The following is a 60948-nucleotide window of genomic DNA, read 5'->3' as shown; positions in this document are numbered from 1 at the left end:
GAAGTTATTTTCTGTCCACTGAAGACGTTGATCTGATTATGCTGAACTGAAAGGATTCACACCAGTATTTCACATATCTACATATACTGTTATGCAATGCTTCTTAAGTCCTCTAAACACCCTCCAGTTCATATTTATAGTATACTGACAATGTTAAATCTCACCCAAAACTTCAAAGTCTCACAATCAGGGTAGCTGAATGGCAGCTGGTTTTGATTTAGTTTGCCTCTGCCCACACACTATCAGCAGTGTTCAACAAAAGTGAGCTCCTTCAGATAATACTGATCTTAAGCCATTTAGTCTTAAATACTGCAGTGGAGAATTAAAAAAAAAAAATCTTGCTGGTGGAGGTGACTTTGTAACAACCAGTAGTCACACTTCTATGTTTTAAATGGTACACGTAAACTGGACAACTTCAGGAAATTCTGAAAGTTTGATGTTAATCTTGCAGTGCCAAACAGAGCAGAAGAAAGTGTACATGTTCTGTAAAATCTTTGGCCATGAATTGTACTGTTCTCAAACCTAGAATGGGGCATTTTTCTAAACGTGGATCTGGGATCCTCTCTAACGTCACTGACGGACAAGGCTGTGACCAAAAATAGCACTTCAAGCACTTTGTTATGAAACCAACCAGACTCATGGATCCTTTGATCTGGGTTTGTGGCTCAAACAACTCAAATTTCATAACACGTTCATGTTTTAAATGTGTCATTAACATACGTTCGTGCTGGCATTTTAAAAGTAGTGGCTCTTATGAAACTTGACACACATGCATTTGCACACGTATTGATGGCTCGAGATGGGTCATGGGGTTGCTGACATGTTCCCTTGTTGTTGCCATGGTGTCAACAGTTTTGCGATGCAGTCTGCCTCGGGGCCTTGTCCAGTCACTCACAGATCGATCTTTACATTGTTTGAGTACACCGTACAACGGACCTGGCCTTCATTCACCAAAGCAATGTTCAAAGAGAGAGGACACCTCTTTCTTTCAGGAGTGAGACACATCCTTGGCGTCAGACTATTTTTGTTTCATGATTATGCTGCATTGCTGAGGACAGGAAACTGTTGATCCCACAAAAAGTAAGTCTCCTCACCGATTGAGTTTTGAATCATCAAGTTGTATAATTTATTGCATAAAATTTATGTGCCTTAAGGTGTGCCATGAGTAAGATTTGGTCTTTGTGCTTGTATGGAGATAATCACATTAGGAGGCAAATAAAAAATCTATTTCATAATAATATAATTTTGTTCAAGCTCGGCCATAATCTAAGAGTATTTATTCCAATGTTATTAAAGTCTGCAGTAAAGCTGACAAATCCTGAATTTATGTACTGGTAAATTCTGCATTCGCAAGCTTTAGGCTATGTGAGACTCAAGATGGGTGATTGGAATTTGTTGGGGAGCATCTTAGAAGAGGTCCATGTTCACTCCACCATCGTGGGGAAAATCTGGCTCACCATCCTGTTCATCTTCCGGATGCTGGTTCTCGGCGTCGCAGCCGAGGATGTCTGGGATGACGAACAGAGTGAGTTCGTGTGCAACACTGACCAACCGGGTTGCAAAAATGTGTGCTACGACAAAGCTTTCCCGATCTCCCTTATAAGGTACTGGGTCCTACAAATCATCTTTGTCTCCTCACCTTCCCTGGTCTACATGGGACATGCACTGTATCGACTGAGGGCGCTGGAAAAGGAGAGGCACAAGAAGAAAGCTCAACTTAAAGTGGAACTGGAGGGGACCGAAGGCCTTCTGGAGGAGCATAAAAGGATTGAGAGGGAATTACGGAAACTCGAGGAGCAAAAGAAAGTCAGGAAAGCTCCACTGAGGGGCTCCTTGCTACGCACATATGTTCTGCATATCTTAACCAGGTCAGTCGTGGAAGTTGGATTCATCATTGGACAATATGTCTTATATGGTATTGGACTGAGCCCTTTGTACAAGTGTGAGAGGTTGCCTTGCCCGAACAGCGTGGACTGCTTCGTGTCCCGGCCGACGGAGAAGACCATCTTTATGGTGTTCATGCTTGTCATAGCTGGAGTTTCCCTGTTCTTGAACATCCTTGAGATCTTTCACCTGGGCGTGAAAAAAATCAAACAGAGCATATACGGCCTGAACGGGGGAGACGACGACAGTATTTGCAGGTCTAAGAAGAACTCGATGGTCCAACAAGTTTGTGTTCTCACAAACTCGTCTCCACAGAAGCTAATACAACTGACACAACCTGCTTACGCTTTAGGGCCGGAAGGGCAAGTGGACGTCTTGCCGCAGTACATGCCTTCTAATGCTCCTCCACCCAGCCAGGTGGAGCAGAGCACTGACTTGGATAATGGCTCTGAGCAGAATCCCAGACAGCAACGTCTTCCCAGTCAACCGGAGGTCCGTGCCCTTCGACAACTTGGAGCGGCAGAACGGCGTCACACGCTGGACAATGGGCCACATTCCTGCAGCAGCGATGAGTCTAATGAACCAAAGACCTCTGGGCATCCTGTACATGCAGGACAACAGCCCAGAGCGTCACTGAGAGCCAGTAACATCGAAATACCAGCGGCTCTGCGAAACGCCTTGCGCAAGCAGAGTCGTGTCAGCATGTGTAAAGACTTGAGTGAGGACTTGAGCGATTCACCAGAGAGTGGACACTACCCGACTGCCAGGAAATCCAGCTTCATGTCCCGTGGGCTTTCTGAAAGCCCGGCCGACAGTTCGGCATCCAAGAGCCCATCCGAATCAGATGCCAATCGCATTGCCCAAGGCGAGAGTCCGGCTATGACACCTCCACCTGCTAGCGGGCGTAGAATGTCAGTGGTGAGTAGAGCCATTTAACTGTTTCTAAACGGATTTACATTTAGCTGTTTCCAAAATGATTTACATTATAACATTCGTGCCCTCAAGTGGTGTGTAAATGGGTGTAAATATCTTGTTCTTTCAGAGCATGATTCTGGAACTTTCTTCAATCATGAAAAAATGATTCTTGGAAGCAAACCAAAGAACACAAAGCGCCAAGCAATCCGCCAAGCGGACCTTGTCTGTAAGCATTACTTTGAAGACCTATGGCTTCATTTTTTCACCCTACGCAACAGATTTTACTCTGCTTGAACTCTGAGAGCTTTTCTGCAGTCAAACTGGCAAGCATAGTTGTACTCAGAGTTGTACCATAATGCTATTCCTCAAGTCTTACAAGAGAACCACATCCTGCAGCATCCTTTGGTCTTAAAATGTAATGTTCTTTTTCTGAAAGATTACTGAGATGGATCAGTGTAAGGGAACTTTGCACTTGAAAAATATTTTTAGAGCTCCGAGAGCAGACGCTGGATGTCTATCAAATGATATTTCTTTAAAAATGATACTCATTTTTAAGAAAGTGTGAATTTTGTAATGAGATTTCTATTCACGATAATCTGATTTGTATTTTTCTTTTTAATGAGTGAAAAAAAGTAAAGAGTGGTGAGTTTGATGGTGTTGTTATCAGTGAATGAAAACATGAAATCAGTTATGATTTTAAGGGCTAAAAAATGTTCATATGTGTCTCCTGGTCAGCTGAAATTTCTGAATAGCCTTTGTTTTTTGTATTTTGTTCTTAGGAGACAGTAGTTTTCTAAATCCTTATTAAAAAATGCCTTTTAATTTAGGCTACTTGCAATCAGCGCTGACCAATACATTTTCCTCCATGTATTTGAACAGTTTACAATAAAAGCACAATTTCCTTGTAAGAAATACCATACACTTACCTTCTTCTTCTTCTTCTTCTTCTTTTTTTTTTTTTTACAGATTGTAATAATTGGGTATCAAACTAACTCAATTCATCTTTGAGTGAGGAGTTATCTTTAGAGTATCATCTCAGAAAATCAACAGCTTCCCGTAGATTAATCTAATAACCACATGGAAATATCTACTCAAGAGCCAGACGTACTTAGAGCTGTCCACTTGTGATAGGATCACCAGAATCGGATCTTAATGCAAGGTGTAAACAGGGCCATAGTATAGGATCATATGCTCCATCTGATAATGCTTACAGAGGCGCCGTTTTGAACAACACTGCCATCCAGTGGCTAACTCTACATTTCAGAACAACACACATTTTTCTAATGATTTCTTTTACAATGATTTTCATTGTATACAATTAAACATCAACATTTCTCATGAGTTCACTCAATATCCACATACTTATATTTAATGGGGACTTTCTTCACATCTTACCCTCTGCTGTTACTCCTCTGAAAAAATGAATTAGTGTCACGGCTCTCTGCATGGTTCTGTGGGTTGTTGTCATCTGTCTTCTCTATGTCACTATTGACTAATTTCTCAGAGCTGACTGTGTTCGCCCTCATTAACATACATCATCAATATGAGCTAAGTTTAGACTGCCCTATATATGCCTGTGTAGGGCAGTGGGTCTGAACTGAGAATTGTAACATGAAAATACTAATTAATACTGACTGACCTTTTTCCATTTTCTAATAATGAGTCAATGACGCTGAAAGTGATGGCATTTATTTTTTTTGTTTGTTTGTTTGTTTGTTTTGTTTTTGTTTTTGGGCATGGTGACAGGGTCAATGAAATTATTTTCTTTATTTACCTCAAGGTTTATGACATTTCGTTCCTTAACCTATACAACACTGACAATCACATTTACCAGTGCAAATTACTGCATATCTTAAGGTGTGTACATGGTGTAATGCACTGACTACCAAGCAGAATTGACCAATAAGAGCTAAAACCAAAGGTCGATTCTGCGTTAGTTACACTGTCCAAATAAATTAACCACAAAACGTAATACATGATATGTTTCTTTATTTCATAAACAGAAATGGTGTCTAGACAAAAAATCTGTCATTTATATAACACTAGCAATGGAAATGCATGAAAATGAGTTTTGCACAATAATGTATTTACAATGGTTGTTAAGTCATTTAATTCATTAGGGTCATGTCGCATTTTTAGAAATGAAAAAAGGTAAAAACTCTTAGTACAGAATAAGCCAATAACAGCTATCTCAAATCGACAATATTAACACAAAACAGTCTTCTAGAAAAAAAAATGAGAGAAAGAGAGAGAGAGAGAGAAAGAGAGAGAAAAAAAACAACTTTCTGTGACTACAAGCTGAAGAGCTATTACATTAAAAATGATGCACCAAAAATCTACTAATACAATAATCCATATAATCTGTGTAAAAAGCATGTAGAAAAACACCTGATGCAGTTTTGCTGATACAGTCATTGAATATGAGAGGTATGGAGGATTTCACAGGTAGATAAGTGTGAGAGAGTCCGCTCTGCTGATTCAGGGGAGGGAGGGGGGGGCAAACAGCCCCTGCATACACGCACTTCACTTGAATGTGAACTATGGCCTCTGCATTTTTTCTAAGGCAAAAAATCGGAGGTGCACTTGTATTTCATTTTGTTTCTGAAACTTCCCCCGCTCGGGTGAAAAAAAAAAAAAAAAAAAAAGACAGCTTGAGGAAACGCATAGTTGATGTCAACAGGTTTTTTTTTTCTGTCTTTTGAACATACAAAAGAAAAAAAATAGAAAGAAGAAAAAAAAGAAACAAAACAATACTAAACCTATACCGTCCAATTCAACCTCACATTTTCTATGTACATGGCAAATTCAGTAAACACATTAAAATGTGACACCTTTTTGTAAACATTTTGCTTCACTTTTACTCCTCGAATGATAACCTCTGTATTCAATCAGGATACCAGTATTATTTGTCTTATAAAGTTGAGCAAATTGTGAAAAAGGCAAGTTGTATTTGTCTGTGAAAAGAGCAACCTTTGGAGAGCCAGTGTTCATGTTTCAGAGAAGCAGCACAAAAACAAAACAAAAAAACAAACAGATTTCAAACCAACATTATAACATTTAACATGAGCATACAGGAACAGAAAGAAGGAAACAAAACAAAGCAAAACAAACAAACAAAAAAAAGTGTTTTGCAAAAAACATTTTTCATAAAAGTCTCTAATTTAGTCATTTAAAAAAAAAAAGAAAAAGAAAAGAACTATATTCAAATTTTCAGTTTTATTATTCAAATTTGCGAGTCTGCAGCCCTTTTTTTTAGATTTCATATACCTTGTGCAAGTCTAAATGTTTTTATCAAATTTTTTTTTTCTTTCCTTAATAATGCCTACCCTTGCCACAATACAACTTTTGGGTTGCAAAACCTATAGATTTCCAGAAATCTAAAGATAAACATTTCAAAAATGAAAACAAAAACAAAAACAAAAAGGAAAAGATCACTGGCTACTAAAAACAAAATAAAAAAACACAACACAACAACAACAACAAACACAGTTTGTACAACAAAATAGACATGGAGAAATTAAAGAAGAAAGAAAAACAAATGTTGGCACCCTGAGACAAGATACAAGAGCAACTGTGAATATGATACACGCGCATATATATATATATATATATATATATATATATATATAAGAAACCTTGGGATATAAACCAAATGTATTGACATGTAAATGAGAGACGATGAGAGAAAGTAAGCTTATTTGACCTTTGATGATCAGGTGACCGGGGCAGACGGCCCTGGGTCACCGTGGAGGCAGAACAGGTGTGGCAAAGGTTAAGGCCAAATTCAAATTCAGAGGTGTAAGACTCTTCCATGCTTTCCCCAACCACTTCTGCTTGAAGAAATACGGTTTTCTTTCACCATTTTTAACCAAGTTGCCCAATTGTATATTCAACAGATGTACATTATTCATTATGTTTGACCTATCGTTCTGTCGGCATACAGTATTGATGGGTAGATCCTGTGACATTTGAATAAAAAGGTCAGTTAAACCTTGTTGTTTGTTACATTTGAGCGTCCCTCCGATAAGGATTTATCAAGTAGAAGTAGAGAAGGGAAAAGTAGGAGAACTTTCATTTTTCTCTGAAATGGAATTGGGGCCTAAAAACAGAGGCAAAGCGCAGAGGTCAGCACTGTATCATCAACAGACCAGGTCACAGTCAGGAGTGCTTTCAGCCCTCCCCTCTCCAGTATCAGCCAATGTCTGCATCCCAAAATCACTGTCTAACCAATCCGATGGCGGCTCTTAAGGCCTAGCAAAACCATAGAGAGGAATTAGCCTTAATTATCACATACAATCCAGAAGTATGCTACGCACTCATTGCTATCCAAAGAACAATAACAACAACAGTTATAAAAGCAATTTTTAAGGAGATTTAAAGACAGATACCGTTTGGATATCTGTTATTATAGCTTTGATGCAGGACAGACTTTTAGAAATGTATTAAAGTTCAGGTAGACATAGCAAAGTGTACGACAGTGTGCTTGTCTGGTGGAATTCCATGCTTTCCACATTTACTTATTCATTTATACAACTAGTATGAAAAAAAAACATTATTTATAGGGATGATTTGCATATGTGTGTACAAATGTCCACTTGGACCCATCAATCTTTAGTTCCTGTTTTGTACCTGATTATAGTTTTGAAATGGCAAATACTGTTTTGCTTCAGTGACAGTAAAAGAAACATCAAGAGAAGGAAGAAGGGCAAAAAGAATCACACTGAAAACAACAATACAACTAGCGATCACAACACCTCTAGATTCTAGTTCTCTAAAACACTGTCTAACAAAATTCTGAATATATGTGTGTGTATCTGTGTGTGTGTGTGTGTGTGTGTGTTTTTGTACGTGTGTGTGAGAGACTGTTTGCAGTTAAGGAAGGGATATGGTCCAGGACCTCTAGAAGACTTCAAAACAGGCTGAGAGTGACATTCACAAACACACACACACACACACGCACACGCACACACACAAACATATACTGACGCACCCACACACACTGAAAAGCTAGAGTAGCTTTGTGGCTACAAGTTCAAACAGGATTTTATCTGTAGAGAAAATCTCATTTGAAGGTCTCAATCAAAGCTAGGTTAAAGAGGGGGGCAAGAACACTACCTCAGTGAAATCTGTACTATGCTATTCAGCAATAAACACCAGCTCCACTGCAAGCATCATTAACCTCTTCAATAAAGCATATTTCCCTGAATAAATGAGCTTGTAATTTTTCAGTCGATATCTTTAACCACCAGTTATGATATTAAACACTGGAATCTGAAAATGGCCTTAAATCATCAAAAGAAGACAGAATTTGACAGAACGACATCATTTAGCTGAGGGCTACACCTAGAGGTAAACATGATCTAGACAAACTATATAAAATATACAGGCAGCATGCAATCCCTCAAAGGATATATGTCTTCAACAAATATACAACTGGGGCAAAATATTATTACTATTATTTTTTTTAAAAGATTGTTACACTCCATCCATTTCTGACTAGAGTTCAAATGGATATTCATCAAAGCTCTGAATTAGCTTATTAGACTCTTAGAGAATAAATATATGATACTGAGTACTCCCTAATATTGCAATGTCAAAATTCTTTTACTTCTGGGTTTTTTTTTTTTGTTTCGATTTTGGTTGATAAAAACATCGTCTTCCTGAATAAGAATATGTTCTTTAGGAGTCAATAGCGTATCTTGAAAAACATACTTGATAATCTATGTGGAGTCACACACTTTTAAGCGTGGGGGTGGGGTAAGTGCTTAAGGTATAGACTTTTTGGGGGGGGCGAAACGTTTAAGTGCCGAGGTTTCAGGATCTCGCGGACTGAAAATGAACTGTACCATTTAAGAAGTGCTAAATGGTTATGAGTGCACAGCGTTGAGAGAGAGAGAGAGAGAGAGAGAGAGAGAGAGAGAAAGAAAGTGCCAGACTTGAAAACAGGGCTGCGTGGTAGATATATCCTTTTTAGGGAGCTCAAAAAAATTCTTTTCCTGTTTGTGAAAACCACAGACGTCAGTTCACCGCCTGCCCCTCGGTTTTAAAAAAGATATTACAAATTGATTCTCGACAACATGGAAACGTAACACTGAAACAGTTCTTAAAAAAACAAAACAAAACAAAACAAAAAAAGGGTGTGCGAGTGAGAACCTCCCCACACACGGAGCATTTTTAAATACCGATAAGAAAAAAAGTTTATCTCATAAAACACAATTAGCTGGGACTCTTTTCACATTTAAAGAGGTGTCAACGACTTGAGCAATAAGCTCATTGCAAACTTCACACTGTCTCAACCATAAACATCCTAATTACATGCAAAAGGGCCTCGAAACATTATGTTTCTGTGTTAGGGAGTGTGTATGTGCGTGTGTGTGCGTGTGCATGTGTCTGTTTGTTTCTGTGTGTGTGTGTGCGTGTGTGGGGTACATGTTTGTGTGCGTGTGTCTGGTGTGTCTGTGACAAGCTGGTTTCCTGAGTTTAAGAACACCCACTTTATATGGGGAATTTAGTTCAGACAGGAAACAGCAAAACAAATATCTTCCCTTCTCAAAAAGGTGCTTCGTGTGACCCCAGAGGAAAAAAAAAAAAGAAAAAAAAGAAAAGAAAGCAACGTCTACACACCTCTACCTGTACAATAATAACCGTGACAGTTACCATGCTCCATACTATATACAATACACTTTCTGCCTGTCAAGCACTTTTGCATTACCATTAAATAACATCCAAATACAATGGTATTGCTGATGTGAAGGGACATAGCACTTAAAACTACTTGTCAACATTTTTTTTTCTTTTTTCTTTTCTTTTTTTGTCTTTCTTACTTTCTGTCGTTCATTTCAGTGCTGTAGAAGGCAAAGGAGGAATGTTTTTAGATACAACCGTCTGTACAAATTAAGTTTTGCAGCACAGAGACACTACAAATGCAGTATGCAGAAGACATTTTGCATATGAACATTTACAGTCTAACTGCTGTAAAAAAAAAAAAGAAATCTTTCATGTACAGAATCTGTATCCTTATTTTTTTTTTTTTCATGAATAATATTGAACATTCAGAATATTTCCTGAGTTTTGAATTGATGTGACTAGGGCCACGAAAAAAGAGAGTGAGTGAGTGAGTGAGTGAGTGAGTGAGTGAAACAGAGTGCGATAGAGGTAGAGGGTGGAAAAGGTTGAGGTGGGTAAAGAGTAAAGAAAAGAGAGAGGGAGGGAGAGAGAGAGAGAGAGAGAGAGAGAGAGAGAGGTCGGGGAGAGACAGAAGGAAAAAACAGGAGAGGAGAAAGAGGGAGGGAGAGAGAGAGAGGCAGAAAGAGAGAAGGAAGAAGCTGCTGCTAGGTCCATAGAGGTTTTGATTCTGGGGCAGAGTGGATGCCCTTCCCGTTGTGAATGGACTGTAATACAAAAAGCAGTGTAACCACTGTGGAGGTTGTCGCTGTAGGTAGGGGAGGGGAAGGTGTAGCACCATCGTGAGAATTTGCAACCACTCTGTCGTGGTTAGACAAGAGAACCTGGAGAACAGTATTGCTACTGTTAAGACAACTGTAGTGTCAACCTTTACAAAAGACGATAAAAGACATAAATAAAAAACAAACAAACAAACAAACCAAAACAAAACAAAACTGTTTCATAGTACACTGGCAGAGGCTGACCAATTCAACTACCCTCAAGAGCGAGAGCAAGAGAGAGAGAGAGAGAGAGAGAGAAGGGGAAAGAGAGAGAGGGAAAGAGAAAGAGAGAGAGAGAGAGAGAGAGAGAGAGTCTGTGACAAAAGACAAGACTCAATTAAATAATAAAAACAAAACAAAGCAAAAGAAAACCGAAGGACAAAAAAAAAAAAAAAAAAGAAAAAAAAGAAGTGGACAACCATCGTCACTAAGTACTGTTGTCTTTTCTCGGCTGTTCGTCCGTCGTGCATTTATCTGTCATTTCCTGGCAGAAATCCATTGTCACCGTCTGGTTGCACTGTTCCGGGGAGAGCCCCGCCTCCAGATAGGCGGAGCTGGACTCCTGTCCCTCCCCTTCGTCGTTCCCGCCGGCCTCCGCTCCGTTTCCGGTGTTCCACGGCGCCGAGCCCGGCGGCCTGTCCGAGGGCCCCGGGGATTTGAGGAAGCCCGGTTCAGGAGTGGCAGACCCGGAGCGAGAGGTGAGGTCGATGCTGGTGGGGGCAGGGGGGGTGGTGTTGCTGGCAGTGGGGTTGGCAGGACGCAGTACTGGGGAGTAGTGGTGTAGAGACTGGACCTGCTCTGGACTTAACTGAACATCCCGACACACCTCTTGAGACAGGCAGGAGAAATTCTCCCAGAGTTCCCCCATACAGGCCTTTAGCTGGTTTCTCTCAGTCAAGAGCTTCTCCTTTTCAGATACCTATATAAACACACACACACACACACACACACACACATACACACACAGACACGCATATACACACATGTACACACACACATGAGCACACACACACACACATTAGGGCTATATAGAACACATGTTTTACTACACCATAATCTTCAGGCAGCTGTAATTTCTATATTTAATCTGGAACACAGGTATAGTCTGATATGATTTTTTGTCTGCCCATATGCAAGGATCTACTTTTTCGTACGTGTCTGATGAAATTCACACATAAAGGGTTAACATGTATATAGGGAGCAGGAAATCAGTACCAGAGCAACACTAAACCTGCTATGTAGGTCATCCTATAGCACTGCTCCTATAACACATGACACATTTTAATGCATGTGATCCAGTTATCAGACACAAGCAGTTCGGCTTTGTTCATTCAAAACAAACCCAGTCCTTCACTCACTCACTCACACTCCTGTCTTTAAGATGATCACTTGTGTTTACTAACACTGTGTTGTTTACTGGGCATAGGGCAGCCTGTGTTGGATATAGATTATGAAAATTTGGAGCGTCATGTATCTTCTTTATGAGGTGGTGAGGGGGTTGCACTGCGGTCGTGGAACTTCGCTATGGTCTCCATGGAGACCTTCATAAGATCATATCAGCTATGCTGACTGACATCAAAGAGAGTGTCTATCAGCTCTGTGTGTTCTCCCCAACACGCATGACGCAACACATCAAAAGGCTACCCGCTCCGCCTACACCACGGAAACAGTGTGGGGGCATGGTGATTGACAGGTTGCAGTGCTGCCATGGAAACTTGGTAGGCTGACTGTATTCTTCAGACGGACGCTTTAGTGATACTCTCTCTCTCTCTCTCTCTCTCTCTCTCTCTTTCTCATGGCTTTATTAAGTGGGATTTATATTGCTGATATTAAATTCTTTTCATCTCAGTTAGTTCAGCAAAATAATTCAAACTCAGTACATTAACAGGGAAATATTACAAATCAAGGAGATGAATTAGATTTCAATATATTCTCCTCACTAACTAAATCAGAACTGAATGATACATCGGTGGTTTTGTGAAAGCTCAAATTCAATATGTCAGTGAAAAGAGATGGCTGTGGTTAAAATACTGTAAAAATTCATTGGAGAGATCGGCAATATGAATCAACTCATTACAGTGAATGTTGAACAACATTTAATATGGTAAAGAATAAAGTGTAGATGTGAACATACACAGAGATGAGAGGGGCCTAAAATCTGTGTGTGTGTGTGTGTGTGTGTTTGTGTGTGTGAGAGTGTGTGTGTGTGTGTGAGAGTGTGTGTGTGTGTCTGAGTAGCGCACCAGTTTGCGGATTTCACACTCCAGGTTCAGGATACAGTCCAGTTTTCTTTTACGGCAGCGTTGGGCAGCGATTCGGTTTTTGCTGCGGCGACGGACATCGTGGATGAATTCCAGCTGTTCTGAGGTCAGTTTGTGCATTTTTACCATCATCTGGAAGTCATTCCGTGGAAGATTTGTGATTTGATCAACAGGAAAAGGAAGCTTCACCTATAAACAGAAACATTAATAAAAAAAAAAATTACAGTATCTCTTCACATGAGTACTAAGCTTATCTATGTCATTTGTGCTTGTGTAACTCAGCTACTCTGCTTGTATAAAGACAAAACCTGCAGATTATGAAACTACCACTAGATGGCGATAATGTACTATTTTAATCACACCTGTCCCTTACACGAAGCAGTTGAGCTGCTTTAACAAAAGAAAATCTCCCATATTTAGCCCCTAACCTTAGTTTAATGAGGGATAGAGGGAAAGGTGATAAGATAAAGAGAGTATCTCCCCATCTGTTACCATTTACAGGTACAAACAGTCAGTGACAGATTGTAGTAAAACAGCCGGTTACTCGCTCCCTGTTATGTTCCCTGCAGCTGATTTCAGGGGACTAAGTGCGTGTTAATTTATATGGTTAATATTCATAAGCTACGGGGCCAGCCAAAGCACATTTTGGACCAGTGTAAGACAAATGCACAAACGCACGTGCTCACGCACACACACACACAAGCACTCATCGATCTACAAACTACGCAAACATACACATCAGTAAACCAAACAGCTGACCCAACGAGGGTTTGACTGGTTCATTTGATGAAAACATCTAAAAAGCCAAAGCCTGCCCCTCTCTCTCTCTTGCTCTCTCTCTCACTAGCCTGTTTTCCATTCCCTCCGGTGTTGGCAATCACACCGATAAGCACATCATAGTTAGGTACTCCTCCAATATCAGCATGCACCAGGGAGCTGTAGCTGGAGGGAGAGTGAGCCCCGCATAGCAGAGAGGGGAAAAAACAGAGGGGGAGGCAGAGAGAGAGAGAGAGAGAGAGAGAGAGAGAGAGAGAGAAAAGAGACAGAAAGCTGAAGAAAGGATGCGAGAAGCTGCTGCCTCTCGAGTAAGAGAAGAACAAAGTCAAACAAGATGGAGAAGGATCTCTCTCTCTCTCTCTCTCGCTCTCTCTAGCTCTCTCTCTTTTTTTGCTCTCCCCACAACACATGCCCCGAAGAACCTACAGTTAACTGCCACGACAGGAGTTGACAGGCTCAGACCCATTCATTCCACATCCTACAGGTCACCCAAACAACACCAGTTTGCTCTTCTGAGGGTTACTGACCTAACCCTCCCTCACACACAGACACAGGTAGCGCAGAGACACCTCAGACCTTCTTCCGAGAAAAACCTGGACTGAAAAAAAAACAGTGGAAGAGGCTTGTCTGCAGAAGAGCCTTTTCCAGCTTAGGCTCACGCCGGTCGTGCGGTGGGACGTTGGAAGGGCCAAGGCTCACAGCTGGACTCTGGCTACTCTCTTTAACAGCATGCAAAGACATAAATAAGTAATGGACAGCGTTTTGACTGCCAAGCGCTGCCCACTCACCGCAGGGCTCCACAACTTTCAAAGAGGCAAACCAAACATTGGACTCATCAACATAACTTTACAAAAAAAATTAAAAAAAAAAAAAAATCCCTGAAATGTTAATGAAAGCAGTGAAAGGGAGAGTGGGTTTTTTTTTAGGCTAATCTTATTTTTCTTCTCCCTTTTTTTTTTCTATTGGCAGCTTTGACAACACTGATGTTTTGGGGTTTGCACCTTTTTTTCTTTTTTTTTTTAAGTGTGGCACTGAGCAGTGTCTCTAAAATGGTTTTTGTAAATTAGAGAAATTTTCCTCTTTGTTTGTACTCTGTTGTTCACACATAATATCAATGTCATTTTTAATGATGTCTTGCACATGAGACAAAGCCAGGGGGGAGAAAGTGTGTGAGAGAGAGAGAGAGAAAGAGAGAGAAAGAGAGAGAGAGAGAGAGAGAGAGAGAGAGAGTGTGTCTGTGTGTGTGTGTGTGTGTGTGTGTATGTAGCTGTAAAGGACCATAGAACAACTGCTCTTTCAGAAAGATCGAGCTTTCACTCATAGTCACTGTCAGGAGAAAAGCAAGAGGAGACAGCTACATCTCCTCAGTGACCTTCTCCCTCTGTCTTTCTCTTTCTCTCTCTCTCTCTCTCTCTCTCTGTCTCTATTTCTCCCTTTTTCTCGATCTTCTGTATGAGTGGGGTGTCTATATTTAGCTGCTCCACCAGGAGAACCAGTCCAGTAACAAGGCTGGGATGACAGAGTGAGCTCCGACGGCAGTCATAAATTCAGACCCTGCTCCGAATTCTCTCTCTCCCTCTCTCTCTCTCTCTCTCTCTCTCTCTCCCTCTCTTTCTATGGGTCATTATTCTGCAAATGGGACCAGAGCGAAAAGTAGGACTCATCTGTTACTGGGAACAGTGTGGTGTCTCTCACTCCCCACCCACTGAGCCAAGGCAAGGGCAACGGGTCCTGCGCTGGGACGTCGGGGAAGGGGGAATTATGGGAAGGTGACAGAGGACAGGAGAGGTCGGTAAGGTCACAGGTAGCCTACCTGTCTGAATACACCTGTGACTCTACGAAGGTGACATCTTTTCAAGGACAAACCAGTGAACACAGCTGCAAGTTACTAGACAATATCACACTGGGTTTCCACAATAACTAGACAATATCTTGGAAAAAAAAAATGACTGTCTGATAAATATCTGATATCTCATATGTGAGACCTTCCTCTGTCAAAGCTTATGGCGAGATTTAATAGTTGAAATAGCGGTTGCTTTCATGACTGTTGCCATGGCGGTGTTGCACGACAGCTGCATTAACAACCATGTCTCTTCAGGATGACCTAATCATCAACCATTACCTCTCTCCCTGATACCATCTCAGTTATTCCTGACCCTGCCAACAAATCAGATCGCATCCACACATTGCACTAATGAGTCGTGGAAGCACACAGATTAGATAACGCTATCAAGAGCCTCCATTAGTTATTCTTTTTTCTCTCTCTCTCTCCCCCCCCTCTCTCTCTCTGTCTGTCTCTCTCTCTTTTTCTTTCTTTCTTTCTTTCTTTCTCTCTCTCTTTGGTCCAAGCCTGCCATTATAACTGGGGCACTCCATGGGGGTTGAGTTAAAACGCCACAGGGTTTGAGTAATGGGGTGAGCTATATCTGCACACCCGTGTGTGTGTGTGTGTGGAGGCTTTAGACAAGCTCTAATGGACGGATGGACCTGTCTTTATTCGCTGCAGGGGGCTCCTGCTCTGCCGGTGCGTGTGTGCGCGTGTGTATTTGTGTAGTAGTTCTGCTAGTAGTTGTAATAGACGTAATGGTTGCTGAAGCAGTTATTTTGGGCCTGTGTGCGTACATGGGGGCGTATTGATGTGTGTTGTAGTCGTAGTACTAGTAGTAGTAGTAGAAGTAGTAGCTGTTGAGGCAGTTATTTTAGGCTTCTGTCATGTGTGTGTGTGTGTGTGTGTGTGTGTGTGTGTGTGTGTGTGTGTTTGTGTGTGTGTGTGTGTGTGTGGTGTGGGTGTGTGTGTGGGTGTGCGTGTGAGTGTGTGTTTGTATATGTGGGTGTGGGTGTGGGGGCGTGTGGGTGTGGTGTGGGTACGAGTCGTGTGTGGTGTGGGTGTGTTCGTGTGTGTTTCCGTGTGTGTGTGTGTGCAATGCTGTAGTAGTAATATTAGATGCATGTGTTGAATGTGACACTATCCATGCTCTGAATAGGTATTTGGTAGGACGAATCTTTTCAGGGATATCAGATCAACCTGTCCCTACCCCTGGGTTAGGAAATACTCCTTCTGAGAGACCGCCATGTAACAGCTCTTGTCCACGACACATCACTCTATCACTGTGTTCATCAGAGATTTGATTGGCTAAATCAGGTAGGCTGGAGTAGCCCTGCGCAACATACACAACGTCCCTGCAGAAGAAAAATGGCCTTTTCTCAGTCATTCCTCAACACACACTTTCACTATGTCTGTAGGATTCTGATATATCTTCATCAACTTCTACTTCTCCCTCTCAGGGGCTATGTAGTCCGGCTTAAACTGATCGACCCTGAGCGTCATCTTGACGTCAAAGCTGAAGAGTGATGATTCTTAACCATACGAGGCTCCGCGCTTTTGTTTTTGGTTAGCAGACCCTCAGTTTCAGAAGAACACACACCCTTCTTTCTAAAGTACTCACACCCTCCATCTGTGTTGAAAGCATATTCAGAGATAGCCAAAACAATTTTTTTACATTTGAGGACCTGCCTGTTGACTATGCATTATATATATCATATAGGGGAATATGACACGCAATTCAATAAACAACAATAAACAACATGCTGTAAAATGCAATGCTGCTATTATACCTGAAAACCAGCTTCACTTTAAACCTGGGGCTAGGGAATTGTGTCATATTTATAATGTCCTGGATGGCGGAGGACAAGGAAACGACTTGCTTGAAAAACAGTGAGCGTACCAATTTGTTTGAGTTTTCGTTGTTTAATCCTCAGTCAATTTTGCTACGTTTTTTTTTTTTTTCTTTTTTTTTTTTAACATTACTTTCTGTTTTGCCTCCAAATTTTCTGCTGATATTTGTGGAATTATTTCTTATGTCAATAAACGTGTCAGTGTTTCCTTATTCTCGGCACTTTTGGATGTACTGAAGTGTGCTGACTTCCTCCTTCAGACGGAGCAACACTGTGGGAGACTGGAAAACCTGAAGGACCACGTCACTACGTACAATATAGTGCATTTTATGGGCAGCATAGGTGTAATGAACAGCAGAAACACACAGACATTAGTATCATACAATCAGTCTTTCACAACAACTCTCACCCTTTGAAACCAAATAAAAAATACATACATGCCTTTAACACGCTTGGCACACATTACGTTCTCCAAACCCGAGCGATGTGCGGTTTTTAAAGTTTACCAATACGGCGCTTGACAAATAAGAATCAGACCACAAGATTTTCATATTGAGAGAGCCACAGACAGCTTTTTTTTCACATACAACTAGGACAACCGAAGTATTATTGGCTCGTTCTCTTCGTTTCCTGCCAATGAAAATGTTCACCGAGAGGTTAACATTTCACGAGACGCGAGACAAAAAAAAAAAGAAAAAAGATCTTAACGATTCTCTCAATGAAGCTGTGATTAATACTTTAACTAGTGACTGGGGATTGCCTTTCACAGACAGTCAAAGAGACAGTGGAAACAAAAAAAAAAGGTCTACAGAGATCTCCATTTGTGATACTGGAAGGAGTGATGAAAAGGTCAAATCGTCTTTCAGCAGCGTTACAAGGGAAATATCACCATCAATCTCATTTTTCACCTCTACGAACCTCTTTCACCTCCTGCCTACAGCAATGGTGGGTCCTGACCGGATTCTAGAAGTGTGATTGTTTTTGTGTTTGCTAAATTCTTGACTTGGAGGCACTCTCGACATGTCACACATGTTATAACGATATCATACAGCACAGATTACACTCTAGATTTGGGTGTCACCCTTAAAACTAGGTGTTGTTAATGTGGTGTAACCGATACTTTGTGTGATTCATACAGTCCCTGTCAAAACCTGGGGCAGGGAACAACTCAGAGAGTCCTCATATGACTCGAGGTACCTTGAATGACTATGTCCAGCCCTTGCTGAGATTAGGCTACAGTTAAACAACTTCCTTCCTCAGCTGAATTCATTGTTTCCAGTGCCTGGACACAGCTGTAACTATTTTTAAATGGTTCAGCTCTCTCACAGAGGGATTGCCGTGTACTAAGCAAACACATAGAGGCACTGTTAACCTTTCTGCCCGGACCCACCGTCTGCACAGGCATCTCACTCAGGGGTGTCTATGTATGTATTTGAGGGATTCAGTTTGAGGGGTGTATAACAGAGGAAAGAGGTAGCATTCTAGCTATGTAGAGAATAGGTTTATGTTTACCAAAAAATGGGACCATTTGGCTCGTAGGTGTGCTGATTATGTAAATACATCTTTATCTCTTTTGTGACGGGTTTAATCTGAAAAATGAGTGTTGGTGACAGCTGGAAATGAAGCAAAAGTTTTATGAGAAAAAAGACAGGCTTGTTCCTAATGAATTAGTAATGCACTCGCAATGCACTCATAACTCATTCCCCCACTTGTCTGGAGTAACACCTGAGAGAGACAGAGAGAGACAGGGAAACGGAGAGACAACGAGAGAGTGAGACAGAGAAGGACTGCAGGAGGGATTGAGCATGTTTCTCTGCGGTCAGGAGAGATTTGTTTTGTTAGGATTTACAGGGAGAATAAGTTTTTTCCTTATAAGAATAACACAACGAGAAGAAAATGAATGATTCCTAAAGTAGGTGTTTTTTTTTTTTTTTATGTTGCCACTAGACCCAATAAATCAATCCCATGATAAATTACAACTAGGCATTCAGAAGCCAATGAAAAACTCTATAAATCAACAGCTGTGAGCGTGTGCGTGCGTGTGTGTGTTTGTGAGTGTGAATGCGCGTGCGTGCGGGTGTGTGTGTGCATGCGTGCGCATGGATGTGTGGCAGATGCTTGAGAGGTAATAATTACACATTAACGCTATGTGTGTTTATCTAGCTGCTTTGTTTGTACAGAGAAGCTGAAGAGTTTCTCCCCCTTTGGAGCCTCAGTCCTGACGTAGGCTCGCACACTACATAAAACGGGAGGGACCGGCTTGAAGAAGCCCGTCGTCATGACAACGCACCAGTTTCCTGCCTTCAGCTTCTGCTCTTAACTCAAGGTTTCACCCATCTCTCAGAAACCAAGAGGCGAGTCTTTTCATTCTTCCGTTCCTCACAATACCCTGCATATTTCCAGAGACTGCTGACTAAAATCAAAACCCAAATATGTTCAACATTTCACTTACATTGAGACATTTCCATGACCGTCAGACATAAGCCTTACAAGTCATATTCTCTCTCTCACATTCTCTGATCTTATATACGATTGGCTTGTTTCTCTCGGTTTCTGTTTGTCCAAATTGTCTATAAGATGTGTTGCAGTCTGTAGCTTTTCACTGATCCCCTCAAAGTAAACAAGTTGTTGCATTAGGGGATGTCTGGCCAGGTGGATTAGAAGGTAATTAGAGGATAATTAGAGGATTGGCCGCTCATCCATTAGTGTCAGCAGCCTCTGTCTACACATGTCAAATGGAGCTCCCTCCGTCCATTCACATCAAAACTAATAAGATACGTGTCTGTTATGATGGCATATGATGTAACCATATGCTGCAGCGAACATTACCTGAGAGAAGTTATGTAAGAATTCAATCTATCCTAACGTGACCCAACAAACACACACACACACATCTTCTGTAATCACAGGGATGACCTTGTGACATAACCTATGAATATCTGTCCAGTAGTAGAGTTCCTCTCTGTCTGTATATAGAGACTGAATATGCATATCTGTAGGATTACATTAGACATTGGCTCTGTGCCATACCTAAGTGTTCAAAGTGGGTTAAGAATATTCCGGTTCTTTTTTCCCCTCTCTCCCTCTCTCTCTTCCCTGACCTCCCCTGGATGTAAGGATGAGTCTAAGAAGCCCAGTGCTATACGTCCCCACAACTAACCAATCACAGCTCTCTACGAGCCAACGCCCCCTATATTAGTCATGCAGCCTGTGAGCATAGTGAGTAACAGTCTGCTCACTTTGCCTAATGATTTGTCAGGCTGTTGGCATTAAAGAAATATCTCCCCAGATTTATAACAGCACAGTAAAACCCACGCTGCCTTTACTACAAATTGCTTGTCATCTGTGGCCTTGTTTTTCCCATTCATTTACATCATGCCTTGTAATGAAGGAGTTAAGATACCCAGTCAGACCTGTCTCTGCAGCTGAAACGCTACAAAACGCTAGATGTAAAAGATGTGAAACAGGTTTTAAAGGACTTACCCCTTTATCCTGCACATGGCACGACTCGCTGTCTCCTTCTGAGAAGGATCCTGACTCGTCACTCGAGTTGGTTCCGTATGACTGCTCACACTTGATCTTGGGTCGGACCTGGCTGAAGAGGGCGTCGGTCCCTCCACTGGGTTCCTGCGGATCGGCCGTGAGGCAACGTGTGACATTGGAACACGGCGAGGAGGAGAATTCAAACTGCGGTAGGCTGCAGGGGGAACCCCCGCTACCATCCTCTGCGTAGGAGTAGGACGAGCAGGAACTGGAGGTGCGGGTACGGGTTTCAGAGGGTGGCGAACGCGGGCAAACCTTGATTGGCACTGGGCAGCTGGTGTTGGGCCGTGAGCGGCACAGGAGTGGCGGTTCGGCAGCCGAGGCAGCGCTGGGTGAGTAGGTCTGGGAGCTGGGCAGTGATTGGCTGGCTCCAGCCCACAGGCCCTTTGGTGTGTGCTCCGATAAGTCCTTTTCCAGTGAATTTCCGCCCGGGTAGGAATGCGCCGGTGTTCCCAGACGATCGCAGGCCCCTGAGGAAAAGATGACACTACGGCGGTCCAGTTCCGCCTCCTGCTTGCAGACCCCGTCACAGGACGGAGACTTCAAAGAGAGCCCCTCCTGGAAACCGTCCCCATCTTTTGGGAAGGCGACAGGCAGGCCGTGCTCACCGGTCAGAGGCCTGTAGTCTTTTTTGTGGTCTCCCTGAGTGGTTGCTTTTTCTTGGCCACAAACAAGTCTGTTGGTGAGTAGCTGCTGTGAAGTGTTGGGCAGGTCCATGCCCTTCTTGAAGAGCACGCGCAAACAGGTCGGTGACTTGCTGCTCTTAGGTCGCGCCCCATCGACCGCCATGGGACTGTGTTCGCGTCCGTCCAGTTCCATTTCTGTGACTCTGTCCTTGCTCCTGCCATCCTGCTCATCTCCAGACAAACACAGCGAGACAGTCTCATCATCTCCACGTGGTTCCTGCTTGATCTGGGTCACCATTGGCCTATCAGTCTCCTTGAATGTGCTTGGAAACCCTGAGGTACTGCTGTATGAGGAGGTGTCATTATTGTGCTTGTTGCAGGCCCACTGGTACTTCCTGTACTTTGGGCAACGTGGGAGGTCTGAGGCGCCGTGGCGCTCGAAGTCCAGACGCCCGTCCTCAAAATCGTTTGGGACGGACACCGCTAGCCGATCCTCGTCCGGTCTCCGAAGGGAGCCAAGAGTGTCGGAGCGTCGCCTGGCTCGGGGGGAGGTGACTCTGGCTGTTTCCGACTGCATGCTCTCGTCCTCAGAGTGGTTTCCCTCCGTGGCCATCTTGCGACAAAGCAACAGGCCATCCTCCTCGCTGCGTAGCTGTGCCTGCAGGAAACGGAAGCAGGAGTCCTCCAGGTTGTGCATGCGCAGGAATTCGGCGCAGCGGATGACCTCCTGGATGTTTTCTCTGCTGAGCAGCAGCTTAGCCGTGTAGGCAAACTGCAACAATGGGGCGAATCCCCGGGCAGTGACCTGCCGACAGAAAAAAAGAGAAACAGGGAAATTGCCAGCATTAGAATCAGCACACGCTTTGTTCCCAGCATATGGAGTGTGCTGAGACAAACCGACAGCTCCAGTGACCATAAACAAACACTGCAAAGTACCCGCTAATCTCTTATTGGGTCAGCATTGAATGTTCTATACAGAGAGAAATAAAGAGGGTAGGGGTGTAGAACAGCAGAGTCACTCTAGTAACAATAACTTCTGTGACATTCCAACCGGACCGCCCTAGAATGCCCCCTCAGTTGGGCTTGCAGCCCCTGTCATGTCTTGATGATGCGTGTCTCAGTTACAGTCACGGGGCCATCTGTGCCCGTCTGCTGTACTCTCTCACTCTCAGCATGGATCTCTTGCCTTTCTGGGGATCGCTAGGTGAGGTGTATGCAAAGCCTAACTGTTGCTAAGTACAAGACTTAACCTCCACGCAGCCCTGCGGTGTGAGATGAGGGAGAGGAAAGCCCCCCCCCCATTTGGATGTAATAATGGATAATTAGGTAAACTCCTGAGCCGGCAGGAGCTAGGTTCTCCCCTCAGCATGTCTTACTACTGAGAGCAACCACCAACCTTGCAGTTTCACACCAGTGTCTGGAATTTGCACTCAAGGGTGCAAAACACTGCTTGAGAATAGTAAAACACAAACTCAACTCTGCATAGCGAGCAATACCAAGCGAACAGTTCTGAGACTTCTCAATCGGCGCGGCTAAGGCAGAACCGTCGCTGAAGCCACACACAGCGTTAGGTGTGCTCGCTGACGCATTACAATGGTTTAACTTTGATCCCGGCTACCATTGTTCAGTCTACAAAGCCTCCACTCACAGCCGGAATGATGTAAAGTCCTCAACAGCACGACTTAGCTGGTGCTCACAGACATCGAGAACGAGAAGAACAATGTGTTTTTAATGAGCAGGGAGAAAAGCCCCGTTTAATGAATGTTTGCATCTATTGTTGGGGCAAAAAAAACACAACACAAAGCGAATCTCCCTGGGTATAATGATATTCACCATGTTTCCAAAACACAAGACCCAGAAGCTTCTACCAGAGTCAGTGCCAGGCACCCTGCTAGTAAACCTAAATTCCTCCCTCTGAAATCAGGCTCTGAAACCACAGAATTTGCTCTGTGGATTTTTCCATTTGGAAAAACAGCCAGGCTGTGTGTACAGTTAAGAACCAAACACAACCAGAGCATCAACAACCTTGAGGTCACTTGAGTCATTCTAAGAACAATAATTCCATATACTGTTGATTATAGAAAGGAGAAAAGCATGAAACCAGAAGGACATTGCACATTGTATGCAACACAAACCCCAAGCCACAATTTCAGACATTACACCACAACATCTGCAGACTGTCTTCAACTACCAGATGATTGAAATAAAAAAGCAACTGCAAAAATGAAAAACAACAATTCATCTTTTCTTTCTTAGGATGAACACACACTTATACTCAAGTGTTTCCTCTGAAAATCATATAAAACTCATATAACGTTGCTGAATTCTGCAGCGTAAGGTGTACAAGTACGTTCTTTGTTCATTGCTTTTCAACCCTGCTGATAATACTGATATGGTCTATCTGCTATCTACACCATGGAAAGAAACTTCATTGGTGCCTATGTGTGCATTATTAAGGAAATTTGAAAATCTAGGTCAAATAACCACTAAAATACCTTAATGTTGTGGAAAGGTGTAGCTGGCTAAGCCTTATCTGTGAATTTTGAGTCTGACAGAATACCCATGAACCTCTGTAGACAAATACCAATGACAAGGTTATACGGGGTCATATGCATCCCAGAGTTCCTCTAGGAGGCTTCAGTCTCAGCCTCCGTCTATCATTCCCTCTGTCTTGCTCCTCACAGCCACTTGCTCTCTCTTTCTCTGGGCCATGCTCAAGCCACAGACAATACACACAACAGCTCTAATCGGTCACTGTTGAGAGAGGAAGCTGCTGACTCGTAATCTCTGTGGGGGGATGGTGTGAGCGTGAGTGTGTGTGTGTGTGTGTGTGTGTGTGCGTACCGAATGGGGGGATGGGAGAGGCTCTGAATGTACGTGGATGCACATCCATAAGTGAGAGCAAGAAGGAGAAGGAGATGGAGATGGAGAGACAGAAAAAAAAAGAAAGAATACAAGAAAGGACAAACAGTGAAGAGGGAAAGAGAAAGAAAAAAGAAGGCCACTGTAAAACCTGAGACACCAAGGGAGTGGTCTCTGGTAAGACAAAGACAGAAGGTGGGAAATGAAGGGAAAGAGAAAGAAAGGAGGATATAGTGAAACAGACTCTATAATACAGCGTGTACCAGGGTGCAGTTCACCAAGCATGTGTCTGCCCCATGGCCTGCATTCATCTGATCTCCCACTGGAGGAGTGGGTCAGATCCAGCCAGACATCTTTAGAGGTGAAAGCAGAGTGGTTAGGTTTACAGAGAGAGAGTGAGAGAGAGAGAGAGAGAGAGAGAGAGAGCCAGGGTGATGGGCTTGACAAACAGCCTGGGCTGGGGGGGGGGGGGAGAAAAGTGCTGAGCGCATGCTGGATCTATTTTCAGCTTGCATCAGCAGCTGCAGCCTGCAGGAGCGCATCTTTACGTGTGCCCTATGCCATATGTGATTACTCCAGCTTCACTCACTCACTCACTCTCTCTCTCTCTCTCTCTCTCTCTCTCTCCATACCAGCACAGAGGGAACTAATGAACACAGGAAAGAGAAAGAGAGAGAGAGAGAGAGAGGGGGAGAGAGAGAGAGAGAGAGAGAGAGAGAGAGAGAGGCAGGCAGACAGAGGCAGAAGCTGTGTCAGTGGGGGATGCAAAAAGGGTATAGAGGGAGGGATCAGAGGGGCAAGAGAGAGTAAGAGGGAGACAAAGACATCGAAATGAAAGGAGCAAACTGGTGAGCAAGCGCGCGAGAGAGAGGGAGAGAGAGAGAGAGATAGAGAGAGAGAGAGGCGGAACGGAGACAAAGAAACTAGGGTTGAGCCACCAAGGAAAAAGGGAAGGAAAGAGATTGATAGATAAAATAAAGAAAAGAAAAGAAAAAGATAATGCAAGGCAAGAGGAGGAGAAAATAAAACACAGTCCACAGTCATTAGTGGACTGGGCTTTGACACATGAAACATTTCAACAGTTAGCGCCACTTATTGTATAGAATAAAGACAAAGGGACAAATTAATCACAGTGACAGATCTGGGCCACTTTATGCTAATGTCTACCGCTGGACCTGCTCTCTTTCTCTGTTCCCCGTCTGCTCAAGCCATATCATTACAGCACAGGAAATCATATGAGCACGAGATCACAGATCCTGACAATTCACAAGCCCCACATTTGGGAAATCTGCCAAAAAATCCCTACACAAACAGGTCACGGAACGTCGTTTCCCTCTCCTCCCTCCCGATTCTCATTTTCTCTCCCTCTCCCTCTCAATCTCCCACTCTCTCTCTCTCTCTCTCTCCCTCTCATGGAACTCTCTGGTCGTACATCGGCCTTTCGCCTCTCTGTAGTAGAGACAGCTAATTTATGCAAATGCACTCCAGCAAATTCCTGCATGTCATGAATCTTAATGAGGCAAAGGCAAGCATGACAATGGAGTGCTTTCCAGTGTATGAAAAATGCACCACCTCGACTGGAGACGGGACGACTATAGTATCAAATTTGCTGACTAACCTGACATTAACCTTGTGCTTCAGACACAAACAATGTACTGGCTGCCTCATGAACAGCTGTGGGAATATGATTTAAACTCACAGCAAGGCAAAAGAGAAAAAAGAGCGCAACACAGCCATTCCAGAATATTCTACCTCTAAAAGCTCTAGACCTTAAGCGCGTGTACGACCACTTGTGAGCTTTTGTGTGTAATTAGATAACGTGTTTTTATGGTAGGGATGAGTTATATGCTTCTACACTAGACTGCTACATATGTATGTATGTGCACACACACACACACACACACACACACACACACAGTAACAAAGATGAGTATGTTGCTTAGTCGTTAGTTAGTAAAACCCTCTCTACGGTAATGGATTAAATCAGATACTGTTCTTCCTAATCCTCTCTAGAGTGCAGATTATTGTACAAGACGAGACAGCAAGGAGGTCACAACCCCGAGTGTTTACAGGAAAGACCTTTCTGCCTTAACACTGAAAACCATTAAGAGAAAGGAGAGTCAGCCACTAGACAGAAGGCCTTCAATCCTCCATAAGGACAACACCGTGTACAAGAACTGTTTACAGACACACACAAAAAAAGGGATACAGGTTGCTTCCGCATTGTACTTCAGTTTTTTGAAGTTGGAAAGGGAATGCAGTACCACTGCTTCGGGTTTCTTCACCTTCACAAACGAACAGATAAATACGTGATGTTGTATCAGCAACATATATTACGCAGAGAATTTGGTATAGAATTAAACAGATATTAGCACAAAATATTGTGCTCGCCCATTGGATTTCTCACGGTCAGGTTATGTGATTCGCCCCTCTACTATGGAGAAAAAAAAAGACAAAGATTTTGCAGTATTATTCAATTTCTTGTACCCTCAGGCAGAGGGGAGAGATCCGTTCATCTTTTCTCAGTGTGCTGGGGTGACTGGATGCTATGGGTGGATTTGCTGGCACACACCATTAAAAAAGACCCCTTACGTTCAATACACAGCACATTTAACAGCAGGACCACCAGGACAAATCACCACTCCTTCCCTCTCTCTTTTTCTCTCCCTTCATCTCGTCTCTTCCACCTCCCAACCCCCACCCCCTTCCCCAAAGCTCCAGCTGAGAGAAGACAGGAGCGAACGACAGAACTGCAAGCTCGTGCCATCTGTCTAATAAGCTGTAAATGTGTGATAGTCTCCTAGTTGGTCTGAAGTGTTTGTGTCATCTCTGCCTGCTGCCGTAGCCGCTTACACGCTGCCGCGATCGTTAGGCATATTCGGCCAGAGCTGGGTCCCGATCCAGTAAGCTGCCAAATGGTAGCGACGGCATCTGTGATATTCTGAGGCGTCAGCTAACACTCACCAAAACTGCTGGTGGCTCACCTTTCTGTTTTTGCGGGTCACTGCTTTGCCAACGCTCTCAACTCTAGTTACCAAGCATTGGAAATCATCTCAATACCGAGCCATTTGCTTCAGGCCGAATCCGCTCCATCATAGTTTACTATGGAGACACTCACCAGGGCGTTGATGAAATGCTTATTGAAGGGGTGTTTAAAGAAAGCTGGAACTAAAGTTTACATATTTTACAGCTCCATGGGAGGAAAGGTCAACTCAACTCATCATAACTAATCTAGCACATCATAAAGGTCAAAATATCACACGAATGTTGAACAGGTAGCCTCAAACTCGAGTGTTTAGGGCTGGACAACAAAGACACAAAAGGCTGCAGAGAGGGAAAATGATGTCATAGAGGAAGCCGCGGAACTTAACACAAGAGCAAAAACAATGTTCGGGTTTTCGCTGAAATCATTGGAAGCCTTGGCTCCAAAGGGGCAGTGGTTACTTCCTTGACGACCTTGGAATGTCCCCTCCCTCAGTTATTATGCTCTGAGGAATTGGAACGCTGTAGGCAGGAGGTGGTTTGAGGTCTTCTTGCTGATTCACAGCAATGATTTAGCGAGCCTAACGTCTTTTTTTTTTTTGTTTTTTTTTACTTGGGTGAGGGAGGGCATTTGAGGAGCTACTGGAGGTCTGGCCATCAAGGAACAGCATCTGGAGTCAATCAGAGCTCACCGAGAGCTTTCAAACGCTGCATTAAAACTCCACTCCAGCTACACAGACCTCAGCAAAGAAATAAGCAACTAAAGGACAGGGCCTATACTTCAAAGTTTCAAGAAGGTAATGAACACATGGGAGAACTGAACGCATAAATCAAATGAGGTCAGACATTAAAAAGTGAAATATTTAACTAATGGCTATGCAGACAAATGTATGAGTAATGTGGCCTCAACTGAGTCGTAAAATTAATCTGCTGCACGTTAAATATGATGCTAATTACGACCATTAAATAAATTACGTTTTCTATTGGAAGTGGAGCACCACTGTGGGCGTTTGGTAAATTCCTGTCATACCTAATGCCATTTGCTCTAAGTCTTGTCTGTCTGCAACAGAACTTCATAAAGGTCCTCCTATTGAATCAGATACAGCTTACTTAGAGTTTCATCATATGTCAGAGGGTCTAAGTGATCAGATCTGCATTGGTCCTGTCGTAACCTAAATAACGTCAGTCTTGCCCATGGCACAAACCCTTCCTCTCAGGCTGCTTTTGTTTCCATTCCTCCCAGTACCGTACGTCAACGCGGTAAATTATGCGAAACAACCTATCAATACATCCGCCTTTGTGCCTTCAGCGAACTACGTGATGAAGAATAATGTTTCGACACCACTGTTCTTCTCACCATACAAAAAAAGCGCCAACAAACGCTCAGTTTCCTCATCCTTTGTTGGAGGGGGAAGACAGGACATTTTTGTTCTTTTTCATGATCTGATTTCTAACAAAGGCCTGATTAACAGGCTAGCCCTTTGCCGTGGCAACGAGCAGAGAATAAAATAGGTGATGTCACCAACCCGATGCAGCCCCTTCGACTTGAGAATAACAAGGTCAACTGGGAGGAATGGAGGGAGGGGAAGGAGGGGTCATGGAGGGGGTGAGGGGGGGGGGGGGGGGGGGGGGGGGGGGAGACAAAGAAGGGAGGGGTGGTCTTTGTTTCACATTTCATCTGCACTGCGATTTTTTTTTTCCTTCTTTTTTTTCTCCCTCTCTCTCACACAACTATTAAAAGCCCCCTGACCAGTAGCACTGGATGACACATAGGGGCGACGTTAAGTAAAGCTGAACCTCAATAGGGTTCTGGTGGTATGCACACCCTGATGTTGTGGAATTTAAGAACGGTGGATGCTCCTCACACCAGCCAAAAACCTGACTCTTAGCTACCAGTCTGAGAGAGAGAGAGAGAGCAAGCGAGAGTGAGAGAGAGCGAGAGAGGGAGAGCGAGAGAGAGAGAGAGAGAGAGAGAGAGAATGTACACCTAAAGCTACAAAGGAGAAAAGAACGGGTTATGCCGTCATTGAATTATGTTACCACTGTGAAGGAATCTGGCAAATGGCGTCTTGTGTGTAGTGTCTTTTAATCATTTCCTGACAGCAGACACTTTTCACTCCAGGCCTTGATTCCTCTGTATTTTAACCCTGCTTTATGTTTATAATGCCACAAATGCACTGAGGTATTCTAATCTAACACATGCTTTGTAAGAAAATGCTATAGCGGTTCATTGATCATACAGTATTAATGTTGAACACTAGATAATGGCACAGATTTGTGCTGTGACTTGAGAGATGCTCTCTCCCTTCATTAGAAAAACCAATGAAAGAGAAAAAAAAAAGGGAGGCACACACTCGTGCTTCTAGCTGGAGTAACACGCTTTTTTTTTTTTCTTCTGAGATGAAAAGCGCAGACAGATTTTCCAGGTTTTCCATGAGAATTGTCACTCTGCCTGGAGTTCACATTCACACCTGAGTGGCTCAGCAGGTGGTGAATAATTAATGCAAAGAAGAAGTGAAAAAAGTGAATGAAAAGTATTTGGTTTTGGCATCCGGAGCCTAGTCCCTTGGGCATCTCTCTGAGTATGGGGGTGGGGAAAGGGGAGATTGTAACATCTCGTTCTGCACAGGAAAAACTAAAAATGGAGACATCTTAAAAGGAATTTCTTCACAGTGAGCATAGACAGTTCCTATACGACAGTGTCCTACACTATATCTATGTGAACTGCTTTGTGCCCCAGTTATGTGTATGTTTATGTATGTGTGTGTGTGTGTGTGTGTGTGTGTTTTGTGCATGCATGTATGTGTGTGTGTGTGTGCGCGCGCGTGTGTTTATGAGAGTGTGAGCAGCTGGAAGCGAGATGCACTTTTCTGTGTGTTGCGGCACTGGGATAGTGTCAGTCACAGAGCGGAGCGTTAGATGAGTGCCGAAGGACACATGCTAATTGGTGATTATAGTCCTGTTAGCTCTTAGCATGGCAGACGCTGCCGCTCTTCACAGATCAAATGAACTCCTCTCATTATACTTCCATACCAATAAAAGCAAGCACTACACTTACACACAACTGAGACGAGTGACAGCGTGTGACTCGGTAATCTGGAAAAGGCCGACCATAGCGCCGCTATGGTAACACACACATACACACTCGCGGAACAAGGAGGAAAGGAAAAAGTAACACAAAGCAAAAGGGGTTGTTTCTTGTGGACCTTGTTGCATTAAATGTGTTCTCTGAAGCATTACAATATATTTTTTTTCTATGACCATTAAGCAAGGCAAAGGGAAAAATAACATTATACTGAATCATTTCTTCTTCATAAAAATAAGGCATGAAGGAATACATGAGTGTTTAACATGCTGACACATTAGCGATTGTTGTGAGTGTGTATGGTGAAATTTTTTAGACATGCTGCGCATCTAGTGCTATATGTGAGTATGTATGTTTATATATGTGTATGTATGCATGCACAGATATATGTATGTATATTCACGTAAGTATGTATGCATGTACGTATGCGTATATATATGTATGTATGAATGTACGTATATATGTAAGTATAGATAGGTGTATATTTCAGTATGTATTCATGTACGCATGTGTGTATGTATACGTGTATGTATGAATGTATAAATGTATGTGTGTATGTATACATGTATTTAATCCATACCTCCTCAGGTAGACTGACCACCAGTTCATTTTCGGCAGGGCCGACAAGCGCCTGTAGGAAGTACTCGCTGCATGCGGCCAGCACGGCACGGTGGCCACGAAACTCTTTGCCCTCCACCAGGACGGTCACATCGCAGAGGATGTCCTGTTTGCGCTGGTCGTTCAGGCACAGGAGGATATTGGTACAGTGAACCGTCGACTCATACACGTACATGGGGGCCTCCAACGTCTCATCCGCGGACATACCGCTCACACCCTGTGAATAATAAAAAAAACAGCACACACACACACACGCAGGGGTCAGTTTACAATCAGAGTAGGGATACAACAACAGGCTGACATCGGGAGAACACGCATGCATATACACACACACACTCGCGCAAACACACACTGCTAGAGCAGCATGATTCAACATTCTCTCTGTGCCCGCCTCCACACAGTCATGGTAGCGTAACGAGTAAATAAATACCCTCCCACACACTCACACTCTCTCTCTCTTTCACACACACTTACACACACACACACAGACTTACTCTGTCATTTTAAGAGCTCCCACTCATACATACACACTCACACACTCCCTCAAAGAGCAAACAAAAACACACAACCTCCTACACACTCCTACACATCAGCTCACGGAAGCAAAGACACACACGCGCGCGCACACACACACACAATGATGCACACATGTACGATTTGCCACATACTCCCACATAACCAAATACAGATTAACACAGAATCACAGAATCTCACACAGATCCACTGACAGTTGAATTGTTTGGTGGCTGCAGAAAACAGTCAGTGTAAACACCACTTAGACACACTTTATAATACGAATAAACATGAACCTTAATATGGAAAAGAGAAGATAGCACTCACACCCCACTTCCCTGTGAGTTCACACACTGCTGAGTTAAGCAATGCATTCTTTAGAGACGCACTTATCTGACTCTCACAAGCTCTTCCAACCTCTATATTTACATTTTTTCCCATTTAAACCCTTTTCCAATCACTTCAAAAAATATTATTCAAATGCATTTAATCTGATTTGAGGCATGAGTAGAATGACAGCAGCAGCAGTTTCGAAAAAGTGAAGAGCCTTCTGGCGAATTGACAAATTGATGTTTTTTCCTCTTTCGCTCCACGCTCAGTCCATCTTTCCTAGAGTAGCGACGACGGCTGAATAGGAAGATGACTGTGAATGAAATCTAGTACAAAAGATGAAAGCAGGGACTTAATGCCTCTCTTGAGGAATTTCATTTTGCAGCTTTGGCAGGGTTACTCCTACTCTCCTACTCCAAAAATCTTGGCAGTGCCAAACCAACGTTTACTCAGATCAGGGAGAAAGAATGAGAACGAGAGAGAGAGAGAGAGTTTCATTAGAGCAGATTTAAATTGCTGTTGATGCTAAATGATGAACATACTGTTCTTCTTGCCTGTGTTCCACAACAGAATGAGCTATTTACATCAGTGTTGGCCAAGGGCTCCTCCCTGAATGAGGTCTGCATGACTAAACAGTTCCTACACAGCCATCAGGCTAGCCAACGTTGCACTTTCCATCTCCAAAAAAGCCCAGCTTTCCTCCCAAGCAACCCCTGGGCTGATATAGCTATGTCGCTAGCCTTCCACACTTAACCATCTCAAATCCACTTTATGTCATTCATCTACCTCTCAAAAGCTTGTATCCAACAAGTTTGCCACTAAGAATTATTCACTAACTGACTAACTGTTGGCGATGACATTTTTAAGAGAGGAAACAGGTGTGGGAGAAAAGGCTTCCACTGACCTCAAAATTCAACTGACTCCCATGTAAGGTTCCGTAACCTTCAACATCACAGCCCTGTTTTTATTGCATTGGTCTAACTCGAATTAAACCTGTTAAGTCAGTTTAAACTGTTCTCCTGCTAAAACCAGTCTGTACAAAGGCGTGAGTCTTGTGACTGTAGCTTTTTTTCTGTAACACACGTTTACACGGTCTGGTATGAAGCGCATGATTTGGCCTCAACTTGGATGGGCTTATCTATCAACACACACACACACACACACACACACACACACACACACACACTAACTAGCCTCAGGGGCCTTGGGGGCCACTGTTCTACTGCTGGCCAAAACGGTGTGAAAATGGAAACTTTTCCGTTGCAACTGGAAACGTCTCCGTTGCTAATGGAAACTCGGGTGGAAGTGGTGGGGTAAAGGCATCCTCCTCCACTGCTTGAGCTAAAACCACAGGGTCTGTGGGTAAAAGCCATCACGCCTTCAAGTCAGAGGTTTAGCCAGTTTGAGGTTGTCATTTAAAGGAGAGATAGAGCTAAAAAAAAAAAAAAGAAGAAAGAAAGCAGTTAAACTGTCATGGATAAAAGGTTGCGGATATGTGCTGCAAAGAAAAGGATACAAACTAAAAAGCGGGTCCCATTTTCCGCTGTGTAACAAACGTAATAATTACACAGCATATTACCAAATGATGTCTTTTCCCTCACATAAAGATCGATAAAGGGCATTACTACATTATGGATTCTCTGCAGGTCTGAGGAAACTTAATCTAATTTCAGCGTACACAATATGTGGCTGTGTTTGAGAGAGAGAGAGAGAGAGAGAGAGAGCACAGCCAGCTCCAGAGGCTTTGTTCTTATAAATGCTGATCGCCTCAGAGGAAAGCAGTAGAATTACTCAGTCCAGACGTTTACTCCGGTTGTCCAACTGGTCACTTCAATTATTGTTCAGCTCATGTTTTCCCTCTCGTCCAAGCATTCTTCCGCTGGACTCGGAGGATAATGACTTGTCTTCTAAGAATAATGTTTCCAGATGTGGCTACAAGGTTCATACGAATCAAAACATTCTATTTCTGCCCCAGAATGCAGCTTGCTTGGATTTCAGACACATGCATTTTGCTATGGAGAGAAAATGCAAGGCTTACACACACACACACACACACACACACACACACACCGCAAATGACTAGTTTGGGCTGTGTTCCGATTGGAATTGCTGAGGGATGCAAGCCATTCTCTTTCTCTCCTTTTTTTTTTTGTTTTTTTTTTTTTTTGTCTGGGGACATTTTTTCCCTCTCTCCTGTGAACAGATGCAGCTGACTGGCTTTGTGACAAACACTCCTACACAGATCAAAAGCAAAATGCAATGATGAGCTTCCGACACCCGTCAACAGAACTGTGCTCTTCCAGCTCGAGGGCTCGTTCTCTCTCCCGGAGCTGAGCTGCCATTCTGAGAGCTACTGATTAGACTGAAAATAAAGAGCTGGCTCGTAAGTCACACCACTCCTCCTGCGTAAGGCTGTCACATACAGCTCCTTCTGTGTGTGTGTGTGTGTGTGTGTGCGCGCGTGTGCATGTGTGAATGTGTGCGCGTGTGAGTGTGTGTGCATGCATGTGCACATGTGTGCAAGGTCTCTTATTCTTTTGTGAAGGATATTCAGTCTGAACCTTTGAATGAATCACAGTACCATAAAGACAAAACTGTCTTCTGCCTTTGCGAGGCAGGTTCAACTTCATGATAGATAGATAGATAGATAGATAGATAGATAGATAGATAGATAGATAGATAGATAGACAGATATATTGCCTGTGCGCTTGCATCGCTCAGTCTTTAAGGGCTTGTTAAACACCTGAACACATGTAAGAGGTAAACTGTGAGAAGCAAACCCACTGCCTCATCTCTCTCCCTCTCACTGTCTTTCCCACTTTGAATATGTGGACGACTCGGTGATCCGTAGCGCCACTGTTTTAGCTCTCTCTAGCCTCTGTTCTCAGGTTTCACCCAACCAGATGTCGTGGTCACACAAGATCTAAACATAACCCTACACACAGGACACGACTTTCTTATCCTCACCGTACCGGAATGAGGACACCAGTAGAGGTCTGGTGGGATCTTCGCTTTTGCAACTAACGTGCTGCACACCAACGTTCTGTTACTCTTCTGCTTTAGCCCTGTCTTGTTGTAGTAAAATTTTGATTTTTTTTTGAAGTCCTTACGCATCATTTGAACAATATAGACTGTACTCAACAAATCTCTCAGGAACACAGAAATGTAGGCGGTTTAACACTCGTTTTTTTTTAAGTTTATGGACTAACTTCACACTAAGTCTCAATATCTATGTCATGTGTTCTATGAATTAGAGGCTAGCAAGTGACTAACACCACTGATCATCTGCCCCAGTTGTGACAGTGGCATGGGAGACGTGCTCGATAGGAGAATCATGATGTCTTTTCTGTTGTGTATGTCCCCCGCCCCCTCTTTCTATCTCTCTGAGCTTCGCTGACAGAACAAAGCAAGCTCGCGTATCGTTTGTTGTTGAAAGCTCAGGGCACATGCAACTGACATCACAAACGTGTGACATCATTCCTCACACAGCCCCAACCCCAGTTCTGATACCATGACAACGGAATCTTTAAAGCCCGCTCTACGCTTTAAAGCGTCAGTTAAATGTTGTTTTGTATTAACCGGAATGAATGCAGCAAGATAACGCTGTCACAATCGAACCGTTTTCCCCCTATGATTATCGATACATTGATAAAACCGCCTGATTTGTTCTAACGCTCTGTATACTCACTCACACGTGTAGTAATCCAGGTTTGCTTTGGAAAACAGCTCTCCGTTGCCTCATTTGATTGGCGAAGAATTTCCAGTCTAGCGTGCAGTGCAACATTTCCTTCAGCCGCTATGACACAGAGTCAGACTTAATGGCTCATTACACTCAAGCTCCACTGGGTATTAATCATAGCGCTCTAAGGCTAATCCTCCTCTTCCACAAACCCACTAGCAGAAATGCACATTCATAATGTAGCTATTACCAGCAAGGTGCTAGCCGAACGCAGGGCTACCCAAAGAGCACTTCCAATAATTTCTTTGTATGTTTACATAATGCACTTCACGCATGTGCTCATTTATTCTAAGCACCAGTCATCCTGCTGCTGTGTGTGAGCATGAGTAGGTTGCTGTACTACATGTTCTCCTACGTTGGATGATCTAAATATACGAAGGCCTCATTTTTATTCACTGAGTACCGCTTCAGAGATGAAGTAGACCTGGAATTAGCGCAACAACAAAGACTAAAAATTCCACCGATTTGAAGTGTTAGTCTTTGTGAAATACTTGACTGCAAAGCAATGAGCAGTCCCACAGATTCATAAAGAAACATGACAATCTCCAGTCACTGAACGGGCTTCCTTTAAGTGGGTGGTGAAGGTGTTATGACTCAATGAAACTCAATCTATTTGGCATTCAGTATTGATGGAGGGAGATAAAATTGCAGAGAATGATACGATGCATGACCCGTTACATAACCTTAAATGATGAGGTAATTACGCTTCCTTAAAGAGTTATATTTCTGTAACGTGCAAGGGTGTGTTAGAAAAACCAAGATTACTGTCCATTATGATGATTACCCTCAGGGGTTCTCCTTGTCTTTCCAGAAGCTACAGGCAAGAGTGTTGACCAATGAAAGCAGAGAGTTCTCAGAGGAACTTGTCACAATGCTCTTTTAAACTGGATATGCAGACATAATCAGTTACTCTAGGGATGGGTGAGGTTTATATTGTAAATATTGAATTAAGGGGTGCATTTACTTTAAATGACACGAAAAACACTCCCAAATAAATTTTATATTTTAAAGAGAAAACAATTTCAGTGAATTATACTTTGTGGCTTTTTGCCATCTATACTCATGTGTTCCACTCTGGTTCTACGTCTGTTAAGGTTTACATCTACTCATAGATGGTGGATGCCCAGATAATAGTAAAAGGTATAAGCTCAGTTCACATCTCTTGTCATGCTTTCTTTGCGTGTTTCAGTATCTCACTCAATGCTTCTTGACTGCTATGAGAGTCCTAATAGCCTGAACGACAGCAAACAACCATTTAAAGTATACATATGAAAGATTACACACACTGAGCAATGGAATATCACAGACTAGGGGAAATTTGGCTAGGTCTGAGAGAAGATGTTGTCATGATACCATAATGCAGTTGTCGAAACTTTCACTAGAGTAAGAATTCACACAACATTTTCAGAATCAGGCATAGACATGACGTAAAGGTTTCTTTTTTCTTTCCTTTTCTTTTTTTTTTTAATGAAAGTAGGAGCTCATCATCCTCAGACATAAATTAAATTGTTATAATTCCCTTTCACGTTTCACGAAAGACAAAAAAGAAAAAAAGAAGACATAAAAGGCTTCTCTCTCTCTCAATGATATGTACCTCCCACATATTAAGATGCTTCCCCTTAGCGCGCAGAGAGTTCTGAACGACCGCCATCGCTGGTTTCAGTCCATTACAGTTCCCTTCAGTTCTGATTTAATGGCCTTTTAAAATATCAAGTCATACTACTGACTTCACATAACTCCGAGGTACCGTGATCTTTCACCCAGATACCCTGAAACTGGAACATTTTGACTCACTAATCTATTTTGTTATGTCATCACAAGCGTTAGCAAAAAATGGGTTTAGTCAGCTATGGTTTAACTGGCTGCAAAAGGCAGGAGATATACATAAATCTTAAAGATGCAGCTTTAGGATGTGATTAATTTCTGTCTTTCTGTGTCTGGCTGTTTCTCTCTCTCTCACTGTGATACTCTTGTTCTTTAGTAAGTGCAGCGTTGATCAGAGTCCACATTATCCTCTCCATCGCTAGCACCCCCCTGGCAGCGTTTGAGTAGCGTTCAATCTGCAGCCATCATCAGAAAACAGATAATGGCTTGGTGTAATATCCCTTTTTCACTGAGGCAAAGGCAAGGTTCTTTTATCTTTAGTCATTCTAAAACAATGCTAATTAAAGAGATATGAAATTGGAACAGTCCTATGACAATTACATATAGGTGGCTATAAAGGTTCTAGTTTCCTCCAAGCAAAATCACAGAGCAGCTCTTTTGTGTCTACTAACTTATTCAAAGTGAGTTCATGGTGTGAGGTCCCATTATTAAGTGTGTGGCCAGAGATAGGGGATTTCAGCTACTGGCTGTTACTGAATTGCAATGTTTTGTGGCAATGTGGGCCAAAAGCCACATTACGCTGAATACAGTGTGATAGATTGTTTTCTGAAAGGGCAAAAAAACCAAACTGGCTTTTATTTTCTTCTTCCTCGTAGTGCATAACACAGGTTTCTCGTGATTACCAGAAGATTAAATTTGCATGAGTGCAAAATGGAGAAACTGTATGAAGATAAAAAGATGAACAGATAGATAGAGAAGAGTGAAAGAAAGAAAGTGAGGGGGGAGAGGCAAGAGAGAGACAAAAAATAAGACAAAAAGAGACAGGCTGAGAAAGAGATAAGGATGGAGAGAGAAAGAGAGAGAGAGAGAGAGAGCGTGTGAGAGAGAGAAGGAGACGGAGACAGAAAGATAAAGATAGAAAGACAAAAAAGAGAGAAGGAAGACCCATTTTTGTCTTATGCGGGGCTTTCCAGACTCTTGTCAGTGGCCGCAGATAGAACAGTGACATCAGGGACTGCGTGTAGCAATGACTTGCTGAACAGGTGATAAAACCCGAGTAGTCTGATCCCCACACGTTCAATAAGACAATGATATTGATTTCGGTGTCACGACCACAGAGATGTCCCTGGATGCCTCAGTAGGGCTCAGTGGCTACACCACCACACTGATGCTGTGACCAGTCATTACCAGAACAGGGTGGTACACACCTTAGCACTCTCAACCAAATGCTTTACACCTCAGGACCGGGAAAGACACACGGATGTTAATCAAATCAGTTCCCTTCAGATTTGGACAGATGCTGTTTATCATGCTCGATTTGATCCGAACAACTTTATTAGTGAAAAAGAAAATGCTGTGTCTAGCCTAAATGTAATCACTTACTTACGTGTCTCTTACGTATGTTTATCTGTATTTGATACAGAGTCGTGTGTTGTGACACACTGTTGACGTTTGGGTTTAAAAGGGAAATTCAAAAGTCTGTTTTGTCATATCCTGGCCATGAAAAATTTCACGCAATTTTGTGATGTGTTGCTTTGATAAATCAGTATTAATATTTTGCAATTCAATAAGCATATCTGAATTATCCAAAGTCAGTGGGCTGACTGGTTGAAATGAGCTTCCTGGCTTTATATCCTGTCTTAAAGACCAGTCATAAAACTCGCTGCTTTGTCAGACTTAGTGTAAGACTGAATGAGATCCTTATCAACAAGATCAGACAGTATGTAGAAATCTCTTCAATGACAAGAAATAGCTGGGGGTTTTTTTAATTCATTTTGACATTCTCTCTCTCTCTCTCTCTCTAACATATATATATATATATATATATATATATATATAGATAGATAGAGAGAGAGAGAGAGAGAGAGAGAGAGAGAGAGAGAGAGTGAGTATCACTAAGTCACCACCGTTACAGACAGGTTAAGTCAGGCCCTAAAGACAACAAGCATCTTTAATGAAAAACACAAAACACAAAAAACCCTAAGCATCCTAGCATTTGATGGAAAAACCAACAAAGATTCCACAAAACAAAGACGTAAAAGTCTACAACAAGCTCATAGGTAAAAAAAACAACAACAACTGTGAACTTCCCCTTTAAGAGAGAGAGAAAGAGAGAGAGAGAGAGAGAGAGAACCGAGTGTAAAAGTTCAAGGTAAAGGTTGACCACAAGAGACCGGGCCAGTCTGGGGATGCCTTGTATGGGTTAATTAATCCTGACTCCATCTACATATGGATCCGGAGACCCTTGCCAGGGTACAGATCAATAGCATTGTCTGCCTCTGCTTCGATCAGGAGAGAGAGAGCAAAGCCAGCACAGCACCGGCGACATGCAGTTGTGCTGAAACAGCGTTAAATATATGTGCCTGATGTTTGGTACGGTGCCAGCTTCTCTACAGATGATATATTCTTAATTGAGAATATGTGGAAGGAGACGCAGCCTGGTAAGGCTCTACGTGTCAGAAGGAGGGCTAGCATCTCTGTACATCGCCGCAGATTATATCAGTATTGATGCAGTAGTAGCATTATTATCAATCATACGCCGTCTGTTGTGGTCTGCAACGCTTGATCAAATAGAAAAAAAAAAAGAAGTTCATTGCCATTCAATAAATATCCATTTCAATCTTGTGCCGTGGGGCGTATTGTAGTAATCATAAGACTCTTAACTTCTACTTGCAATTATGGTGTTCATAATATGCCATTAGCTAGGTACAGAGTTGAATTTTGACTTAAACAAAGCACAAACAAAGAAACAAACATATACCTTCAATATGTATGTGTTTGCAAATAAATGATACACATCTTCTCCCAATTTGCACAGGAACAAGATTTAATTGGATCTATTACGTGAAGGAGCTACTGTGATAGTGCCAGAGTGCACATAACCAGAAAATCCCGATTTTAAGTGTCTTTAATTAGAGCCGTATCATCTCTCATTGAGGTAGGCACGATGCATAATCTCTGCTGACTTAAATCGATACTAAAAACACCCTTGGGATTCACCATCCAGGAAAAACAATTAGTGAAAAGAGTAATTCCGGACCTCGCTTAGAATATCAAAGGAATCGCTTAGCCCAGCCAAGTCATAAAACACAATGGTCAAATTCATGATGTGGTTACCGTCGCAGGATTGTGGCCGCAAAACCCTTGACAGACCTTTCTTTTTTCAGAGACACCGAGAACCTTATAAAGATTTCAGATTTTCTTCACAGACATTCTTTACCTGTAATATGTATGCCTATTGACGACTGTATCAATTAACAATTCAAGTCTCCACGCCAACCCGCTACACAATATCTTCATCAAGCACGGGGTTGGAAGGGTGATCTTTTCATTTAGAGAGCTAGAGAAGAATAATTAGCCTAATTGTGCTGAACTGTTTTAGTGGGAGCCAAATCAATTACTCATATGATTTCTTACAGCAGGTTAAAATCAACACTGTTAACAGAATAGAAATACCTGCTTCTGCTTCTTTTGACCTGCTTCTTTTTTTTTTGACCTGTTTTTCTTCACAATGTTACAGCAATCACTTAACAGCCAATAGCCATGCCACATGCTGCAGACAGACATCAGTTAAGAGCCAAGAATAGAGACAAACAATGTCGTTACCTCAGAAGGAGTCAGTCACTGTGTGGCACGCTGCCCTGAAAAAAAAACAGGCAAGGGAGAGGTAGGACATTCCAGCCAGAGACACGTGAAAAGGTCATTCTGTCTTCAAGCCAAACTGTCTCAGCACACTAACACACCATTAGAGCTACTGAGAGCGTTGAGGGTGAGTAAGCGAGTATGTGTGTGTGTGTGTGTGTGTGTGTGCGCGTGTGTGTATGCGCGCGTCTGTGCGAGTGTGTATGGGGTTGGGGCATACCGATGTTTGGGGCTTTGCCTGACTAAATGCAGCATACATGAATCATGACTTCCTACACTGTGGGTCAGAGAGCAGCGTGAGTCATAATCAAGTCTTAAATGGTAACAGACATCTGACGAACACTCAGAAATACACCACGTCGTTTCTTTACTGTGCCTAACTGCATCAAATCAAACAGAAAACAAAACAGAAAAAAAACAGAAACTATTGGTGTAGTCATGTCAAGTTATGTCACTGTGTGGTGTTTCACACTCTTCCTGCTTCAAAACCTCATTCTGTATTAGTACAAAATATTGCTAAGTATAGAAATAATTCAGCGATGTCAAGGCAGAAATGTACATGACCAACTCACTCAGAGACAACTGTTCGCACTTGTTGCCTCAGCCAATGATGTCACTGGCCAATCAATCTCTGTTCTCCTAATCAATTTTCCAAAGGTTGAACTGTGACTTTCACTGGAATATTGAATTTATGAATCCAAAACTACTTGTTTTGAGAAAGTTGACCAAAACCAGTTTGAGGGATTGTCCCGATGCTGTTAAACGAGACAATGAATCATTTAAAAGACTGATGTTGGAAAAATGTTCGACTTCATATTTGCATGCTGCAAGACAGACAGAGACTTAATCCTTCCTGTGGATTGACGAAAAACAAAAAAAAAAAAACAAAAAAAAAAAAAAAAGAGAGATAGATATGTGACTAACCTAACATGCTCAAAATTATTGTTAGGAAAATCCTGTTAACCATCTTCTTTAATCTCTGCCTCAGGGGAAATCCTTTGCTCTGCTGTCCTTTTCAACAAGCTGAATTTGCCCTAAGAAATATTTACAATCATATCATGGTAAGCCATGCGCAGGTACAGGTCACAGACGTCTCAGTGAAAAATATCACAAATATTACCGGCTCAGGGCGTACGTAAACACCTCTTAAAATGGCCTCAGGCCAACGGAGACAGAGATGACAGCGTCCTATTTGAGTGTGGCAGCCTGTATGGCATTTAGACTTGTCCAGTTCTGCCAAAAGATTGTCAAAACTGCTGCCCCATTTATGAACCCATTACTTTATTGTTATTAACCATTTGACAGATAGAGGTAGAGGAAATTACACGGTACAACTGCGGAACTGATGTAGCGTAAAAAACAACTATGAAAACTAGTTGTGCTCAGTGCATCAGAGAGAATACCATATGTCAGAAATATAGTGATATTAGAGAATTTTAAGAATGTGATTTTTTTTTTTTTTTGCTTATAAAACAAAGCCAAGCCACCACAGGAAACAGAGGCTGATGGAAAATCTCCCCATAGGAAAGAGATGACACAGAAAACCGCCTACGCCGAACCTCCCACACCATACGTGTGACAATCTGATTATGTACGTATTTGTGCATGTTGGCTTGTGTGTACACGTATGTGTATGCGTGTGTGTGTGTGTGCGTGTTTGCCATCTGAGGATCTATGTATGTGTGTTGTGTGTGGGAAAAGAGCAGGAGGGACAGAGAGCAAAAGAGTGAGAGAGGGACAAAGACAGATAGAGAGAGAGAGAGAGAGGGAGAGACAGAGACAGAGACAGAGACAGAGAGACAAAGACAGAGAGAGAGACAGAGACAGAGAGACATGGACAGACCGAGAGAGAGAGAGAGAGAGAGAGAGAGAGAGGGGGAGAGACAGAGAGAGAGAGAGGGAGAGACAGAAATAGAGAGAGAAAGAGAGCGAGTAAGAGAGAGAGAGAACAGTCATTAATATCAAACTAAAAGAGGTGGCACAGACAGCAGGACGGCAGGTGCAAAACTAATGTATGTTCCAATAAACAACAGCCACCTGTTGATTTGTTATTCCAGACTGTATAGTCGATCAGCCAATGTCTTCCCAGATGTGAAAGCTTACCAAATTACTAGCAGAAAGTGTTGGAGCACAGCAATTACAAAAATTAATAAGTTATTAACTGCCTTGCAGAATCCCATTATTTAATGACTCTAATCATCAAATTCTTCTGAAGTTTAAAAAAATAATGTCCAAGCGTCAAGACTCATTCATAAAATGTGTACACTGTTCTTTTTTTTTTTTTTTTGGTTACAGAAGTAGTTCTTGTTTTTCAAACCACAGATTTTTTTTCTTTTCTTTTTTTTTTTTTTTTTCGCTCACCAAGAGGTCATTTCAGTGCCAGAAACCATTACACTGATCTTTCACATAAATATGCACTTAATGTTAGGCAAACGCAAGGCTAAACTGAATCCACAAATAACCCCAGGCAATCCAATTATTAGGTATATTATACCAACAATAAAACCTAATTAATTGAATTAACAGCTCCATGACAGATTTGGTAATTCACTGGTCTCTGTGGATTCAGAGCAGTCTTTCACACTGCACGTTGAGCTATAGACCATATTTTGGAGACAGCGGTCATACGTGTAACATTGTTCAGTATAGGTGTGGTGCTGATCTAGGATCAGAATTTGCCTTTCATAATCCTGGTAAATACAGTTCTCTGGATGGAAGGGAACAGATCCTAGATCAGCACTCATTCTCTGAAAAGTGTGATTCCGGAGCAAAAAAACAAAACAAAACAGGATTTCTCTGATAAAACTGGATGAAGCTGATGGCACAGACTCACATTGCAAATGCTGTTATGTTTATATGTCCACTGTAGAAGATCACAGTCAGTTATGGTCTTTTGGAAAATGAACACTTAATAAAAATAAACACTCAAGCAAGTTTGACAGTTATTTCTGAATCAAGATATTTCCACATTAAGATATTTCCACAGCAAAACTGGTGTTATTTTTCAGCATAACATGCTGGAATTGAGAGAGGTAAACGTGTGTTTTCCATGACCAGCGCACTGTAATCGTGTTCGTACGGTAGGAAGCACGTTCGTGCATTCCGACGAGTGAAATGTTCTTGGCGGTGGTCCTGGGCTGGGACAGGCGGGTAAAGTCAGGTTAAACTGGGAGAGAACAAGCCTCCATTCCAGATCATGTAACCCCCCCCCCCCCCCCCACACACACACACACACACACACACACACACCTCCTCCTGGAAGCCCCTCTGACTGTGAAGTGCTAAATTGGGGAGGTGAGATCGTGGCCTTGTGTATGTGTGAGTGTGTGTGTGTGTGTGTGAGTGTGAGTGGGGTGGGGGTGCATATTTCCAAAACAACAGCAGCCATGACCATGCCATGAATCACCTAACAGACTAACCCTAAAACAGAACCATCATCTAACCATTCATCTATCATTCAGACAAAAAGTGTTTGGAGGACAGAAGACTCAACCTTTATATATAGAAAGCAAGAAAGAAAGACAAAGTGGGAGAAGAATATACTCTGAGAAGTGTCATATTGTCTCTACTTACTGTACTTACAGTATACCTAACCATTAATCTCATTCAGATTTTATGTATACTTCTGTATATCTTTGCCTTGATAGGGGACAAGTTTGAGAGTCAAGAGTTAGAGCAAAAAACGGGTTTATGTACACTGAAGTTATAAGAACTGCTGTTCACCATCAGTGTGGGAAACCCACCTAATCACCTTCTACATGACACTGTCAGATGAACTCTGCCCACTCACAATGCAGTGCGTCTGCTGATCTAAAGAGTAGAGCCAGTGTGAAAGGTTATGCTCCAAATGTGTCTGTCTCTCCCATGTTGTGGTGTGGGGGTTAAACACAGGTCCACAGATGAGTCAGAAGGAGAAAATAATGCTCTCACTCTCATAGAATCTACGCAAACTCCACTGCACACACACACACACACACACATAAACACAAAAACACACAGACACAAACACACACACACACACACATACACAAACACACACACACATACACACAATGGAAATATTCAGGGGGAGGGGACGGTTTCTGGCATGACATTTACATAAAATTCTAAACCATCCAATCATGCCAGCCTGTGGGCGGGTCATAACCACTGACTGATGTCTTTTTGTCTGTGAGTGGGACTCCGCTAATCTACTGACAGGATGATATTTGTAATGGAGGCCTGGTTGCCATAAACCTACTTAGAGGAAGTACATTCAACTAAAACATGCAAACTTTAAACAAAGCTCTGGAAATCTGAGAGCTCTTGTATATTTACTGGATATAAATCTTCAAACACACAACACTTGTGTGGTCCTCTTGTGTATCAATGCAGACGTAGCATCCACTTTCATCATCATTATGGGTACACATCAGGCAAATGGCTCAGTTATGCTGACAAGTCAGAGAAATCGATAACGATCTCTGAGAATATTGATTTTATCTTGATTAACACACTGAATCTTAACAAGATCCGATAGTCGCTGGAACAGATGCCATTTGAATGATAGCAGTGTGTGTGCTGGTTGTCAGGCACTTGAGGAACACCTGAAATCCATGCATATTAATACACTTTCATTATGTGAAGTAATGCACCATCAAATCGGATACAGTAGAGGGACAGAAAAAAAGACTCAAATAAACAAATAAATATGTATTACATAAAAGGAAACAGATTTATAGTGGCTGGGAATCACATTTCTCATCATATTTGATTTAAAGCAATTTACACACACTTTGATCGAGCATGAGAAAAAAATTCAGCTGTGAGCTGTGAGTGGTCACTTGATTTCACATGTTTTTGTTCCTGTATATACACACACACACACGCACACACACACACATATATGTGTATGTGTGTGTGTATCTGTATATATATATATATATATATATATATATATATATATACATGTATATGTATATATATGTATATGTATATAGCTAAGAAAAACACAATAGAGCAGTACCAGAGAATTCAGCTGGGTTACTGATTTGCTCCCAGGCTGTTTGAAAGTATTTAATTACAGTATGTGATTTCCAATGACTAAGTAGTTCACTGAATACAGACGAGCCTGAACTCCCATTCATTACTCTAATTACACCACGCTGCAGAAACACTTTCAGATCCTACTGCATGCTGTCCGATCTCACACTGATGTTCTGAAAATCATTTACAAGCACAAAAAAAGTATTCTTGATATCGAACTCCTACCTATTCAACCATTAATATGAGGCGATACAATCCAACCCCAGAAAACCCATTAAATATTTAGACAACTCTCTTGCTCTCGCTTTCTCTTTCTCTCTCACCTTTTCTCAAACCTCAAATTTCCTGCGTAAAGCTGCATACTGAAGAATGACTAGAAATTCAGAACTTTCATCATTTTCGCTAATTTTCGTATTTGTCCTAGGGGGCTGGAGGAGGGAACAATATGCACATTCAAATGATTTCCTCCCACAATGACGCAGAGAGAGAGGGTCAGAGTGGGCGGGCAAGTTCAGGGGAGTTCAGACTTCTCACGCTAACTTGTGGCACAAACAGACCCAATTTCAAATATGTGGCACAAGAGTGTGATCTCAGATGTAAGATATCAAACTCCGTATTGCTGATGTCAAATCCGGAAAAGGAGAATCATAAAATGTGTGAAGTTCTCTTGAGATGACTGTGCTCCAAAACCAAAGAGTGAGTGTTTGTATGTATGTGTGCATGTGTGTGAGTGTGTGTTTTACCTGTTACCTTATAAGGTCACTTTGTCACAACTCAATTGTTCTAGAAAACATTTCAAATGCCAGGATAACTGGGTACACTTTAGACGTGACCGAGCCAGTCTGGCCACGGACAGTAGCCAGCATGAAGAGAGAGAGAGAGAGAGGGAGAGAGAGAGAGAGAGAGGTAGGGAGAGAGAAAACGCTCACGCAGTCTGCTGCTATTCAGAGATGCTAGAAATGACACGTCGGAGGTCTGTCTGCAAAACCCGGCTGAGTTCTTGGAAGGCTCGGTTTGTGCTTGCCGCCAGTCCAGACACTGTTCTGCATCTTAAGCGTTTTTTTGGCCGGAGCTTGCGGACTCAAACACCTACGCGCTGAACGCAAGCTTTCGGTCGGCTTGGATACCCCCACGTCAGCAGCCAGGGCTGATTCGTCCTGGCCGCACATACTAACCGAGGTCAACCACCCACAGACCACAAATTATTCCCTACAGCCAGGCCAGACGGGACAGCAGGAGAAATACACGATTGTTTGTTTATAGTTTAGCCACTGCGCTAAGTCCCCTTTGCGTAACATGCTATTTTTAGATGTTTAATCCCACAATGGATTTGTAACGTCTCAGCCTTCACAGATGAAAAAACATAAATGCATATATGTGCGTGTGTGTGTGTGTATATATTTATATTCTTATGGAGAAGAAAAGGTTTGTCTCAAAGTGTGTCAGGGGTTTTTCTCTAATCTCTCATTATTTATGGCCCCGAATGTCCTGCTTTTCCAACAAAAAAGGCAAACCAGGATCCACCATCCTAGAGTACATGACGCGCCATGTCCAGGTTAATAACTATGTCAAATATAGATTCATGGTATATTATTTAACATAAAACTATTCTTAGGGATGATTAAAGACTATATGGGGCTGTAGTCTGGTAATCTTCATGCTGACTTATATTTCAGTTGGTAGGAAAAAAAAAAGCCCTGCTTCAAAGAGCAATTTTTCCATCTTTGGGGCACACTGGGTATGAAAGCACACTCCCGTTTTCCGGCTGACTGTGTGGATACCGAAACCGATTTGCGAGCTCCGGCTAATCTGCTCTCTCTTTATTAGACGGGGATGAAAATTCCCACGGTAGACATCAGTGGCTCCCCGAGCCTTCATTAAGATCGAGTCGGGCATGGCGTGCGTGTACGAACCAAATGAGTCCTCCAGACTCATGCCACAGACCGGCGTGCCCTGGCCCCTGCGCCTGCCCTCCCACGGCTCCCTATTTGTGGAGAAACCAGGACAGAAATGCCCTTCAGCCCACAGTTCCCACAGTCAGGGTACGAGCCACTCCGCTGCTTTACAGAGGAAGAAGAAGAAGAAGAAGAAAAAAAACAACAGTCTGCTCTCAAAGGAGGTTTGCTTAGATGCTTTACCGTTACAATTTCCATCATGGAAGAGAGAGAGAGAGAGAGAGAAACAGAGAGAGAGAGAGAGAGAGAAACAGAGAGAGAGAGAGAGAGACAAGATGTCCCCCCGGCTGAGAGAGCGTGGATAAGAGGCGCTGGGAAGAGGCCATCGCTCCAACTAGGCGTGCTAATTCCACTCTCGACCCGCGGCACGCACTCTTGAAAACAATATTAGGATGTGCCTGTGATCTTCGGGGCTTTCTGACACCGCTCTCTGATAACAGCTCTCTTAGCCAGATGAGACGATATCGGGTGATTCATTCGAGCTGTAGTTGATGAATGACTCTCAGCAGGTGGATGTCCCGTTCTAAACTGCTTTGGCTGCTGTGCTATTAGAGTTGGTATATGGCATTGGAAGTGTAAGGCACTTTGTAGAAGTACTTTAAAATGCCCCAAAACAGAGAGAGGCTGAAGTTACAGAAATACCTCATAGGCAGTACAGAACACCAAAAGGACACCAAAACTTTGTTCATATATCAAGATCCAACATCCCATCCAATGTATTCTGCTGTGCTCTAGCATTGGAAAAACTCTGTGAGCCAAAATTCTAATACAAACCGCGAAACGATGTCACGTTTCGTAGGTTTGCTAAAACGCGAGGCGTTGTCTGAAACTCTTTTTGCAATGCAAGCAGTACTTTTCTTTTTGACTTATGGTGCAGTTTAGAAAGAGAAGGTCATTTTGAACCAACTGATCAGGCCGCATCCGTATGGTCAGCAAAATCTCCCTGGTCAATACATTTGCCTCTAAAGACCTTACATGCACTCGGATCATTGATTTTCTCTCCATATATGTTCAATAGCAGGCTACGTGACTTAACACACACATGTGACACTGTTATGATGTGTGAGGACTTCCTAACGTTTGAATATTCTTACACTCCATCTCAAAAAGACATTTTTTCAGGATCTGACCACATATTCTTGAGCAAAGAAACAAGCTGGGATCAATTTGAGGCTACTAGTCGGGACAAAACTCGGAATTTCTTGCTCAGAGCCGATTTTTAATGTTAAGTTTACAATGCTGTCTACAATATCTACAGAAAGTCTTAAACACTCTACAGGTTTGACCGCCTACATACGCTACAAAGTGTACGTAGTTTACTTCAACACAGTCTAAATAATCAAAGTAGTATTTACAGACGCAGCAAAAAAAAAAAAAAAATGAAGCCAAACAGAATTTCTGTACACTTCAAGTGGCTATCCTGTGTTTTCATTTCTCAAAATAACAAGACTCAGTTGTGCCTCTAAGCATGATGTACTGCTCTCAAACCTCCCTCTTATCTTTAAAACTCTTTGCTTCACAGTATGGCTCAGCCTTCGGGATTAATCCTAACTTTCTGTTGGGGGTAGGGAGGTTGGGGGGGGGGGGGGGGGTTGGGGTGAAAAAGCCTATACATTCCTACATGAATGATGGCACATATTCACCGAAGGGAAAGGGTGTTGACATGTGGCCCAGACAGGAACAGGAATGTGAAAAAAAAAAAAAAAAAGCAGACATGTCAAACAGTGACTCAGTCATCTCAGCACCTGTTATGACTCTAATGATTGTGATGAGAAAAGTCTATAAAAGTACTTCTTTCACACCCATTCACCAACAAAAGACTAACGCTAGACTCTGTGAGTCAGCACACATTCATAACAGTTCCAGAATGATTCAGATCCTGAAGACTTAGGGTCACATAAGGCGAAAAAATGACGTATGCTTCTGGTCTCAAGAAACACCTGTGTACAAAAAGAACCCAGACTTCAAACTTCTTTTGCTGTGAAAGCACCCAACATCCTTCTGTAACAAAGAAGAAACTTTCTCTCTTGTACTGCTCAGGAAAACCCCATGTCACGGGCCAAAATGCCTGCCTCTAACCTCAAACCCATAAGCAAATAAGTAAAAGAACATGGTCATTTGTTGTTGTTGTTTTTTGTTGTACCAACTATGATTTCCCAATAAAAGGACATAAAATTGTCGGTTGAAGGCGGGAGAAAATTCCATGCTGGGGAATTCAAATAATTCCTCTCTTGTCTTGTTTCTTTCTTTCCAGACGTTCTTCATTCCTAAGCTCCTCCAGCTATTCTGCAACCCCATCTCCAACCCCCCTCCCCAAAATAAGCAGACGAGCGTTTGGAGGGAAAATAACGGGTTGTGTTGTGGGAGGGAGGAGGAGAGGTGAGGGGTCCCAAGGCTAATAAGGACCACAGCCCTCGTTCAAAGAGCATCATAAAAATCAGCCCACACAGCGCACGGGCAAATATTAACCAGGAGTGTATGGATACACAAGTATTCACAAACACACATGTAGAGACACATGTATGCACATGTAATCTCACACACACATACACATACACACACACACACACACACACACACACTCAAATATATGTTAACACATACATAGATACGGTTTGGCATCTCTCTCTAGTTTCGATTTTTTATAGTGGCAAATCCATTCATACATTACTTAGAATAAGTCTCATAAAGATACAGAAGCACACACACAGACACAGACACAGACACGCACACACACACACACACACACACACAAAGAATGTTCTGAAAAGTCTGCTAGAGTGCCTCCCACTCTGAGTCATAATTTTGCACTGGATGCCAGAGATGACTAAGTAAATGTTCCACAACCTCAGTTGTACAGTCTTGCTATGCATGAATAAGCCCAAGCACACACTTTTCCCATTTCACCAACTCTTCATAAACAGCTTAGCTTTTGTTGATATTTATTAATACAATAAAGACGAGAAATTATCTAATGCGGAAGCTAAAAATAGTACCAGTCAGCTGCAATCGGTTTCTATGCCAATGACCCATTTTTTTTTTTTCTTCTCATGCACATATAATGGTATCGGCCAATGAAAAACCTCCAGTAAGATCGGTTTGGTTAATATGTTAATACACGACAAGAAATTTGCAACATTATCCGCCCATTTCTCTTTGAAATTTGATTCCATGCCGAAAATTAATTGGCTCTGCAGATGAAAGCAAAACATATTGTCAGGGTTTTGCAAGCTGAATTGAGAGGCATAGTGAACGTGCATCACATCAAAGCTCGCCCAATTACGACGGGCATCCCCAGTTTCATTGAAATGGATGCGAGAGTGCTGATGAGATAGGCGTGGCTGTTGGGGGGGGGGGGGGGTTCTCTGATGATCTATTTGGGCATTCTCCCTGGATGTCCGCTCGCTAGGGAGGGTTAACTAAATACACCAGTGAGATCTAAATCAAACCATCACACACACACACACACACACAGACACACACACACAATTACTGTACTGTGAGTCATATTCTCCACACGCACCATATAGAGCTGTCCGCAAAACTACACAAGTATGAAATATACAGTGATCTCATTTAAAATGTCTGAAATGAAGGAGAAAAAAATCTTCCCTCTGTTTAATATAGAGGACGTTGTGCAGTCTGTTAAAGACATTAGTTGAGGTACATATACATAAAAAAAAAAGTGGAGCCCCTTCCTTAAAAACTAATTCATAATTCCAGAACACCCAGTTATAGAATTTCAGTTAAAACCTGCACCGGAGTTCTGGAATTCTTTCGCTGGGTGTTAGGAAACAGCAATCAAACTAGTACAATCTGAGGATGTATCACTATTCTTTTCTGCCACTTTCACCAAATTTGTGACACAGTCACTTGCAGAGTTAAGGCCAGGGATTCAAAACGTAGAAGTACAAAACCAGGGCCTTAACTGGTGAAACAAGAAGAGAGAGAGAGGGAGAGAGAGAGAGAGAGAGAGAGAGAGAGAGAGAGAGAGAGAGACGGAGTTCTCCCTTTGACAGTTTATTGTTACCATGTGAGCCTCCCAGGAATTGAAGCCATTCATCAAACCTCCAGTGGCCCTACAAGTGCGCCGGCGTTTGAAGTGCGGTCAACTTTGTCATGCTATTCAGCCGACGCTGGGCAACGAGACGCGAGAAAAAAAAAAAAATAAGAATAATACCCGAGCTGTGAAAGCAGGCCTTTGTTCGGACTGTTGAGAGAATCCGTCAGCGGTGTGTGCGCCCCTGTGTCGGGTTGTTTTCATAACTGCCATTGAAAAGAGTCAGGCTCTTCACCATTCAAATACCTCAAGTCTGAGGATACATTCTTAGAATAATCCAAACTAAACACGCAGTGCCCGCTTGTAATTTATCCTCTGTCTGTTTAAAAGCCAGATGTGTGTGTGTCTTTGTGTGTGTGGATGTGTGTGTGTCTCTTCTGGGGTCCACGTTGCATTTTTTGAGGCCTGATTTAGCCTTTTTTTTCCTTGATCATAACATATGGCAGAGGTCAGTGGCACTGTGTGTGTGTGTGTGTGTGTGTGTGTATGTGCGTGCGCATGTGGAAGCAAAGATTACCAGGTGCTAATCTTTCTCCTGATGCAAAAAAAAAAAAAGATTGCTCAGAAGCAGGTGATTTGTCATTTGCTGTATTCAGCGAGATTGTGACTTTGCTGTGATGACATTCGGTCCTTTACTGCTTGTTTCCCTCTAGTGAATCATCTTTTGCCAATAAAAATTGATCTAGAAATTATGGCCGTGAAGACCTAACAAAGCGTTATGTTGTAAAGTCGCTAATGCTCAAGTCTCTCTATGGATGCAAAAGCTACGAGTGTTGTCAATATAGTCATTGGATCTTCCCAGTATTCAGACATGCAGTGGGACATTAAATTATCCCTACCCTGCCTACTTGAAACAGCTGAATGGAGTATATGTCAAAATATTTATTTTACGATTCGATAAAATGGAGCGCGAGTAGCTCGCAACAATCCATCAACGTCCAGAAGCCTTTCTCATCATCATATTTTCACGGGAATTCGAATAAATCTCTCTTCTCTGTTCTCTCCTCTCTCACACACACACACACACACACACACACATGCACACACATACACACACTCTCTATCTCAAGTTCTCGCGCCTTTCTACTTTGGGTTCAGGTCGAGTCTCTCTCATCAAAGAAGCATGAAATAACACACAGAGTCAGACAGATCAAGTTAGACCATCACTGTTAGACTGCCTTTCTCTCTATTCTCATCACTGTACAGGTTGTGACTGGCAAGTGTGTGTGTCTGTGTGTGTGGGGGGCGGATGGGGGTGGGGGGTGTTATAAGGATGGGTTTTGCCGCAAGCAGAATGGTAAAAACCAAGGTCCCTGTTATCGATGCCATGCTTCAAGTCCACCCATTATCCCCATTATTGACCTGGCTCATCTTAACCTGGAGATCAGCACAGGGGCCATGTGGGTCTCCTGAGGGCATTTGGTTCTGTCTGCTTCCAACCTCTGCGTGTCTCTTCTCATCCACATCCTCCAGTACTCATCCTTCCAGCCAACAGCTCTAAACCTGACACGCTGCTCTCCAGTTCTGTTTTCTGTTAATGCACGCCACTGATGGAGGAAATGTGTGTGTGTCAGCACTGATCCCAGGCAGAGCTCTCAGCCCCTTCACACACCTTTTAAGTGCCGTCTGGGACGGGTAGCACCTTGAGCTTCTCTCGTTAATAAACATTTTTTATGACACGCAGAGAGTGAAGACGATGGCTCAGGTTACGTACGATAGCGCTCAGTGAGGAGCTTCGGGGAATTCGTTTTTCTTGAGTTGCTTTTACGTCTAATTTAAGGCCGACGTCATGAAAAGTTATGAAAGTATTTTGTAATACCGTCCAACCAACCAACGGACTCCATGTTGCCTGTACCACCGTTCTAATAATTGATACGGCCAAATGTTACATCTCTGCTGATTACAACGAGCTGCACATGCTATGTTACAGATACAATGTGGCATTAATAAATTAGTCAGAGACAAAGAGATCATCGTATGCCTCGTGCCTCAAACATGGAAACTCTGATTCACCAACCGTAACATTTAGTGAACCAAAAAAAAAAAAAAAATCAAAGTGGAAATGTGGGTTGTGCTTTTAGCCTCAGTGTTTCCGTGAAGGAAAAATTTTGCAGTGTATTTGCTGTAAATTTTGATTTGAAAAATGTGTTGGCTGATTTTAAAAGTCTGGAAATTACAGCAGTTATGAGCTTTAAAGAGTATATTGATGACTAAATGGTTATGAATTTTGGATTGTTTTAGTCTTCTCCTGTGGGAAGTGTGTGAAATGCACAAAAAAAAAAAAAAATTCTTATGGTAGAGTCCCACTCTGAATAGCACAAAATTCTCTTTTAAAATCTCCCCTTTTCCATTCTTCTGCTGATGCAAAAGTTTTGGTGTCTAGACTGGAAATTGTATAGGTATATAAAGCAAGGCCGTGTTATTTGTTCAAAGATGTTGGCAATGTAACTGTGCGTTCAAATTTGAGAGAAAATTGGAGAAAAACAATAACTTAAAAAAATTCTGGAAATTGTCACCACGTTAATAAAAACGCCATCCAGCTAGTTTTGATTAGTTAAAAAAAATGTCTTTTATTCCTTGCTCAACCCAATGTTAACCTATGTCCAAGCCCCCAGGGTAACATATCCAGTCAGTACTCTGGGTGACTGCTCCCTGCCCAGACTCTGACGCCCAGCGTCAGGTCTTCTTTCAACCATGGACATGACATCAGCGTTGCCCTAAGTGCTCCACTCCGCTCTCTCACCCTGTCTCCTGTTTCATGTAATGGAAGGTGTAGTACCTGCATAATTGGTTCTTCCCTGTCTGATAGGTTACTCTATCTGCCAGACTAAAAATAGCTAGCACTGACACTACCACACACGTGCAAGGGAGTCCCTAAGAAGGGTTTCACAGAACATATTGATAATGGAAAAGAGAAGAAAACACGCACACACACACACACACAAATAACATCCATCTTCCTGTGACTTGAGATGGACAGAGGCACCACAATGGTTCACAGTGTTGCCTTTGGACGTCATTAGAAACTTGATGAGCGCTGGAAAGAGCGTGAATTTGTGCTTTTGCACGCAAAACATCAGGTTACGATTCTCACAGATTGTGTTACAAGCTAGCACAATGACTTTTTTTTTTTCGTGACTTAACCCAGCTCTGTAAGAAGACACATTTCTGAGCCCAGAGTGAAATTTCAGAATGACTTATGACAGCATGTGATTTATAGACACCGGCTACCTTTTCAAAGATATTGTACAAAACAAACAAAAACAGTGCCATTTTATTACCCCATTTTTTAAGTGAAACAAATCTGTGAAAATTGATTTGGCATAATCACTCAATTTATCCATTAAGGTGGCTTTCTGAGCAAACTTCCGATTCCAGTGCCAGCGCCACAAAGTTAATCCTGATTTCCTTTTTCCAGAGCCAAACACTTCTATCAAACAGATTATACATGTATCCACACTTAATCTGTGTCCGGTCATTCTGAGATGACATGCATGCACAAATGAGTAAAAAAAAAAAATTAGACATGTGTCATTAAGATCGTGTCACACTTTGGGTGTTACGGACATTTGGTTTAAAGCAAAGACAATCAAGTAAATTTGAGTTCCACGCAAAGTATATTGTCTAAACCGGAATTCAGAATTTTTCATTTCTTCCCCCCCCCCCCCCTTGAAACGACGAGGGAAAAAAAGCATCTGACACGCAAAACTAAGCATTTGTGTCAACATAACCTTAGATACTGTGTCATTTCGTCATTTTAAAGAGTTGTACTTTTAATATACGTTCACTGCTTATGACAACATTTACACTGTAGCCGATCATTTTAGATAAAAAACACTCTTTCCATCTGCATTCATGTGAAAGAGCAGAGAAGTCGCTGAAGCACACCTGGTTAATCACTGGAGCCCCTTTGGGGCTTAAACATCGCAGATTAGCAGCATGTGTAAGAACCTGTATTGCTTGATTTTATCTCTCGCATTTCGTTATTCCGGGCATACACTCAAGGGATAGAAGCGCGTCATCAGAATTTTTGGGGTTTTGCGGGTGAGGGAGGGGCGAAAGGAGGAAAAGGTCGTAGAACAGTTAAACCGAAAACGTGGTTGCTTTCTCCTCTGGCAACTTTTGTTCTGCCACATAGAGGCAAACCTGTCAACCAATGAGATGTTTGGTAATTCGGGTGTCGTGGAAACACATGTCAAACAGGAACTCTGTGTTTAACGTCTCTGCAAACAGCTTCCTGAAGTTGAAGGCTATGGGTTTTCTCTCTGGGGCGAGCCAGCAAATTGCTGCCTCATCCTTTACTCCGGCTACTCACTGACCTACTTTCGCAAAACACAAATAAAAACAAAGCAGGAGCTCCTCTCAGACACTACTGCGCCGTTAAAACAACAAAACATTCCAGTGCAACTGTACGATGATAAGCTTACAAGTGATGTCTTGGCGGTGTGGAAATTACAGTTCAGGTAGTCTGAATGCCTGTTTGTCAAAGTTCGGTTTACACAATTTAGAAAATCAACCACATTTAAACCAGTCAACTCAATACTGTATACGTTAATGTTGGGCAATATCGCATATATTTTTTCAAAGACGTGGAGTGATTTTTTTTTTCAGTCGAACGCTCTTTAGCATGAAGAAAACAAGGGTTATTTATGCAGAGAGAAAGCCACCATTCGACATACTGTGACACCTTTTGCGTGATAATTACGTATGCGTTGCCAAATTAGAGAGCAAGTCCCACTGAACAACTGCTACAAGTGATCTACAACTCTATAGATAGATTCTCCCTTCACAATTATCACATCACACAGATTCCTCTGTCTTTCCACACAGCGCTCCAACCATCGCATTCACAAGTATTTTTTTTTTTTTTACAATCGCTTGTGAGCTCATGATACTTAAATACGGAGTTATTTCAGAAGAAGAAAAAGCTCACTCACAATAGCCGTATGCATCGTGTTAAGTTAGCGAAGCTTTGCGAAATCATTTTGCGTGTAACTGCCTTTTTTTTGCACTGTAGGCATTGTGTACTCTTCAGTGCCCCAAGCGCAGTCATGCTTCTCTCTGTGATTTGATTAGTTTAGACCGCCACAGTTTGCGGCACTATGCAAGAGAACAACAGAGTACATAAACAATCAAAAGGGTTTGTGTAAGCCTCGGATATAAAGCCTAATAAAAATTTTAAGCGAGTCCTGAAAATGACAACGTTCGACAGAGACACAGATCTGTACTGTATACAGATGGACTGGTTGTCACATATGGACACAAATGTATTTGCATATTCATATATGCATAAAAGGGGGGAATCTGTCACTTTGGAAATGCAGCTTAAGCCAACATGAAAAAGCTTCATATTCGCGGTGTGTAATGCCAGATCATTTCATGCTTCATTTCTATATTTATTCACAGATGTTCAGAGTACTGTTACTGCCAAATGGTATTAACATTTAATGTTTGCGTTTTAATAACGGTTTGTATCGCCAAACGTGACTGAAAAATCACCCATGTGCAGTTACACAGAAGTTTTCGTATGTCGTAACGTTTCCACACCTGTGTGCCGATAAACCATCTGTCTTTTTCAGCCAACCCCTGTTATGAGCCAGTCATAGAATGACATGATATGAAGCCACATGTTTTATGAGCTGGGAGTGATTGACAGTCAGACAGGTGTGCAGAATTCCCGCAGAGTCATGGATTACCGTTCCACGTCAGCTCCAGGAAGAGAAGAGATCCTGTCATCATTACACCCCCCCCCCCTCTCTCCGTCTGTCTCCCCCTCTCTCAGAAGGAGACAGACAGTCATTAACTCCTCCGCAACACAACAAAGGCACCGAATAAAGAATAAAATCGCTTTTAATCGCATATTGACTCTTGGCTGTAAAACGCAAGAACAAGTATCGGTATAAAGCGTGGAGGTGTTTTGAATGGCTATGTGTTTTTGCAGATAGTTTTATCAGGGCGTAGATAAGATAAGCATTATTATGTAAAGTAATAAATCAAATATGCACAGCACTCCCAAAAACAAATTTGAGTTAGAAGAATTCAAAGTGCAGATATTTAAACATTCTTATTTTAATTCGGTTAAAATAACGAGAATATATTTGCACTTGCATGTATTTACAAACTTACATTTCCACGCCCAAGCTAAATGTGGCTCTACGCTGCATTTCTGTCAGACACAGAGACACAGAGGGTCAAGGACCAGATTATCCTGTTTAGATGAAGGGGGGAAGGGTGTTGGATGGAGACATAGACAAAACAGAATAAAACAGACAAGAATCTCTGGCAAAAGTCTCATTAATATTTGTCTCAACATATTTTCCATCAGACACAATCTAAAGTCTGTAAATGCTCCTGTTTAAATGTTGTTTGCTGTCTAACTGACAAAGATATTTCATCATCCATTTCTAGCATGTGTTTCACTTGACCTCAGCCTTGAATAGAGGGCAAGGGGAGGGGGCTTAGGTGGAGGAGGGGTTGTTTTGACAACGAGCCAGGAGCCAAGCCAATGAACCACTGGCAGTTTGAGTCTCGATCAATAAGCGGGGCAAAGGAGAAGTGAGACGAAGAGGAAAAGAAAGAGAGAGAGAGAGAGAGAGAGAGAGGGTCAAGACAGAAAGAAAGACAGGCAGACATGGCCCTTGCCTGGTGAAGTCGCTGACTCAGGGCCAGTTCAGGGAGTTCAGCTAGTAAATAAATGACTACTCCATGTGCATTCTACAGCAATGGCTCACACCCCCCCCCCCCCACTCCACTCCACCCCACCCCTCAGCACTTACTCCAGAGGGATTCCTGGGCTTTCTGGGGCTTCTCTCTCTCTCTCTCTCTCTCTCTCTCTCTGGTGTGTCAACATTTCCAGAACCGCAGTCAGTCCAGAGGCTGGCAGTGGCTTATTTAATATCTCTCTCTCTCTCCCCCTCCCCCTCTTTTTCTCTCTCTCTCTCCCTCTTTTTCTCGCTCTCTCTCTGCACAAGAGGGGGAAACGCCACACAACTTTCCTCACGCCTCATCCCTAACCAAAACATCCTGAGGGCCCTAGTCTGTCAGAGCTCAACGAGAGGAAGTGAGGATGGGGGGGGCAAATTCAGACACAAACACCATGAAGAGCAAGGAAAGAACGAATATTCTTCCTGAAACATCGCTTTAGCCGATGACACCCGCCGTGGCAGGAGAGCTGCGGCGTTGAAAGCCAAGCGGGCTAAGTCGGAGGTCTTTTGCAGATTAATGTACCCCTGAAAGCCATGAAGAATCTGGCCGTAGTGCCATCTGCCTCAACTTCTGCTAATCACCCCTGCCAGATGGGTTTACAGACCTTTTTTCTGGGGTTGTTTTGCACTACTGCAAACGTAGGCTGAGCTGCTACACTCACAGGGTGGAGGAGGAGAGCTAGCGGCGTTTTTTCTCCCCCTCTCTAGCAGTTCTTTGTCTGAAAATGATTTCTAGAGCGTTAGCATTTCACAGATGGAACGCTTATCATTTGATGCTAGTATCAAGCTGCATGTTCCTGAAAGCGCCGTGTTTGTTGCTGTTCAAGAGTTGTGCTCCAGAAGGGCACGTTGCCCTTGACGTAAACCTTTCTATATTCCTATATTCCTCTCTATATTCTGTCTCTCTCTCTCTCTCTCTTTCTCTCTCTCTCCATAGTCAATAGGAATGGACTGATGAAAGAGCAATCAGTGGCTCCCTACACCTGAAGTCTGCCGTGTAACCGTTAAAATGGATGTTTTAAAAGGGGAAGAATTGAGAGAGAGCAAGAATGTAAACACATCTGTTTCCAATGAATGCTCCATCATTTCCTTTGGAATCTTGCCAAGTCAAAAAAACAGATGAGTCACTGGGTAGATCTGATAAAATTAAATGCTCTGTACCTGGTAGCAGTCCAGTGCTAAGGGGAGCACACAAACGGGAATGTGAATATCTTTCTCTTAGTCTAGATACCACTAACAAAGTCTTGAAGAGCTGGATTTTTAATGAGATTTTTCTTTTCATGTGCACATATTCTAGACTTCAAATGAGTAATAATAGACTGTCCATTCCTGGACACTTCCTCAGTTTGAGATTGGAGAATGCTATACAAACTTTGAATGTTAGCAAAAGGTTTAAAGGTGGTACAAAATACAGTTGGGGAGTGTTGAAATAAACTGATGTAATCAAAGGAAAATCCTTAATTGGTCAAATGCTAAACATTCCACGTAATGGTAACCATGCAAAGACTTTAGATGTAACCATGCAAATCAAATGTGGAGAACAATGAGGTTTCCATATCACAACAGATAACAGAGGGCCTGTAAATATGTTATGTGCATATAAAAGGGCAAAAGGCAATTCCTTAATCTCATTATTATCAAAGATGATGGAGAAATCATTCTGACTGATCTCATACACTTAGACTGGGTGGACAGATTTCTTCTGGAGACTCTCTAGATTTTCAGAGAATCTAAAGAGCCTACATTTCTAGATTAACTGTGTATGTATGTATATATGTATGAATTTATTTATTTGCTACTTTCAGAGCTACAGCTGGGTTTTGTGCATGCGCACAACAGGTTATTAATATCAGATTTGAACGGGAATATCGTGTTTCTCTACGGCTTTATGCGTAGTTTTGCCATGGGCTTTTAGTCAAAACTATTTCAACATCAAATTTTGAAAACAACTAAAATAATCAATGGAATTTGTAATTATTTCCCCATAAGTTGAGTTACTGCTCTTTTATGTCAGGGAACTGATTTTGTTGCTAAAATGTTCATCACCAAAACGATCTATGACTTTGTTTTTCATTTGAGGAGACTGCAGTACAATGCAGTTTATTGAATTTAATGCTATCAAACCATTAAAACTAACTAGGAACAAGCAGCATCAACCAGTCATCAGCAAAGAGATGAGTCCATTATGAACATGTGCACCATGTAAAGAGATGCATGCAGTATTTCCCTTAAGAAAAATCCAGAACATTCAGCGTGCAATAAGGAGTGAAAAAAAGACCACAAGCTGGTGAAACTGGTGGGGAAATAAAAAAAAAAAAGCCCAGTATGATCGGATGGTACTCTCATTCGTCAGTCGTACACAGTGGAGCCTCCTAGTCTGTGACATCATGTCAAACTGATCCAGGCTCACACAGTGAATAGCAGATCAGACAGATATGACCATAGGCTAGACTGTGACACTCTAACAGTGACTAGTGCCCTTC

The 60948-nt window shown here is 42.4% G+C and overlaps 2 protein-coding genes across 2 annotated transcripts; one reads left to right on the top strand and one right to left on the bottom strand.

Moving 5' to 3' along the window:
- The first annotated feature begins 1377 nt into the window (after window positions 1–1377).
- Window positions 1378–2965, top strand: gja10b (gap junction protein alpha 10 b). The gene is made up of 2 exons (XM_030781255.1): window positions 1378–2802; window positions 2927–2965. Exons 1-2 carry the CDS (start codon window positions 1378–1380, stop codon window positions 2963–2965), a joined length of 1464 nt encoding a protein of 487 aa, XP_030637115.1.
- A 7706-nt stretch (window positions 2966–10671) lies between these two features.
- bach2b (BACH transcriptional regulator 2b) lies at window positions 10672–30884 on the bottom strand. Its single transcript, XM_030782715.1, has 5 exons — window positions 30636–30884; window positions 20441–21931; window positions 16922–16927; window positions 12488–12694; window positions 10672–11163 (listed from the first exon to the last, which is right to left on the bottom strand). The coding sequence occupies exons 1-5, from the start codon at window positions 30876–30878 to the stop codon at window positions 10672–10674; spliced, it is 2439 nt and encodes an 812-aa protein (XP_030638575.1). The 5' UTR covers window positions 30879–30884.
- Between the last annotated feature and the right edge of the window lie 30064 nt (window positions 30885–60948).

The sequence above is a fragment of the Chanos chanos genome, chromosome 8 (assembly GCF_902362185.1).
Source record: "Chanos chanos chromosome 8, fChaCha1.1, whole genome shotgun sequence".
Taxonomy (NCBI): Eukaryota; Metazoa; Chordata; class Actinopteri; order Gonorynchiformes; family Chanidae; genus Chanos; species Chanos chanos.
Note: the sequence above shows the minus strand (reverse complement) of the source record. Positions and strands in the feature narration are given on the sequence as shown.

What these genes read in the sequence shown, in the direction of transcription:
- gja10b (XM_030781255.1), top strand. Translation starts at nt 1,378, where the DNA reads ATGGGTGATTGGAATTTGTTGGGGAGCATCTTAGAAGAGGTCCATGTT. An exon ending in GCGGGCGTAGAATGTCAGTG is followed by an intron (nt 2,803 to 2,926) that starts GTGAGTAGAGCC and finishes TTGTTCTTTCAG; the next exon opens with AGCATGATTCTGGAACTTTC.
- bach2b (XM_030782715.1), bottom strand. Translation starts at nt 30,878, where the DNA reads ATGTCCGCGGATGAGACGTTGGAGGCCCCCATGTACGTGTATGAGTCG. An exon ending in TGGTCAGTCTACCTGAGGAG is followed by an intron (nt 21,932 to 30,635) that starts GTATGGATTAAA and finishes TTCTGTCGGCAG; the next exon opens with GTCACTGCCCGGGGATTCGC. An exon ending in AGTGTGAAATCCGCAAACTG is followed by an intron (nt 11,164 to 12,487) that starts GTGCGCTACTCA and finishes GTGTTTATATAG; the next exon opens with GTATCTGAAAAGGAGAAGCT.